Raw genomic sequence first — 72089 nt, forward strand, 5'->3', positions numbered from 1 at the left:
CTCACTATTTTGCTGGTGCAGTCACTGTGTACATACATTACATTACTGATCCTGAGTTACATCCTGTATTATACCCCAGAGCTGCACTCACTATTCTGCTGGTGCAGTCACTGTGTACATACATTACATTACTGATCCTGAGTTACATCATGTATTATACTCCAGAGCTGCACTCACTATTCTGCTGGTGCAGACACTGTGTACATACATTACATTACTGATCCTGAGTTACATCCTGTATTATACCCCAGAGCTGCACTCACTATTCTGCTGGTGCAGTCACTGTGTACATACATTACATTACTGATCCTGAGTTACATCCTGTATTATACCCCAGAGCTGCACTCACTATTCTGCTGGTGCAGTCACTGTGTACATACATTACATTACTGATCCTGAGTTACATCATGTATTATACTCCAGAGCTGCACTCACTATTCTGCTGGTGCAGACACTGTATACATACATTACATTACTGATCCTGAGTTACATCCTGTATTATACCCCAGAGCTGCACTCACTATTCTGCTGGTGCAGTCACTGTGTACATACATTACATTACTGATCCTGAGTTACCTCCTGTATTATACCCCAGAGCTGCACTCACTATTCTGCTGGTGCAGTCACTGTGTACATACATTACATTACTGATCCTGAGTTACATCATGTATTATACTCCAGAGCTGCACTCACTATTCTGCTGGTGCAGTCACTGTGTACATACATTACATTACTGATCCTGAGTTACATCATGTATTATACTCCAGAGCTGCACTCACTATTCCGCTGGTGCAGTCACTGTGTACATACATTACATTACTGATCCTGAGTTACCTCCTGTATTATACTCCAGAGCTGCACTCACTATTCTGCTGGTGCAGTCACTGTGTACATACATTACATTACTGATCCTGAGTTACATCATGTATTATACTCCAGAGCTGCACTCACTATTCTGCTGCTGCATGCTTTTGACAGACACACTCCTAACATCTTGTCTGAGATTTTATAATTCTGAGGTGCAGTTAGTTTTTCTTCTATCATATAACGTATTGTACAATGCCTGGTGTAAAGATGGCAGTTCCCATAATGCAAATCACTACAGAAATCTCGGTGCAGACCCTGAACAAGCAGTGCATGTCCGCTGCTCGGTGAGAACGTTTCTATTAGTTCCACCTCCATTATAGAAATGAGAAATTGCAGAACTTCACATTTGGGCTGTGAAGCTAATTCCCGACTGAACAGGGCAGACATTGTGGTGATGGGAAAGAGGAACAAATCTCTATTACAGCAAGTTTCTACAGGAAGTGTGCAGTACGAATAACCAAAGACAGGAAGGAAACAAACCTTTTTTATATTATCTGGCGTCTTATAAAAAATACATCAGATCAAAACGCAAGTTGTAATAATTATTGTATCGGGTACAAGGACTTCTTCTGAAACCGAGCCTTGGTGGACTATGAGGTACACTTGAGATTATCGTCTTGTTGTAAGGTCCAATGACGCCTCAGCTTCATATTCCCAACAGAAGGTTTGATGATTTCTCGTAGGATTTCCTGATACTTGATTAAATCCATATTGCCCTCTACATGCTGCAGGTTTCCAGTGCCAGAAGAAGCAAACCTGCCCAAAAGAATCACCAATGCCCCTCTATGCTTCACTGTAGACATCACTGAGCCACAACCATGCTTCACTGTATTCATCACTGAGGCCATCATCATGCTTCACTATAGTCATTACTGAACCATCAACATGCTTCATTGTAGGTATCTCTGAGCCACCGTCATGCTTCACTGTAGACATCACTAAGCCACCACCATGCTTCACTTCATACATCACTGAGCCACAGGCATGATTCACTGTAGGCATTACTGAGCCACCACCATGCTTCACTGTAGGCATCACTGAGGCCACCATCATGCTTCACTATAGTCATTACTGAACCACCAACATGCTTCACTGTAGGTGTCTCTGAGCCACCGTCATGCTTCACTGTAGACATCACTAAGCCACCACCATGCTTCACTTCATACATCACCGGCATGATTCACTGTAGGCATTACTGAGCCACCAACATGCTTCACTGTAGGCATCTCTGAGCCACCGGCATGATTCACTTTAGGCATTACTGAGCCACCACCATGCTTCACTATAGGCATCGACAAGCCAGTAGATCAATTAAAACAGTGATTCCTCTGGGATTTACAATTGGCCACAGCTTTATTAAACACAAATTAAACAATATGTTCATCACAGTAAAATATCTATGCCAATCCAAACTTTATAACCCAGAGACGAACCAGGAACTAAGAGTCTTAATAACATGATGCAGGTGTGTGTATTAGTGGGAAATCTATAGGCATAAGCAGGTGATGTCATGACAGCACGTCAGGCCAGTTGTAAAACCTTGCGTGGAGCAGAGCAGAGGGCAGCAGCCATATGGTAAAGTGGTGAAGCACTTTCAATCCGGCTGAGATGCGTAAAACTTTAGGCTTTGCCGAAGGGGAAGGAAGATAATAGACTCCTGTGTTGGCATTGATCTCTACTCACAACTTTCTGGACCACTTTCTTGAATTTGCCATAATTCTAACCTGCAATCAAACACTACAGTCAACAGCTCCCCCCCCAGCCAGTCCAGGTATTTGATGTCTTTTAACTCAAGCTCATCTGATGCAACTAATGAAGCCTTAGATTGTTACATCAGGTGAGGAAGTCAAATGTGGTTTCTAATCAGGGGGTTGAATAATTCTGTGACTGCAGTGATCATCAAAAAGTGACTTTGTGTGCAGATTTAGGAGAAACCACTTATTATATTTACATTGTTTTTCAGAAAAGTTGCACATTTTGCTTATAAACCATATTTGCAATGGAGGCTGAATAATTATGATTGCAGCTGAATCCTTCTTTCCTTCCACCCATCACTCTCTTCAGTTTGAGTTAAATGATTCAACAGTGACGCCTGGTGGACAATCCTGTAAATTGCGTGAACATTTTTAAAGGGAATCTGTGAGTAGGACCAACCCTCCTAAGATGATGTCTACATGGGCATGTACGTCATAGAAAGCTGAATAAATTGATACATTGATATCTCAAATCTGTTGTATTATTGCAGAGAAATCCACGTTTTTTTTCATATGTAAATGAGCTGTTAAGATCTAGGGGCCGGACATAGATCTAGCAGGTATCAGGCTTTGAGGCCTATTTGGTCCCAAAACCTGCTGAAGTTGAATCAGACTTTTTTATGCACTAAACTTTATCAGTATGCACAAGAGATGAATGTACCTTGACAAAAACGCATTAAAAAACGCCCCCAAAACCCCACAAAAAGCCTGGCAAACACTCAGCAAAAGCTGCTTTTTTGCCGTTGCTTCTTTGATGCCAAGACAGCAGGTTTTTTCTTGCAGAAAAAAAAAAAAACGCTGCAAAAACACAACGTGTGATCATAGCCTTAGGCTATGTGCACACGTCAGGATTTCTTGCAGAAATTTCCTGAACACAACCGGACATTTTCAGCAAGAAATTTGCATGCGTTTTTTTCATGTTTTTCTCGCGTTTTTTGCGTGCTTTTTTTGCAGATTTTTCCGGAGCTTCCCAATGCAATAATATAGTGGGAAATCTGCAAAAAATTAGCAAAATTAATGAACATGCTGCGTATTTTTACCTCGATGCGTTTTTTTCGTGGAAAAAAACGCAACATATGCACAAAAATTGCAGAATGCATTATAAATGATGGGATGCATATGTATGCATTTTTAAAGCGCTTTTTATTGCGTTTTTATAGCAAAAAAAATGCGAAAAAAACACGAAAAATTTGGAACGTGTGCACACAGCCTCGTGGTTAAAATACTCAAGGAAAAAAAAAAGCATTGTGTAAATGAATTCAGAAATCTCATTCTTTCTGCGGGTGCTATAAAACGCTGCCTTTTTTCTATAAAAAAAAATGCACTGAAAAAACCTTCATATTCTCAATGTGTGCACATGCCCTACGCCCTTAGGTTCCATTCACACCTAGCAGAATCCATTGTATTTTTTTTCTGCTTGTATCTTTGTGCAGCATTTTACAGTGGCAGCAAAATGAATGAGATATCTAAAATCACATTATTATTATTATTATTATTATGATGCATTCCCACCTTCTGTATTTTCTTCTTTCATTTTTTTTCCTTGCATGTATCAGTAGTGTTTTTTATTTTTGCCCATTGACATTAATGAGTGTCTTAAAAAAAAGGTCAATTTTTCATGTTTTTTTCTGTTGGGTTTTTGCCCTTAAAGATGCGTTTCTAAGATCAGAAGAGTGAGACAATGCACTTAAAAATGTACAAGAAAAAAAAAGCATCAAAAAGGTGTGCAACGTATGCAGCGCTTTTCCTGCTAGCACTCTGCTTATGTCATGTGGAAAAAACAAACAAAAACGCAGCAGAAACGCAATGTTTCTGTAAAAACGTAATAATGCTGATGACAGAAAACGGAACCAATACACATTAGTGAGCACTAGAAACGTGGACCGTGTGGGATTAAATCCCGTTCTCTTCTATGGGCTGAAAACGGAACCGATTAAACTGTCTGGGAGAAGCACTTTCTTTGTTGCCCATAGCAACCAATCGGAGCTCAGCTTTAATTTCATATTCTGCACTTGAAAAATGAAAGCTGCTCTGTGATTGGTTGCTATGAGCAACGCAGTCAGCTCAGGCCTATGTGCTTTGCTAGGCCTCTCTAAATTCTTAAAGGGATCACCGTCTTCTCTTACATCACTGTCATTTCATTACCATTACCATTTCCTCTGTATGAGCCTTGGCTCAGTCTAAGGCTACTTTCACACTAGCGTCGTGAATGCGACGTGCCGACGCAACGACGCTAGCGTTGAAAGAACCGCACAACGGGGGCAGCGGATGCTGTTTTTCAACGCATCCGCTGCCCCATTGTGAGGTGCAGGGAGGCGGGGGCGGAGTTCCGGCCACGCATGTGCGGTTGGAAATGGCGGATACAACGCAGCAAAAAACTTTACATGTAACGTTTTTTGCTGCCGACGGTCCGCCACAAGACGACGCAACGTCGCACGATGGTTGCGACGTGTGTCAATGCGTCGCTAATGTTAGTCTATGGAGAAAAAACGCATCCTGCAAGCACTTTTGCAGGATGCGTTTTTTCTACAAAACGACGCATAGCGACGTGCAGGGCACGACGCTAGTGTGAAAGTAGCCTTACATGTGAGAAACTCGGATGAGTCTCGCACGTCAATACCTGGCACTGCCGCCGGCGCTCCGGATTGCAGCTACATGTATTGCTACGCGCCCGCATGCTCCGAGTACCGGGTGCAGTGCCAGTGATTGACATGCGAGACGCATCCAAGTTTCTCGCATGTGAGAATGAGCCCTTAAAGGCATTTTACGGGTGTTAGCAATAGTGACTGTATGACTAAGGCCAGGATCACACACAGCGAGATATGGCCGAGTCTCACAGGTTAAAATCCGGCTCTGCTGCCGGCACTTCAGAGCAGAGCGTGCGGTCGCACAGCAATACATGGAGCTGCACGCTTCGCTCTGGAGTGGCGGTCGCAGAGCCGGGTTTTAACCTGCGAGACTCGGACGTATTTCACACAAGTGAGAAGGAGCCCTAAAACTCCAGTCTGTGCTCCACCCCCATAAGTGGAATGTGGTGTAACGTGAGTCCCTACAGATGGCAGTGTGGGGGAGGGGAGGTTGGTCTACTATGTAGATGTAAACATAGGGTCTACAGACAACCAGCCCGGCTAGCTCAGTCGGTAGAGCATGAGACTCTTAATCTCAGGGTCGTGGGTTCGAGCCCCACGTTGGGCGCTGTGGTTTTTTTGCCTCACTGATAACAGATGTGGATTCTCCGAACTTTTCGCCTAAATTCTGGAAACTTCGTCTTTATTTCACTCTTTTCTATACGTCATGTGTCCATATGCTGCAGACGTGTTAGACAGTCTCCACCCACCCACCATCCGTTGTGCAAAAATCTTTTCAGAAATTACATTTTTTTAATGCTTTTTTGTAATCTGATCCGCCATTTGTCATCTTCTCTTGCGGGCACGCTGAGTCAGTGTCACGTGCAGATTTTCTCCCATAGAACTGCATTAGGTGCGGAAAATCCACAGGTAAAAAATGTATTTGCTGCGGAAATGCACTAAAAACAGGTGTAATCCGCACATCACTATATCAATGAAGTGTTATCAAAGCCAAATGCCAGGAAGCATCAAAAACAAAGTAGCGTGGTTTAACCCCTTCATCACCTTGGGATTTTCCGTTTTTGCGTTTTCGTTTTTTGCTCCCCTGCTTCCCAGAGCCTTACCTTATTTTTCCATCAGAATGGCCATGTGAGGGCTTGTTTTTTGTGGGACGAGTTGTACTTTAGGCTAGGTTCACATTGCGTTAGTGCAGTTCGTTCAACGCATGCGTTAAACGGACTGCGCAACGCAAGTGTCTTTTAACCCCTTAATCCCATATGACGTACTATCCCGTCAAGGTGACCTGGGACTTAATTCCCAGTGACGGGATAGTACGTCATAGCGATCGGCCGCGCTCACGGGGGGAGCGCAGCCGATCGCGGCCGGGTGTCAGCTGACTATCGCAGCTGACATCCGGCACTATGTGCCAGGAGCGGTCAAGGACCGCCCGCGGCACATTAACCCCCGGCACATTAACCCCCGGCACACTGCGATCAAACATGATCGCAGTGTACCGGCGGTACAGGGAAGCATCGCGCAGGGAGGGGGCTCCGTGCATGCTTCCCTGAGACGATCGGTACAAGGCGATGTACTCACCTTGTACCGAGCGTCTCCTCCCTGCAGTCCCCGGATCCAAAATGGCCGCGGGGCTGCATCCGGGTACTGCAGGGAGTACTTCCGGGTCCACAGCAGGCGCTGGTAAGCCTGCAGCGCTGTCAGTAAGATCGCTGATCTGACAGAGTGCTGTGCAAACTGTCAGATCAGCGATCTGTGATGTCCCCCCCGGGACAAAGTAAAAAAGTAAAAAAAAAATTCCACATGTGTAAAAAAATAAAAAAAATTCCTAAATAAAGAAAAAAAAAATATTATTCCCATAAATACATTTCTTTATCTAAATAATAAAAAAACAATAAAAGTACACATATTTAGTATCGCCGCGTCCGTAACGACCCAACCTATAAAACTGTCCCACTAGTTAACCTTAAGAAAAAACCGTAAGAAACACCGTACGAAAACAACACCGTAAGAACACCGTAAGAAAAAAAAAAAAACCGAGCCAAAAAACAACGCTTTATTATCATACCGCTGAACAAAAAGTGGAATAACACGCAATCAAAAAGATGGATATTAATAACCATGGTACCGCTGAAAACGTTATCTTGTCCCGCAAAAAACAAGCCGCCATACAGCATCATAAGCAAAAAAATAAAAAGTTATAGTCCTCAGAATAAAGCGATGCCAAAATAATTATTTTTTCTATAAAATAGCTTTTATCGTATAAAAGCGCCAAAACATAAAAAAAGATATAAATGAGATATCGCTGTAATCGTACTGACCTGACGAGTAAAACTGCTTTATCAATTTTACCAAATGTGGAACGGTATAAACGTCTCCCCCAAAAGAAATTCATGAATAGCTGGTTTTTGGTCATTCTGCCTCACAAAAATCGGAATAAAAAGCGATCAAAATATGTCATGTGCCCGAAAATGTTACCAATAAAAACATCATTTCGTCCCGCAAAAAACAAGACCTCACATGACTCTATGGACCAAAATATGGAAAAATTATAGGTCTCAAAATGTGGAGACGCAAAAACATTTTTGCTATAAAAAGCGTCTTTTAGTGTGTGACAGCTGCCAATCATAAAAATCCGATATAAAAAAGTGCTATAAAAGTAAATCAAACCCCCCTTCATCACCCCCTTAGTTAGGGAAAAATAATAAAATAAAAAAAATGTATTTATTTCCTTTTTCCCATTAGGATTAGGGCTAGGGTTAGGGTTAGGGTTAGGGTTAGGGCTAAGGTTAGGGCTAGGGTTAGGGCTAGGGTTAGGGTTAGGGCTAGGGTTAGGGCTAGGGTTAGGGCTAGGGTTGGAGCTAAAGTTAGGGTTAGGGTTGGGGCTAAAGTTAGGGTTAGGGTTGGGGCTAAAGTTAGGGTTAAGGTTGGGGCTAAAGTTAGGGTTAGGATTACATTTACGGTTGGGATTAGGGTTAGGGGTGTGTCAGGGTTAGGGGTGTGGTTAGGGTTACCGTTGGGATTAGGGTTAGGAGTGTGTTTGGATTAGGGTTTCAGGTAGAATTGGGGAGTTTCCACTGTTCAGGCACATCAGGGGCTCTCCAAACGCGACCTGGCGCCCGATCTCAATTCCAGCCAATTCTGCGTTGAAAAAGTAAAACAGTGCCCCTTCCCTTCCGAGCTCTCCCATGCGCCCAAACAGGGGTTTACCCCAACATATGGGGTATCAGCGTACTCGGGACAAATTGGACAACAACTTTTGGGGTCCAAGTTCTCTTATTATCCTTGGGAAAATAAAAATTTGGGGGGCTAAAAATCATTTTTGTGGGAAAATTTTTTTTTTTATTTTCACGGCTCTGCGTTGTAAACTGTAGTGAAACACTTGGGGGTTCAAAGTTCTCACAACATATCTAGATAAGTTCTTTGGGATGTCTAGTTTCCAATATGGGGTCACTTGTGGGGGGTTTCTACTGTTTGGGTACATCAGGGGCTCTACAAATGCAATGTGACGCCTGCAGACCAATCCATCTAAGTCTGCATTCCAAATGGCGCTCTTTCCTTTCCGAGCTCTGCCATGCGCCCAAACAGTGGTTCCCCCCACATGTGGGGTATCAGCGTACTCAGGACAAATTGGACAACAACTTTTGGGGTCCAATTTATCCTGTTATGTTGAGGAGAGCCATAAGATCAAATACTTAATTAACCTCAAGACGTAAGAGATTGAGAGAAGCAACCCATAACGTGTATTGTTTAACCTTACATAAGTTTTCTCAGATCAAATTGATACACTAAAGATGGCTGCCATTTCCTGTATCAGCATGCCATGTGCTGGTATCCAAGATGACGCCCACCCTGATGACCTCATGGATCCACCCACAGTGACGCCCACCCTGATGACCTCATGGACCAACCCACCCTGATGACCTCATGGATCTGCCCATGGACTTGCTCATTGCCCAACCCACTAACCAATGGAATACATCCGATCACTCCCATTTTAGAGCTAACCGAGCCCCCTTACAGGAGATATATAAACTTGTGTCTGACTAAATAAAGGCCCCCTTGGAGCTGAGCCACAGATTGATCAAGGAGAGTTTACATCTGACTGTGTCTGTCTGGTGTATTTCTTTAGTGCGCACATGATCAATATCCATTAGGCCAGGAGTAGGCAACTAGATAGTGAACATTTTATTAATTGTTCAACCCAACAGTTACCCTTGTGAAAATACAAAACTGGGGGCTAAAAATTCATTTTTGTGAAAAAAATAATAATTTGTATTTTCACGGCTCTGCGTTATAAACTGTAGTGAAACACTTGGGGGTTCAAAGTTCTCACAACACATCTAGATAAGTTCCTTGGGAGGTCTAGCTTCCAATATGGGGTCACTTGTGGGGAGTTTCTACTGTTTGGGTACATCAGGGGCTCTGCAAATGCAACGTGACGCCTGCAGACCAATCCATCTAAGTCTGCATTCCAAATGGCGCTCCTTCCCTTCCGAGCTCTGCCATGCGCCCAAACAGTGGTTCCCCCCCACATACGGGGTATCAGCGTACTCAGGACAAATTGGACAACAACTTTTGGGGTCCAATTTCTCCTGTTACCCTTGGGAAAATACAAAACTGGGGGCTAATAAATCATTTTTGTGAAGAAAAAAATAATAATTTTTATTTTCACGGCTCTGCGTTATGAACTGTAGTGAAACACTTGGGGGTTCAAAGCTCTCAAAACACATCTAGATAAGTTCCTTAGGGGGTCTACTTTCCAAAATGGTGTCATTTGTGGGGGTTTTAATGTTTAGGCACATCAGGGGCTCTCCAAACGCGATATGGTGTCCCATCTCAATTCCAGTCAATTTTGCATTGAAAAGTCAAATGGCGCTCCTTCCCTTCCGAGCTCTCCCATGCGCCCAAACAGTGGTTTACCCCCACATATGGGGTATCAGCGTACAACTTTTGGGGTCCATTTTCTCCTGTTACCCTTGGTAAAATAAGACAAATTGGAGCTGAAATAAATTTTGTGTGAAAAAAAGTTAAATGTTCATTTTTATTTAAACATTCCAAAAATTCCTGTGAAACACCTGAAGAGTTAAAAAACTTCTTGAATGTGGTTTTGAGCACCTTGAGGGGTGCAGTTTTTAGAATGGTGTCACACTTGGGTATTTTCTATCATATAGACCCCTCAAAATAACTTCAAATGAGATGTGGTCCCTAAAAAAAAATGGTGTTGTAAAAATGAGAAATTGCTGGTCAACTTTTAACTCCCTAACAAAAATTTTTTTTGCTGATGTAAAGTAGACATGTGGGAAGTGTTACTTATTAAGTATTTTGCGTGACATATCTCTGTGATTTAAGGGCATAAAAATTCAAAGTTGGAAAATTGCAAAATTTTCAAAATTTTCGCCAAATTTCCATTTTTTTCACAAATAAACGCAAGTTATATCAAATAAATTTTACCACTATCATGAAGTACAATATGTCACGAGAAAACATTGTCAGAATTGCCAAGATCCGTTGAAGCGTTCCAGAGTTATAACCTCTAGCGGTGACGGACCCGAAAACGCTGCAGACCACGTCTGAGGGTCCGTCACAGAATGACGGCACATCGCTAACGCATGCCGATTATGACATGCGTTAGCGATGCGCTACATAATGGCAGCTAATGGTGCGCTAACGCATCCGTTACATAGTGTTAGTGCTGCTATGTAACGGATGCCATCAGCACATTGCCATTAGCGCAATGTGAACCCAGCCTTAGAACTACACCATTGGTTTTACCATATAATGTACTGGAAAACGGGATAAATATTCCAAGTGAGGTGAAATTACAATAAAAATGCAATTCCAGAATTGGGTTTTTTCTTTTTTTTTTTTACCACGTTCACTAAATGCTAAAACTGACCTGCTATTATGATTCTCCAGGTCATTACGAGTTCGTAGACACCAAACATGTCTAGGTTCTTTTTTATTTAAGTGGTGAACAAAAATTGGAGACATTTTCTGAGACCTGTAGCATCTTCAGTTTTCGGGATCTGGAGCTGGCTGAGGGCTTTTTTTTGTGTGCCGAGCTGACATTTTTTCTATATTATTTTGGTGCAGATAACATTGTTGAGGAGAGCCATAAGATCAAATACTTAATTAACCTCAACACATAAGGTAATTGAGGGAAACAACCTATAACATGTATTGTTTAACCTTACATAAGTTTTCCTCAGACAAAGTAAGACACTTAAGATGGCTGCCATCTCCTATACCAGAGCCATGCGGTCTGGTATCCAAGATGAACAATGAAGACACTGAAGATGGCCACCATTTCCTGTTTCAGCAGACCATGCGGTCTGGTATCCAAGATGACGCCCACTTTGATGACCTCATGGATCCACCCACAGCGACGCCCACTCTGATGACCTCACGGACCAACCCACCTAGATGACCTCATGGATCCGCCCATGGACTTGCTCATGCCCAACCCACTAACCAATGGAATACATCCGATCACTCCCATTTTAGAACTAACCGAGCCCCCTTACAGGAGATATATAACATTGTGTTTGACTAATAAACTTCCCTTCTTGGAGCTGAGCCACACTTTGATCAAGGAGAGTTACAGCTGACTGTGTCTGGTGTATTTCTTTAGTGCACATGATCAATATCCATTAGGCCAGGAGTAGGCAACTAGAGAATTGAACATTTATATTAATTGTTCGACCCTAATATTTGGCGCCCAACGTGGGGCCAGCAGAGGAAGAGCCCTGAACCCTGTAGAACCGGCGACTGGAACGGCTGGATGCACTGAGTACCCCGAACCTGGAGACTGATCAACTCCTTAACAGAACACGGTAAGTCTGCTGATTTTTATAATCTGTAGTCTTTACCTGTGTCCTTCGGGGTATCCTGTGCAGATTGCCTGACCGTGTCCGGTTTTCTTGGTATCTGTAAGACGGCAGAAAGGGTATCTCCGCTGCTGGTCATTTAATTGCAAGAACCGTCACGTTTTAGTTGCCTACTGCCTGTTACATGTTGTGAAGAGGGGAGATGATTGGTAGTAAAGAAGAGAAATATTGTGTAAGGACAGTCAAAGCAGGTTAGTGTTTACAGAGGGCTAGAGGCAAGTGATAAAACAAGAAAAACTGGTTTTTACAGAGGGGTATGACTGGTAGTCATTGTGTTTGGAACAGAACGGGTTTCTAGGAAAGTCAAAGCAAGTGTTTACAGAAAGCAAAGCATGTGGTAGGACGAGAAAAACAGGTTTTGTTTTTAAAGAAGGAAAGAAAGCAAGTGTAGGAAAAAAAATAAAATAATTTTTGTCTGTGGTATACGGTTGTCGCCTGTGATAAGATTTTCAGTTCTGTACATGAGGACTAGGACCTTGAGTGATTGACTCGGCCTAGGGGGACCCGGTAAATCTTGGAGCGAATTGGCTCAGTTCGGGCATAATAAATTGTGTAGCGGCTCATTGAAACTTGGAGTGATTGACTCAGTTTGAGCCAATTAAATTTATAGTTTTCCTTTTTTTTTTTTTTTTTGCCCCGTGACATCGAGTGAGTGACTCTGCACAGGGACCGGTAAGTTAGGGAGCAATTTGACAAAGTAGGGAATAATTGGTTTGTAAAGTACGGAGCACGGAAGTCAGACAGGGACCACGTGACAAGAAGGCATAGGAGCTGAGTACTGCAGACTCAGTTCCCTTTTAGAATCTCAGGTTTGAGTCATCTCCCCCGTCTTATTGTTTGTTTGGTGTTTGTTATCTTGATAGATAGATATATATCTATAGAAAGATGGAGAAATTAATGCAGTTCTGCCGTATGGGCACTAAGCCAAATTCAGATGGCAAGTTAGACTCATGCAAATTAGTGGAAATTGTGTGGAATGCCAGAAGGGGGGATGGTTACAGCCCCTGGAGTGGAAGCTTGTCTTGAGATAAAAGAAAAGGTATCCTAGAAGATAATGGATTGTTGTCTATTGCTAGGGCAGGAGAAAGAGTCTCTGAAAGTACATATATATAAAAAAAAAAAAAAAAAAGGAAAAATTGGAAATTGGGTAGAAGAGAAAAGGAATACAAAGAATAGAGTTTTGAGTTGTGTATTACAAAAATATATCCTGTGAGCGGCCACCACCGTATAATGGTGGCTCAGAGCCATGTGGTAAATGTAATGGTCGCCATTTTGGTAATGGCCAATGTGTTAAATGTGATAGCAGCCAAAATGGTGGCTCAGAGCCATGTGGTAAATGTAATGGTCGCCATTTTGGTAATGGCCAATGTGTTAAATGTGATAGCAGCCAAAATGGTGGCTCAGAGCCATGTGGTAAATGTAATGGTCGCCATTTTGTTAATGGCCAATGTGTTAAATGTGATAGCAGCCAAAATGGTGGCTCAGAGCCATGTGGTAAATGTAATGGTCGCCATTTTGGTAATGGCCAATGTGTTAAATGTGATAGCAGCCAAAATGGTGGCTCAGAGCCATGTGGTAAATGTAATGGTCGCCATTTTGTTAATGGCCAATGTGTTAAATGTGATAGCAGCCAAAATGGTGGCTCAGAGCCATGTGGTAAATGTAATGGTCGCCATTTTGTTAATGGCCAATGTGTTAAATGTGATAGCAGCCAAAATGGTGGCTCAGAGCCATGTGGTAAATGTAATGGTCGCCATTTTGTTAATGGCCAATGTGTTAAATGTGATAGCAGCCAAAATGGTGGCTCAGAGCCATGTGGTAAATGTAATGGTCGCCATTTTGTTAATGGCCAATGTGTTAAATGTAATAGCAGCCATCTTGGTGGTGGTAAATATAATTCTAATGGCAGCCATCTTGGTGGTGGTAAATATAATTCTAATGGCAGCCATCTTGGTGGTGGTAAATATAATTCTAATAGCGGCCATCTTGGTGGTGGTAAATATAATTCTGACGGCAGCCATCTTGGTGGTGGTAAATATAATTCTGACGGCAGCCATGTTGTGGATGGCAAAGGTGTTAATTCTGAAGGCAGCCATGTTGTGGATGGCGAATGTGCTGCTCCTGGTGGTGAACATCTCAGATTAAGGCTACACGCCACATCACCAAATCCTTGTTACCCAGTAATGACCACTAACGGCCAATACTATATTCCTTCGGGAAGTGAACAGGCTTTACCCATGTTTCCTATCTCTGTTGTTTCCAATGGGGCACCAACCCTTTCCTCTATCACTCCTGTTGTGAATCCAGCAGTCCTCCCACCTGGATCGTCCCCAGCACCTACCCTTTCTACTGTCACTTCCACTGCCAATTTAGCCGCACACCCACATGAGATGCTCCAAGCAGCGGCCTCTCCTCCCAATGCTTCCACAACAGCACTCTCACGCAGCCTACATAACCCTATGCCCAGTACCTCACAGGCTGTCTCGCAGCCAAGCGCACACCTGTATGGGACGGTGGCGACTGTATCAAGGGGGGGGCTCAATGTGGGAGGGGGATACCAATAGCACAGGAAGCACAAAGGGGAGGGAATGTTGGCAACCTATTTTTGAAAAAGAACTTCCTGAGGGACCCTTGTTAGTGGTGGGAAAGGGTGACATAACAACAATGGAGACAGACGCTATTGTTAATGCTGCCAATTCTCGGTTAGAGCACAATGGAGGTGTAGCTAGAGCTATAGTGGAAGCAGGAGGGGCGACTATTCAAGCTGACAGTCAAATCATTGTTGAGTCACGTGGTCAGATAGCTGTTGGGGACATAGCGGTGACTAAAGCTGGCAGTCTCCTGTGTAGAATGATCATACACACTGTGACCCCTACTTATGACCCTATTCATCCAGACGTTAGTGCTCAGCAACTTCATGCAGCAATAACTCGCATTAATGAGGACAGGACTGTTAAAGCTTTTAAGACTGCCTGCGTCACCTGGAGCCCATACCATGATACTGGAGCTGCCCAAATAGAGCCCTTCATTCCAGGACTGTTACCTCCTCCGGCTCCTCATACACAAGGGACTACATCTCTACTCCCGCTTCAGGTGCCACCGCCAACAGTGCCAATGCTCATGTCTGAGGAGCCCACCATCTGTGTCAAGTTTACACCCCGGCACGCTGCTACTCTGTTGAACCAAGTTCTAGATCCAGAAAAACAGCCGATGCCTTTCTACAGGAGCATGACGAGACATGGGACTCTGGTGTTGAGTTCTGCCAAGAACCTAAGACAAGGGCCTCGGATGAGTTGGCTGACCTATCAATTATTATTGTTGCCAAAGGTTTCCAGATGCCTCAAAGCTGATGCAGCCATTGTACGATGACCTCAAGACGTCAGCGTTTCCACTATGTACCAAATCCGTGGAAGCTTTCTAAGCTCTTAAACAGGCCATACAGTCTGCACCAGCTCTTGGAATCCCAAATTATCAACTACCTTTTTACTTGTTTGTCAATGAAGTAGCAGGACATGCTTTCGGAGTCCTAGCACAAAAACATGGGGGAAGAACAAGACCAATCGGCTACTACTCTGCCCGCCTGGACTCTGTGTCTCAAGCTTCCCCGACTTGCCTCAGAGCTGTTCATGCTGCACATATGCTTCTGGACAAAACTTCTGATATCATCTGAGGACATCCAGTTCTCTTAATGGCTCCACACGACATAATTGCTTTGTTGGAACCTAAACATCTGTTGGTGCAGCATCATATGAGACTCCAATGTTCGATCTTGGTTCCGGATAATGTCACTCTAGTCCGCTGCAGCATCTTCAAACTGTCCACGCTGCTTCCTCTTTCCAGGGGGGATGTGGATGATACTGATGCTCTCGGAGAAGATGCCTCTACACACTCAGAGGATCATGACTGTCTCGAACAAATGCATGAAGAAGTAGCCTCCCAGAAAAGCGTGTCTGAAGACCCACTCCCACATGCTGACCTGACGTTCTTCACTGATGGTTCCAGATTTGCAGATAAAACAGGAAGATTCCATACGGGGTATGCCGTGGTTACACATGACCAGGTCATCTCAGCTGGATCGCTACCACCGCACATGTCTGCACAAGAAGCGGAACTTAAAGCTTTGACGTTGGCTTGTCAGGAAGCGACGGAGAAGGTGGTCAACATCTACACGGATTCAAGATACGCTTTTGGAGTGGCTCATGACTTCGGCAGTATCTGGGCAGCCAGAGGATACCTAACGTCCAGTGGAACTCCTGTAAAACATGCTGCTATCATACAAGAACTTGTGGTCGCTCTGAATCTACCTTCAGAGGTTGCAGTGATCAAGATCAAAGCTCACGGGAGATTGGATTCTCCAGAAGCAAGGGGGAACTTCTTTGCTGACAAAACAGAAAAAACCTATGCTGTGGATCCATTTAGGAAAGAGAAAGCAGCGATGTACGTGTCACAAGACACTGAAGAAGGGACTAAAGCCTCTCTTATGAGGATTATCCATCTACATCAAGACAAGACATCAGATGATGAAAAGAAGTCATGGCAAGAAGGAGGAACTAAAAAAAGATGAAGATGGAGTCTGGAGGGTGAACACAAAGGTCTACCCCGTAATCTGTACCCTTCAGTGACAGAATGGGCACACGGTATCACCCACAGAGGCAAGAATCGGATGAATGACCTGATTTGGAAGACCTACATGGCACCTGGGATTTCTGTCACCCAAAAATATTGCAAGTCCTGCCTTGTGTGTGCAACATGCAATCCAGCACCGCCTCAGAAACATTTGGCTAAACCACTATCCCTTTCAGAGAGTTCAGATCGATCGTATTCAAATGCCAAAAGTAGGGAAGTGCGAGTACGTACTGGTAGTGACTGACATGTTCTCAGGATGGCCCGAAGCCTATCCAGTAACCAACATGACTGCCAGAGTGACTGTTAAGAGACTGATGACTGAAGTAGTCTGCAGATATGGGGTCCCAGAGGTAATTGAGAGTGACCAAGTACCTGCGTTCATTGCAGCACTGTCTAAGGAACTATGAACATTAGTGGGAGCGGATTTGGGTTTACATACTCCATATCACCTACACAGCAGTGGGAAAGTAGAAACACTGAATGGCACCTTGAAAAATAAAATACTGAAAGCCAGTTAGGAGGTCAGACTTGGGACAGACATTTTGCACGTTGCCTTATACTCAGTCAGAAACACTACAAGGGGTCCCATTAAACTCACACCATACGAGATTCTTTTTGGGGGGCCTCCAAGATTGGGTCAATATTTTCCACAACAGCTAGCCTTGGGAAGTGATATTCTTGTAAATTATGTAATTGTTGTTACTAAAGAACTGTCAATAACACATGTACGAGTTTTATCATCCATTCCAGGTCCAGATTCCAGTGAAGGTACCCATGCTTTCCAACCTGGTGACTACGTGCTTGTAAAGAAGTTCATCAGAAAAGACATTCCTGGAGTCGAGATTTAAGGGTCCCTACCAAGTGCTCCTGACTACTCCTACTTCGGTCAGGATTGCTGAGCGCCTCCTGGATCCATCTCTCACATTATAAACTTGTTAGACAGTTAGGGACAGAGTAGGATCTGACCTGCTTGTCAAAGTCCAGCTACAAAGGGAGGTTTTCCACAAGGGAAAACTTGTCTCAAACTGGTGAAAACTCCAATTCCCCCTCCCGGGCAAGACGGTCGGATCTAGGATGTGTACAACAGGGTTAGTCGCACATGTGTATTTTACTCTAAGTAACCATGGAGATGGGAGATTGGAGAGTAATAGATCCAGCAGGTTGGGAAGTCCCGAGGACACTGGTAACACGCTCCGATATACCTCCTCAGTATACCCATAATTGGTCACACATTCTCTGGTGTCTATAGCATCCATATTGTCATGAAGCCTATGATGTCATAATAACACTTAACATCGATGGGTTAGGGAACCACGGTGGGATCAAGATAAAAGAAAAGGTTAATAAAGTATTTAGGGGGGACTGTTGAGGAGAGCCATAAGATCAAATACTTAATTAACCTCAACACATAAGGTAATTGAGGGAAACAACCTATAACATGTATTGTTTAACCTTACATAAGTTTTCCTCAGACAAAGTAAGACACTTAAGATGGCTGCCATCTCCTATACCAGAGCCATGCGGTCTGGTATCCAAGATGAACAATGAAGACACTGAAGATGGCCACCATTTCCTGTTTCAGCAGACCATGCGGTCTGGTATCCAAGATGACGCCCACTTTGATGACCTCATGGATCCACCCACAGCGACGCCCACTCTGATGACCTCACGGACCAACCCACCTAGATGACCTCATGGATCCGCCCATGGACTTGCTCATGCCCAACCCACTAACCAATGGAATACATCCGATCACTCCCATTTTAGAACTAACCGAGCCCCCTTACAGGAGATATATAACATTGTGTTTGACTAATAAACTTCCCTTCTTGGAGCTGAGCCACACTTTGATCAAGGAGAGTTACAGCTGACTGTGTCTGGTGTATTTCTTTAGTGCACATGATCAATATCCATTAGGCCAGGAGTAGGCAACTAGAGAATTGAACATTTATATTAATTGTTCGACCCTAATAACATCTTTTGATCACCCATTATTGCATTTTATTGCAATGTTGCGTAGACGAAAAAAAGTAATTCTAGCGGTTTTTTTTCTCGTTACCCCGTTTACTCATCTGATTAATTCTTTTTATATTTTGATAGATCAGATGTTTCTGAACGTAGCGATACCAAATATGTGCATTTTTTATTTTTGTTTTATTTTCAATGTAGCAAAAAGAGGATGATTTTAACTTTTATCTACTATATAATTGTCTAAGGGTAACTTCCGTCTGTCTTTCCTTCTGTCTGTCTGTCTTTCTGTCACGGATATTCATTGGTCGCGGCCTCTGTCATGGAATCCAAGTCGCTGATTGGTCTCGCCAGCTGCCTGTTATGGCTGCCGCGACCAATCAGCGACAGCCACAGTCCGATTAGTCCCTCCCTACTCCCCTGCAGTCAGTGCCCGGCGCCCGCTCCATACTCCCCTCCAGTCACCGCTCACACAGGGTTAATGCCGGCGGTAACAGACCGTGTTATGCCACGGGTAACTCACTCCGTTACCGCCGCTATTAACCCTGTGTGACCAAGTTTTTACTATTGATGCTGCCTATGCAGCATCAATAGTAAAAACATCTAATGTTAAAAATAATAAAAAAAATAAAAAATCATTATATACTCACCTTCCGCCACCTTTCCCGCTCCTCGCGACGCTCCGGTGAGCGCTCCATGCAAGCGGCAGGTTCCGGTGCTAAGGATGGTATGCGAGAAGGACCTTTCATGACATCACGGTCATGTGACTGCGACGTCATCACACCCTGGGACCGGAAGCTGCTGCCTGCACCGCACACAGGCGACAGAACTACAAGGGGCCCCTCGGAAGGTGAGTATATGTTTATTTTTTATTTTTTAACCTGTGACATACGTGGCTGGGCAATATATTACGTAGCTGGGCAATATACTACGTGACTGGCCAATATACTACGTGACTGGGCAATATACTACATGGCTGGGCAATATACTACGTGGCTCTGTGCTGTACACTACGTCACTGCGCAATATACTACGTAACTGGGCAATATACTACGTCACTGTGCAATATACTACGTCACTGGGCAATATACTACGTAACTGGGCAATATACTACATGGCTCTGTGCTGTACACTACGTCACTGCGCAATATACTACGTAACTGGGCAATATACTACGTGGCTGGGCAATATACTACGTCACTGGGCAATATACTACGTAACTGGGCAATATACTACATGGCTCTGTGCTGTATACTACGTCACTGGGCAATATACTACGTGGCTGGGCAATATACTACGTCACTGGGCAATATACTACGTAACTGGGCAATATACTATGTGGCTGGGCAATATACTACGTGGCTGGGCAATATACTACGTGGACATGCATATTCTAGAATACCCGATGCATTAGAATCGGGCCACCATCTAGTATATATATATTTAAAACTTTTTTTTAACTTTTTACTGGCTTCAATTGTCTTCTTAGGAGACTTGAAGCTGCAAGTTGAAGGGAGGGAGGCGACCTATGTGGTGCCTATACGTCATAGGTTGTAAAAAGGTTAAAACATGACCAACCAGAGACAAAAAAAGTGTAAAAAAACTCAAAAATACCATGAAAAAAAAACTGCAAGTAACATAATTTAGCAAATAGGTGCAGAAAATCTGCAGTATCAAAAATTCCTCAAATACTCATCACCGTAACGTAATTTTATATTCCAATAGCAACTGCTGCATTTGGTTAATGCAGATGGATTATTATATCAGCCTGCGACCTAATAAAAAGTTTCAGACCCGCCATTTTACTAGTTATATGAAGATTTTTTTTTTATTTCCATTTTTCAGTATATGGTATCATAGATTAACCCTTGCAGGATCGGGCATTTTAATTTTTGTGCTTGCTTTTTTTTTTCCTTCTCTCCTCCCAAGATGTATAATCGCTTATAAAAAAAAAACGCAGTTAAAAAATCAAAATTTTTCAGTGCTAAAAAAAAATGCATAAATACGGTAAACCTCCTGGTTCAAATCAGCACTAAAAAGATAGCAAAAAGAAGAAGAAAAAGCAGCACAGTAAAAATGCAAGAATCAGAAAAGATTTTTATTGTGAGTTTTGGTGGATATGAAGACGAAAAACCACAGCACAAGTGTGAATACGGCCTAAGAAAAGGAAGTTAAGAAATGGTTTAGTGTCTTATGGCCAGCTGATGTTTTTATTGATACCATCGTATTTTACCCCAAAGTCAAACATTGCGAGAATTGAAGCCGATTCTAACAATTTCCCATTTTAACAAGTTGGACCGGTTTCCTGTTTCGGCAGGTCAGACATATCACCCCAAGTTGGACTTCTGCGTTCCCATAGCTGCAGGATGTGTTCGGTATTTTCTTACAGGTGCTGACTCTGAATTCTTTGCTTTTGCTGATGTTTTTCTGTCCGGTGATATATTTGCAGACATTCTCCAGGATTCTCGGATCTGTGTAGATGAAGCTTTGCTTCTCCAGGCATTCTCCTGCCATGACAGCAGCGCAGTTGATCACCGCGGAGCTGGTGATCTGGTGTCTCTTAAAAGATTCCCATTTTTGACAAGTCGACAGGTATGGATTGAATAGGCCGAGAAGGAGCTGAAATAACAAGAGCGCGGACGATGTAGATGACATTCTTGGCGTTACGGTCTGAGGAGAAAGATACATGGTGAAAATTATGAGGACATCAGAATGTTGCTTATTCTATTACACCTTTCTAAAATGTTGACCTGGTCCTGAACTTCTCCACCACAGCCCCGAAAACTGAGGCTTAGTAATCTCTACTTTTCTCTGTATCTATGTAATTGTGCTCACTCTGGGGCTGCCATGGTAACATCAGGCTGTTAGGGCCATGTACTTCCTGTCATGTGACCTCCATAGTTTGAAATATGTTATTAGAATGTAGGTCACCTGACAGGAAGTACATGTAGCCTAAAATCCAGATTATACCCCTCCAGGTCAGAACATACCCCAGCTGCTGTAGATCAGATTTTTCAGCCTTTTGAGAACCATTGAGTGATATAATCAATAACGGAGCCCCAGACAGCAAACGGGGCCCCAGGTAGTGCACAGGCTCAAGGCAGTGCACAAGGCCCCAGGCAGCGCAAAGGGCCCCAGTCAGTACACAGTTGCCCCAGGTAGCGAGGCAGCGCGCAGGGCCCCAGGCAGCACATAGGGCCCCAGGCAGTGCACGGGGCCCCAGGCAGTGCACAGGGCCCCAGGCAGCGCACAGGGGCCCCAGGAAGCCCACAGGGGCCTCAGGCAGCACACAGGGGCCCAAGGCAGCACACAGGGCCCCAGGCGGCAGAGAGGGACCCCAGGAAGAGGACAGGGGCCCCAGGCAGCGCACAGGGCAACAGGCAGCACAGAGGGTCCCCAGGCAGCACAGAGGGGCCCCAGGAAAAGCACAGGGGCCACAGGAAGTGCACGGGGGCCCAGGCAGTGCACAGGGCAACAGGACAGCACAGAGGGGCCCCTGGCAGCACAGAGGGGCCCCAGGCAGCACAGAGGCGCCCCAGGAAGAGCACAGGGGCCACAGGAAGTGCACGGGGCCCCAGGCAGCGCACAGGACCCCAGGCAGCCCACAGGGGCCCCAGGCAGCACACGGGGCCCCTGGCAGAACACAGGGCACCAGGCAGCCCACAGAAGCCCCAGGCAGCCCACAGGACCCCAGGCAGCCCACAGGGGGTCCCAGATAGCGCACAGGGGGGCAGAGACAGTGAGCAATGGGTAAGAGATAGCGTGCGGGGGAAATAGACAGAGCTCATGTCCCCTGTGCGCTGTCTAGGACCCCCTGTGTGCTATCTGGGACCCACTGTACGCTGTCTGGGACCCCCTTTGCGATGTCTGGGGCCCTGCTCTTGAGTATATCACTCAATCCTGTAAGGCTAGTTTCACATTTGCGTACAGCCGTGTGCATGCGTACGCTCTCAGTGAAGCCTTGACCACTGCTGTGCCCCGCCGGTTAAGCTCCGCCCACGTTCTTTTGACGGTGCTGCAACAAGCAGCGAAGGCAACAAGTTGGATTTTCTAGCGTTCACCGAATCGTCAAAACAACACAAGCGAATGCAAACGCAAACATCCGCAGGGCCTGCGTACCCAATGAAAAAGATAGGGTAGGCAGGCCGCATGCGGCTGCATGTGTACCTGGGCAGAGCTTAACTGGTGGGCGCGGCAGTGGGCGGGGCTTCACTAAGAGCGTACACAGCCGTGCGCAAATGTGAAACTAGCCTAAGATGTCTAGGGCCCCTGTGTGATGTGCGATGTCTGGGGCCCCTGTGCGATGTCTGGGGCCCCGTTCTTGAGTACATCACTCAATGGTTCTCATAAGCGTGAAAAATCTGATCTACAGCAGCAGGGGTATATTCTGGCCCGGAGGAGTATAATCTGGCCTAGGTATAATATACCCATGGTCTATACTCCTCTAGGGCAGAATATTAGTGTGTTTTTGCGGCTGTAGTGCTACAGTATATATATAGATGCACATACACAAACCATATACCATTTCATGCGGCTTTTGTCAGATTTTCATGCAGTCTGCAGCAGATTTCCCTCTTCCACGTGACATGGAGAAATCTGTTGAGCTTCTGCACAAAAAAATCCACATCGTTGGGATGCGGATTTTGATGCAGATTGACAGCTGATGTTTTCCCTGGTGAAAATCAGCAGCAAATCTAGTGCAAGGGAACGGGTGGACTAGACTTATAGCATGTGTTGGAGGCATTACATTGAACTGACAGTAGATGGTGCAGTTCCATCAGTGCATAGTTAATGTTATGTGTTGTAACTTGTTATGTATTTCTCCCTGCTCTCTATGATATGCACCTTTAGGCTACGTTCACACGATCCTTTTTTTCATCCTTTTTTTTTCAGGTCCTGTTTTGAAAAACCGCAGCTAAATTCAGCGCTGATTTTAGCTGCGGTTTTTGATCCTTTTTCTTCTGCGGATTCCACTGCGGGTTTCCAAATGCAGTTTCCTATTGGTGCTGCTGGAAACCCGCAGCGGAATCTGCAGAAAGAATTGACATGGTACTTCTTTTTTCTGCAGGCAAAACCGCTGCGGCTTTGCCTGTGGAAAAAAGGATCGTCGGCACAGCGGGTCCTTTTTTCCATTGGGTTACATTGTACTGTAACCTACATGGAAAACTGCTGCGGATCCGCAGTGCAATTCCGCTGCGGATCCGCAGCAAAAACCGCACCGTGTGAACATAGCCTTAGTTCTCCAGTGTGAGTTCCTATTCTATCCTGATAAGGTACATAAAGTGAACTTGGAACACCTCCAAAAAAAACGTTTTCCAATTTTGAGAACAATGGAAGACCAACTATATGATCAGCTTTTGAGAATCTACACTGCAACAGAACAAAAGTACCCCCAGTGGATCTACGATCTACCTCCAGAGAAACGGTCAAATGCCAAGTCCCAGTTTAGACAAACATCTAAGCCATATCGAGCAGAGAGAGGGATAATTTACTATGGAAAAAAGGAGGTTCTCACATTTGCCAAAATTTCTTATTACTGGAAGGGAATGAAGAATGATGTTTACCAACATGTCAAAGCCTGTCAAAAATGTTTTGTCACATGTCCCAAAATCAGCAAAGAAGCTCCACCACTAGTGTTGAGCGATACCGTCCGATACTTGAAAGTATCGGTATCGGAAAGTATCGGCCGATATCGGCAAAGTATCGGATCTAATCCGATACCGATACCCGATACCAATACAAGTCAATGGGACTCAAGTATCGGACGGTATCCTGATGGTTCCCAGGGTCTGAAGGAGAGGAAACTCTCCTTCAGGCCCTGGGATCCATATTAATGTGTAAAATAAAGAATTAAAATAAAAAATATTGCTATACTCACCTCTCCGACGCAGCCTGGACCTCACCGAGGGAACCGGCAGCGTTCTTTGCTTAAAATGCGCGCGTTTAATGCCTTCCATGACGTCACGGCTTATGATTGGTCGCGTGCCGCCCATGTGGCCGCGACGCGACCAATCACAGCAAGCCGTGACGTAATTTTCAGGTCCTGAATGCCTAATTCTAGGCATTCAGGATTTTAAAATTACGTTCCGGCTTGTGATTGGTCGCGTCGCGGTCACATGGGCGACGCGACCAATCACAAGCCGTGACGTCACGGGAGGCAGGAAACGCGCGCATTTTAAAATTACGTCACGGCTTGTGATTGGTTGCGTGCCGCCCATGTGACCGCGACGCGACCAATCACAGCAAGCCGTGACGTAATTTTCAGGTCCTGAATGCAGAATTAGGCATTCAGGACCTGAAATTACGTCACGGCTTGCTGTGATTGGTCGCGTCGCGGTCACATGGGCGGCACGCAACCAATCACAAGCCGTGACGTAATTTTAAAATGCGCGCGTTTCCTGCCTCCCGTGACGTCACGGCTTGTGATTGGTCGCGTCGCCCATGTGACCGCGACGCGACCAATCACAAGCCGGAACGTAATTTTAAAATCCTGAATGCCTAGAATTAGGCATTCAGGACCTGAAAATTACGTCACGGCTTGCTGTGATTGGTCGCGTCGCGGCCACATGGGCGGCACGCGACCAATCACAAGCCATGACGTCACGGAAGGCAGTAAACGTGCGCATTTTAAGCAAAGAACGCTGCCGGTTCCCTCGGTGAGGTCCAGGCTGTGTCGGAGAGGTGAGTATAGCAATATTTTTTATTTTAATTCTTTATTTTACACATTAATGTTGTTTCGATACCGATACCCGATACCACAAAAGTATCGGATCTCGGTATCGGAATTCCGATACCCGCAAGTATTGGCCGATACCCGATACTTGCGGTATCGGAATGCTCAACACTATCCACCACTCAACAGTATACCAGTGCCTGGAAAAGTATGGAGCTTAGTTGGGATTGATATGATCAGTCCTCTTCAGGAAACATCAAACGGCAACAAATATATAGTTGCTGTCACTGATCATTTCTCGAAGTGGACTGAAGCAACACCTGTTCCAGACAAGGGTGCCATGTCAGTAGCAACATTTTTGTGCAACATTATTTGCCACTTAGGGTGTATGGACACTCTGATTAGCGACCAGGGAAGAGAGTTTGTGAACTCGATCATCGACAACCTGATGGATCATTTTAAAACAGATCCCCGCATTTCATCTGCCTACCACCCACAAATGGCCAGCGGGAAAGTGACAATCGAACACTCAAAGAATCTCTTTGCAAGCTTGTCAATGACCAAGGAACCAACTGGGACCAGTTCATCCCTGGTGTTTTGTTTGCCTATCACACATCTGTGCATGCCTCAACCAAGTGCACTCTATTTGAGGTCATGTATGGACGAAAGGCTAAGCTTCCTATTGACCTCAATCCATCAGCAAATGACACTGTGGATGTCATGTCTCTTTCAGATGATGCCAACCCTGATGTGCTAAATACACTCACAACCATTCATAACAGGATCCTCTCAACTGTAAGTACCAACATCCATTCTGCTCAAGAACACCAAAAGTGTGCCCCTGTGTGCTGCCTGGGGCCCCTGTGCCCTGCCTGGGACCCCATGCGCTGCCTGTGGCCCCTGTGCACTGCCTGGGGCCCCATGCGCTGCCTGGAGCCCTGTGGGCTGCATGAGGCCCTGTGTTCTGTCTGGGGCCCTGTGCACTGCCTGGGGCCCTGTACGTTGCTTGGGGCCCTTGTGCGCTGCCTTGGGCCCCTTTGCACTGCCTGGAGCCCTGTGGGCTGCATGGGGCCCTGTGGGCTGCCTGAGGCCCCTGTGGGCTGCCTGGGGTCCTGTGCGCTGCCTGGGGCCCCATGCACTGCCTGTGGCCCCGTGCGCTTCCTGGGGCCCCTGTGTGCTGCCCGGGGCCCCTGTGTGCTGCCTGGGGCCCCGTTATTAAGAATGTCACAACCAGCTCTACCCTCTCCTAGTGTATCATCACCCATCCCCTGCAGACTGGGAGCCCTCGCGGGCAGGGTCCTCCCTCCTTATGTACCCGTGTGCCTTGTTTTTGCTCATGTTTAATGTATTTGTCTATATTTGCCCCGTATTTCACATGTAAAGTGCCATGGAATAAATGGCGCTATAAAAATGAATAATAATAATAATGTCACTCAATGGTTCTCAAAAGCCTGAAAAATCTGATCTACAGTAGCTGGGGTATATTTTGACCTGGAGGGGTATAAACTGGACTAGTCCAATTTGTACCCCGGGGTATAGTTTGGGCTAGGCCAGAATATACCCGGGGTATAATCTGTCCCAGAGGGGTATAAACTGGACTAGTCCCATTTATACCCCAAGGTATAGTTTGGGCTAGGCCAGAATATACCCGGGGTATAATCTGGCCTAGGCCACTTTAACCCCGGGTATATTCTGGGCGGGGGGTTAATCTGGCCTGTTACACCGGCAACAATCTCTCCCAAGTTGCTATGCATATGAGCACTTAGCTCGGCCCAGTGTTTCTGTGGCCTCTATGGGAAGACTGGAGGAAGCCGCCACCAATCATTTCTGGTGGTGCCTTACATCTGAGGAAAAAAGGATGAGGTGTTGACATTCACCTTGTCCTGTCCCTCTCTCTCCAACATAATCTGCATGGTGAGAAAATCGACAATAGATGGTCGGCCGGTCCCACCAAAATAGTCAGAATAGTCAGGTTTCGGATGACTTTTCTCTAGTGTGTATATGGACCTGTATTCTCTTGAAATTACCATGGCAACCTCAGAGCAAGCATTATGGGAACAATTTTTTAAGGCCACATTCACACATTCAGTAATTGGTCAGTATTTTGGATGAGTATTTGTAGTCAACATCAGGAGTGGAACAATTAGGCTGGCGTCACACTCAGTGTAGGGAAATACGGTCCGTATTTTATGGCCGTAATACGCTTCAAAAATCCAGAAAAGGTGATCCATATGCAATCCGTTGGCAAGGTGTGGTCGCGTATTTTGCGCATGTAATGTTGGTTATGTAATCCGTATGACATCCGTAATGCGTTTTTCCACGCAAGCTGACAAAATGGACATTTAACGGTTTTTGAGGCTGAAATTAATTTAAATCACCATCAGCAACCCTATTTAAGGCCTCTACAACAGGTGGCACCCTCCTATATGGCCATTTTGTGGTTGTGCATCTGTTGGTGTGTTGTGGTAACGTTTGCACCATGTCTGACCTACTGAACTTCACCCCAACTCAGCGGGTTTTGTTTAACTGGGTCTTGTCGCGTCGGTTTGGGCAGCCATACCCTGTGATTGTAGATCCGCGAAGGAGGAGAAGATTGTGGGTGCATCCTCTTTTGACCCAACGCCTCACTAAAGGCCATTTTCAGAGGCTCTATACAGCTCAGCGTGCACATCCTGATAAGTTTTACGTATACTGTCGAATAACCATACCAACATTTGATATCTTGTTGGAGACAGTACGTCCAGGACTCACGTATCTGGATACCAGGATGCGAAAAAGCATATCCGCAGAGGAGCGTCTTCTCCTTACCTTACGGTATGTATTCAACATCCTCACATACTGTATGTTGATGATGTTTTATTTTTCTGGGTTGTTTGCTATCAGCTATTTTCAAAAATATGTGCTACTTAGGAGCAAACCACAAGATAAAGATATATTTTGAATGTTCTACGTATGTACACTAGGTAAATATTGATAAATTTCATTGATATTCCAGTGTTTTTACAATATGGTTACCTAATATGTTTTTTTGGGTCCTTTCAGCTTCCTGTCAACTGGCTTGTCTTATGCGGGACTACACCTGGAGTTTCTCATTGGTCGCTGCATGATTTCTGGCATTGTGTGCTCAACATGTATTCAAATATGGGACAAACTACATGAACTTGTTATGCCTGAGCCCAAAATGGCTGATTTGCTAAAAATAGCCCGTGGGTTCAATGACACCTGTGGCTTCCCACACTGCATTGGAGCCCTGGATGGGAAACATATCAGGGTACCTAAGCTGCCGAACTCTGGGTCCCAATTCTACAATTATAAGCAGTTTTTCTCTGTAGTTCTGTTAGCTGTAGTTGACAGTAACTACAGGTTTATAATTGTAGACATTGGGGCCTATGGGCGAACAGGAGACTCAAGGGTCTTCAATTCATCCATTATGGGTCGACGGCTACGTGAAAACCAGTTAGACCTCCCACCACCACAACAACTCCCAGGCTCCAATGCTCAACCAGTGCCATATGTTCTTGTGGGAGATGAGGCCTTCCAATTGACAAGGAATGTCATGAGGCCTTATCCCAGGAGCAACCTGGATCACCGGCGGAGTGTTTTTAATTTGAGGCTTTCCAGGGCTCGTAGACTGGTGGAGTGTGTCCTTGGGATTCTGTGTGCCAAATGGCGTCTCCTCCAGTCTGCCATTCAGCTGAGTGAGGCTACTATTAATGAAGTAATTAAAGCGTGTGTTGTTTTGCACAATTTCACTAGACTTCATGATTGTCCATCATCTGTTGTTGGTGAAGAAATGCTGCCCAATGTGAGTAGCCCTACACCACATGGCCCTCCTCCGCACCGTCCCCTTTCTGGAATCAAAGTGAGAGATATTTTCACAAATTATTTTGTTTCTCCTCAGGGTTCTACTCCCTGGCAAGATTATGCTGTTTCTCAGTTGTGATTTCCTTATTTTCAAAACATATTTGCACCATATAAATTTGGTTTCATACAGAAACTGTACTCTGTGTGTTGTCTTTACTTAATTACCAGATGCTTATGAACAGAGCATATGCGTGTGATGTAAGAATGATTGTCCCACAAACGTCAATTGGCTTTTGACAACATTTTTTACTAAGAGCAAAAGCCTTTTGTTGTAAACTTTCAACCATATTTGTTTTATATGGTTTTTTTTTTAGTTTTTTTTTTTTTTTTAAACCACAAAAGAACAAACTGCAATTACAGCACAAAGGTAACCAAAACATGGTTACACGTAACAAATAAAAACAAAAAAAACTTTTGATTACAGATTTCTGGAAGTTGGTGGAGGTGATGGCGGCAGCTCAGGGTCCTGCTCAGGTGGCCTTTGTTGGGCCAATTGTCCTTCAGCCTGTGTGGATGCTGTGTGTGGCGGATCAAAATACAGGCCTTGTTCATATTGGCCAGTTGGGTATTGGCCATAAGGAACTTGTCTCTGGCCCTCATGCTGAGGAACATATTGGCTGGACTCATACCCACCCCCAAAATGGCCATGTCGTCCAAACCCAGGTTGGGACCAGCCTACAGCACTGGGTATGGAAAAGTGGCCATATTGGGAAGGTTGGTTGTAGGCTGCCATATGGTACGGTGCTGGCCTTGGTTGATTTTGGGTTGGGAGGGGTTGAGGTGTAGGCACACGTGGAGGAGGTGCTTAAAATCCTGATTGACCATGCACCTGTTGATTTCGTGGAAGGCGCAAGAGGTTATGTGGTGAAAGCTGCCTTCTCTCAATAAATTCAAAAACCTCATAGGGGTCATTTGGGGCGGTGCTTAAATCAATCAGGATTTGAATACACCCTCTCACACGTAGCCTCACCTCACGGGGAATGGGATGAAGGTACCGGGCCAGGCTGCGAGCAAAGGCCTCCTCACCATCATCCGTGGCTGCCCTGGCCAAATAATTGAGGACCCCAGCGTCCACTTCCCTCCTAGTGGCTTGCAGCTCTCTCCTTCTACGCCTCTGCGTAAAGCCCCAGCTGCCTGTGGGGAGGACACCAGTGGGCCAGTAGGGCTGCTGCAGTGTCCATGCTCTTCTTCCTGGCTTCCAGGATCAGGTGCTGTTGATGTTGTTGGTGCTGCATCTTGGAAACTTGTTCCTGTCTCTTGTGATGCAGAAGCCGATGGCCCAGGAAGGATGGCGGTAGAAGAGGACAAAGATGGGCCTGCCACCTCTTCATCAACAGCAACCAGATCTATTACAACCTCCGAGTCCGACCCAGTCTCCCTCTCAGTGAGGTTGGACTGTGTTCTGGTATGAAAAAAAAAAAATAAAAAAAAAAATAGTTGAGTCATTTTCTAACATAAGTTTATTAGACATCTGTGACCTCGTCTCCTGGTAATTACCTACACGCAACTTGCGATCTTCACAAGATCTCCTTCTCTACTACCCTGTTATCTCCTCATCACACAATTGTATACAAGATTTATCTTGTGTATCACCCCTACTCTGGAACCCGCTACCACAACACATCAGACTCTCGCCTACCATTGAAAGCTTCAAAAAGAGCCAGAAGACCCACCTCTTCCGACAAGCATATAACCAGCATTCACCAACAATCGACCAAAACATTGCATGACCAGCTCTACCCTTGTCTACTGTATTCTCACCCATCCCTTGTAGATTGTGAGGCTTTGCGGGCGGGTCCTCTCTCCTGTACCAGTTCTGACTTGGATTGGTTAAGATTATTTACCTTTTTTGAATTCTGTATAGCCCTCCTTAGATGTAAAGCGCCATGGAATAAATGGCGCTATAACAATAAAATATAATAATAATAGTAATAATAAGAATAATAATTGTGTTGTGATGTTTTTACTTACTTTCTTAGATCCATACTGGGATCCAAAAAAGAAAGTCGATCATAGTATATGTACTTTCTTTTTTTGGTTGTTGCTGCTGAGCCACTTCTTGCCCGCTGCTGCCTTTCCCGCCGATATTGGTCCCTGATGCTGCGCCATCGTGTCATAACATCATCCACTGCAATGACATGGTAACAAATATTCTATAAGGTCATTCTGCACATTGCTTAAAACAGTTGCCATTGATTGTTCATATTTTAACTATGCTAATAAAAAGCCTTCTTAAATGATTTCCCTAAAGTTTAAATTGCTTAAAACAGCAAATACATTATACACAATAAAATGAAACAACACAAGGACAGGGTTCACTCCCCTCTGTACCAGTCTGGCGTTAACAAAAATAGTACCCAACGCAACATCTATATTATCTATATTATCTATGTACGTAAACACTTTCTCATGCTCATCATCTTTGTTTTTGAACAAAAATTCCAAAAAATTAACCACACTAAGCAAAAAAAATCTGCCAGAAATCATGTAGGTCAAGCATTTTTCAAGGTTAATTAATGTCGCAACATGAGGGTACTTACAAAGTTGTGTCTGCTCCACACGTGGCCGTTGGACATAATCTGGGAATAGAATCCCACAGATGGTCCTCCAAGCTGCCTCTTTCCTGGCCCGGTTGGAATAATTTGGATCCCGCTGGTCCCAGATTTCAGGCCTTTCTTGGACCAGGATGAGGAGCATATCCACGTTGATGATGCTTGCCATGCTGCTTGCAACTCCGTGGAGGTCAGCGCCAGACTTCCGGGATGTCTGTGTGGCTTTTTCAGCTAATTAGCATGTCTGAGCTTCCTGATTGAGGGCTTGGCACATTTCCTTGTACCTGGAGATGTCTGGCGTATTTCTCGCAAGTCACACTGCTGGTCCGTGTGTAATCCGTATTTTTCTCGCCCCCATAGACTTTCATTGGTGTATTTTTTGCACAATACGGTGACAAACGCAGCATGCTGCGATTTTCTACGGCCGAACAAGACCATATAATACGGATGCGTAAAATACGGCAGATAGGAGCTGGGACATAGAGAATCATTGTACCGTATGCAATCCGTATTTTCTGCATCTCTCATACGTCCATAAAGCACGCTAGTGTGACGCCAGCCTTAGAGGAAAAATATAATAGACACACGTCACCACTTCTGTATTTTTCACCCACTCGTGGTTTTGGCTACAAATACTGAGGTAAAATACTGACCAAAAACTGATCGTGTGAATGTGACCTAATACTGGCGTTAATGAAGAGGTTTACGTCTAATTCAATAGGCACCTCTCTTAACTGGCATGCAATGGCATCAGAAATGTACTCCAGACTAGAATACATTTCTCAAGTTATGCCACTAAAGTGGCGTAACTTTTTATGAATTTGACTGAATTTCCCCTCCCATAGGACACCCATATTGGTGTAGTTGACCGAGAATTGCCTGAAAAAGTCACATTTTTGTGCACCCTTTGAGTAGCGTAAAAATATTGTGTCTGACATATGGCGTTTTACCTCAGGATTCTGGCGTAAAGACTTTAATAAATCAGCCCCTATGTCTTTATTGAAGTAGAAAGACAAAATTTTGTCAGCATAATTGTATTTTAATTTAATGGGACAGAACTCCCTTTCCAAAATTTTGTTATGAAGCACCCTATATATCAGTTGTATGTATTTTCCAATTCAGACACATATTAGAATCTGTTGTTTATGGGACATAATGAATATTCCAGTGCTTGTCCACATTTTCAAATGCCGGATGCAATGCACAGAGGAAAAAAATATAGGTCATACAATTACCTTGGGAGAATTTGTCAGTTAATAATAGGCTGCTACCATATGTAATATTCAGCACCGGTGATGTGGCACCGGTAATATTAGCCTGCAGTCAAATTTTTGCCATCCTTAGGTAGTCACCTGTCACGTCAATGCACACCTAAATACAAGGAAATCACAACGTGTGAACTGGTAATTGGAAGCTGGCCACATTTTATGGGCCCCAGATGTGGCCCTTGATTCTGTCCAAGGGCAGTGTTTCAGAATATAATGTCTAGTGTTCCCCAATTGCAGCAGAGAGGTGGCCACACATGGAGGATTGTACTTGTAGAGGATGTAGAGAAAGTCACATCTTTTGTCCTAGAGCCTGAAGTGACCCAAAAGCCCCTCTGTCACATATAGGTGAATTAGTATTATAAATGGGACGTGATAGGTGGACTCCCACTGACTAAACAAGTTTGCCAAAAAGCAGATAGTCATATATATGTACATAGGAAACCAAAATGTACATATTAAGCCATGCCCAGAGTTTAGTGGCCATAAAGGGGACGCGGATCATTGCCAGTGGCATAGTATTGCCTATAGGCCGCACATAATAGTATCAGCCACATAGTAATGCCTATAGACCAACCACAGAATAGTGATCATAGGGGGGCACAGATAAGTACCAGCAACAAAGTAGTACCCATAGACCAGCCATTGAATAGTGACCATAAGGGGTCACAAATTAGTGCCAGCCGCATATTATTTCCCAAAGACCAATGAAAAGATAGTGCCCATAATGGGGGCACAGTCACATAGTATTGCCCATAGACTACCCATAAAACAGCGGCCATAGTGACCACAGATTAGTATCTGCCACACAGTAGAGCCAATAGACCACCAGACACAAGATTGTGATTATAAAGGCGCCTCCGATTAGTGCCAACCACATAGTAATAACCATAGACTATCCATGGAATAGTGACCACAGAGGACCATAGATGAGTGCCAGCCACACAGTAATCATTTTGTATCCAAATCCAGCTTTAAACTTCTCCACAACAGTATCACGGACCTGCCTGTTGTGTTTCTTGTTCTTCATGATGCTCTCTGTGCTTCAAACAGAACCCTGAGACTATCACAGAGCAGGTGCATTTATACGGAGACTTGATTACACACAGGTGGATTATATTTATCATCATTAGGCATTTAGGACAACATTGGATCATTCAGAGATCCACAATGAACTTCTGGAGGGAGTCTGCTGCACTGAAAGTAAAGGGGCTGAATAATATTGCAGGCCCCACTTTTCAGTTTTTGAGTTTCCACAAAAATGTAAAATAACCAATAAATTTCGTTCAACTTCACAATTGTGTTCCACTTGTTGTTGATTCTTCACCAAAAATTTACATTTGGTATCTTTATGTTTGAAGCATGATATGTGGGAAAACATTGACAAGTTCCAGGGGGTCAAATACTTTCGCAAGGCACTGTACCTTACATAAGAGCAAAGATGTGTACTTAAACTGATATCTTGCTTGCTTAGATGCAGTTACATACAGGAAAAGAAGATATGTATAGGCAAACCAGAAACTTGCTTGCAGAGATGCAGTTGCTTTCAGGAATTGCAGAGTTGCAGAAGTGGATAGCATCAGGATAGCAGAGATGAGCTTGTTAACAAAACTTGACATCAGAAATTAGTGCACTAGCACCAGGGGTTGCAGAACTGAGCTTGGAAATAGTAGCTAGTTTCCAGATTGCAGATAGGAGTAGCTGGAAATATTTATACATGTGACTGCAGCAGACTCTATAGAAAAATAAGGCTAACTTGAAGAAAAGTATGTGGTAGCAATGCTATACTTCATGAATATTTGGGCAGTGGGTGGCTGCCTGAACTGGCTTTTAAAGACCTAGGTTGATGAGATCATTGGTGCTTTCCAGGCTACCACCAAAACCCTGACTAACCCAGAGGGTGACAGTCACAATGGAAGGAAACAAAACCCGGAGCTTGAGCCTGGACAAGAAATAGGTGGGGCCATATTTCCATCCATGAATATTGGACCACCAGTCCACACACCCATAACAAGGGCATTAATTGCCAACTTTTGGATCATGAAGTGATGTTCCAGTCATGTTCTACTGGGGTAGTACTTTAGGGTAAGATTATATACAAGGTGGGCCCCGAAAAAAAAACCCTTACCCTTTTTCCTTGTGTTGTGTATGAGTACAACATGGCGTATAGTGATCATGGAGTATACAGAGGATCATTCACAGAAACACACAACAGTTGTGCGCATTTGTCTGGACATACGTCATTGTTGCAGACATCCCAGAGAGGTTTCTGAGAAGCCGGAGGAAATACAAAAATTGTCTTAACTAGTGCACATCAGCAAGAAAACATCTCACTATGTGCTGACTTCACTTCACTTCACCTGATGTCTTTGAGCATCAGCAGTGCAAGAGTTAAAGGAGGAGAACAAACAGAGAGTGTGGTGCATCACTTCTAGCTTCTTGACATGATGGTAGACAGCTCGTCACATACATCGTGTCAGATGAAGTTCCACATATCTGGGTTGGCATGTCACAGAATAATACATACTGGCATGCAGAAAATTCACATGACTGCTAGATACAAAGATTATTGTTAAAAAAAGCATTTTTCAATTGTCTATGATCTTCACTTCTGCTTTCTAACTTCTTAAAGTGCTGCTGAATATGTTTGCACTATATAAATTGTTATTAAAGGGGTTCTCCGTGAATGTGATAAAATGGCCCCCATTGTGTAATTGAAACAGCATCCCCTTCTAATAATATGTAAAGGCCGGCTGCAGTCTGAAGAAACATCGCTCCCAAGAACTGTGTCTCAACTGACAGAGGCGATCTATTTCAAGCACACATCCCGATGAAGAGCTGTGATAGGAGAAGAACTAAATCTTGTCCTCGGCAGACTGAGAACAAGGATTTGTTTCTACAGCCTCAGTCCTCAGTACATAGTCTTCTGAGATCACAGCCATTCTCCTCGGCTAACACAGGTATGTGTGTTTATGATATAACGCCTCTGTCAGTTGAGACACGTCTTGGAAACTGTGTTTCTTCAGACACGATGATGAGGGTGGGCTGCAGTTAGAATTACACAATGTAGCCATTTTATCACATTTTTGGAGAACTCCTTTAATGTGCTTTGGTAATGATGGTGGAGCCTTAAGAATGACTTGAATCTGAAATACACCCCTAAACCCTGGCCCTACTGGGAGTTCCCCCAACCCTCAGGGAATGCCCTAACCTACATCGTTACAATCAAGGACACCTTTCCACTGCACACAGAAACAGATGATGTCAGATAGGTACAGGCTGCTAAGGCGGAAGGTACCCTCATCTGTCAGACATTTATCTATCATAGATCTACCATAAATTACCATCATGGGAGTACCCCCTTAATGATGATAAAATGTACCTAGGGAAATATTTGTTATGCATGCTGCATACTTCTTCTTAAAGGTTATCTACCAAGAAATGCAGTGACAGAAGAGAACCCTGTCATATGAGACTTCACTAAACGATCACAGATAAGGCTGGGATTTTGTTACCTGTTATAATATACGGTATGTAATATATAGACTACTCACCTGTGGTTGTTGCAGATACTACGTGTCACTCCTGTTCCGTAATTCCTGACTGTGATCATTATAAGAACTGTCCTAAATAAACTCCAGAATGACAAAAGCTGATTACACAGTTAATAACTCCACGCTACAGGTTTGACAGCACAATGATTGCTCAAGGCGCACGTGAGGGTGGAGCCATGCCTATCAAGTAAAGGCAAAGCCTCTGAACTTCTCCAGTCATTGCTAATTATAGAAAACAATGGCACAAGCAAGCTGTACATGTATGTTTATACCTGACGACCGGCAGCACTGTACGACCATTGATCGACTACTTGTTTACTGATTGGCAGTCATGTAATAACTTGTATTCGCAGGCAGAACACGCTTCAGTTGTGCACCCATAAATCTGTAATTCATCGATCAGTGTGCATAGGCTGCTGTTTTTCTTGACAGCACAAGTCCTGTTTACATAGTACAATGTGCTGCTGAGAACAATATTTACATATGCTGCCAGGGCAATATTTTTGGGTGGAACAGGCTGCAATGCAACATGAAAAATGACTAAATTATCTTGACATTAAACAATTCACTTATTGAAGTATGAAAACACGCTTAGCCATTCTCCCAAAATAATGCATGCTTTGGGACCTTTTCCAGTATTTTGAGGTGAAAAAGGTGGTTACTTGTAAGGGGAGTACCAGCTGGTGTGAAGCCTCTTTAAGAAATACAGCTTGGACCTAGCAATGGGAATTCCCTTCTCCGGGTTTGGCAGAAGTATGGTGTAAGTAGATGAACATGTTGCCCACATTCCCCCTTGAAGAAACATGTTTAATGTTACGTGATATAATGTGAATTGTGATGTATAATGTGAATTGTCATGTGTGTTTATAATATTTCTGACATTGATAATATGGGTAATTTGACAATAGGGTTAATGAGAGTTAATGTTTTGGTCTAGCTTAGAGTGGTAGGTGATAAGTTGAAGGTAAAGTGACAATTTCCTGGTAGTAAGTCAGAAAGAGCCCAGTGTGCATAGAGTAAGGACGTAAGATCTGAAGTGAGCAGTGCCGCATTTTGGGTGTCCCTAAGTGAGAGGAAACCAAAAGAAAGAGACGGCAAGATCCGGAGCAGAAGTGACCAAGAGATAGAGTGATCTATCAGAGATGGGTCCTTGACTCCTTGGATACAACGCATAGCCAGAAGGCCTAGAGTTTATAACACTAAAAGGTAATGGGCCTAAACAGGACTGAGTACATGAGACGAGTAAAGTGTCCTGGGTGAGAGTTCCAGAGCGTCAGCACTACTGGCCATATTGGCACCCTAAGGAGAAAGCAGATGCGGAATGAGTAAATGACCTTTGCTAAACAGAACTGTAATGTTGAGCTGCGTTGTGGTGAAGTAGTGAGGAATAGGGTTGAGCGACTTTCATTTTTTTAAGATCGAGTCGGGTTTTGTGAAACCCGACTTTGTCCAGAGTCGAGTCGAGTGCAGTCGGCCGATTATCGCTGAAAGTCGGGGATCGACCGAAACACGAAACCCAATGCAAGTCAATGGGGAAGCATAGTCGGCAGTGAGTGGAGGCCAGGAAAACACCTACAGTGCCCATTTTAATGCCAAAAACATCCATTCTTGTTTCTGAAGCTTGTCAATCTTAATTAACTTTATAATAATAGTTGGGCATTGGAAATTATGGGTCATTTGGCAAAAGTTGTGGGGGGAGTAGGGCTGGCTCAAGTTTTTCGTGGGCCCAGGAAACGCGGACTACGTCACGGCGGTGGAGTAGGGAGAGGTAAGTATTTCAACGTTGCAAGTGCTGTGATCCTGAGCAAGCAGGGGGGGCCCACTCGTTCGCATTGGCACTGGCACAGGGCCCCTCAAAGTACGGCAGTGTGTTTGCATGGCGGGGGCGCCTCCCACCAGCAGCGACACTTTTGCGTACTCTGAGGGGCCCTGTGCCAGTGACGTCGCCAACGAGTATGCCCCCCCCCCCACCTGATGAAGGAACCTGCACTTTCTTTCTTTCTTTCAACGTTCTTTTTATTGAAAAGCATGTTTATACAAACAGAACAATGAATGCTCATCAATACAAGGTAATTTTAACAAATAGATTTCAATTACAGAAAACCGCCAATTTTCCATTCCTTAAGCGCCACAGTCTAGTGAGTATATACACACACATATCTTCATAGTAATAAATGAAAATAATAGAATAAACTGCATTCTTGGCACACATTGGCAAACAGTTCAGGTTTAAAGAGAAATCACCTGTAAAATGGTAGGAAGAGGGGGTAAAAACAAAACAAAAAAAAAACAAAGAAGTGAAAATTAGGGTCAAAGAGTAGGAATGGAAGAGGAGGAGGGGGGGGAGGTGGGGGAAAGGGACTACGGCACCCGTGATGTCAATGAGTAGGTTTATGATGTTTTTTCTGTTATTTCAGATATAAAGGGTTGTTGCGTTCTGTATAAGGTCCAAGGTCTCCAGATGCGGTCAAAGTTTCCAAGATTATGATTGACTTTGGCAGCCAGTTCTTCGATGTGATACAATTGTTCTATTTTGAGGAGTAATTGGGTATTAGTGGGTATTGTTTTGGAGTTCCAGTGTTGATGAATCAAGGATTTCCCCGCTGCTATAATGAATTGAGCTAGTTTATCGGTTGTTTTGTCACCTGTCGCAGCTGGGAAGTGGAGGAATACGTTCTCTGGTTCGCACTTAATGCGCTTATGTAGTAGTTTGCATAATAATGAGTTAACATTTTCCCAGAGGGGGGCTAATGCCGAGCAGGACCACCATATGTGTAGATAATTTCCTTCCTCCACTCCGCATCTCCAACAGTCTGCAGAAGCAGCAGGGTTCCACTTTTGGATTTGTTTGGGTGTGATATACCATCTGGTGAGTAGTTTAAAAGAATTTTCTTGGATTCTCACACATTTTGAGAGGCCATGTGAGTTTCTATAAATGTTTTGGATTTGTGAGTCAGAAAAGGAGCAACCTAGATCTCTCTCCCATCTGGCTAAATAGGCGCGTTTCAACGTTGTGTCGATTTTTATTAATGATTGATATATGGTTGATAAAATTTTGGTAGGGGGTCTCAGTTCAGCACATAATCTTTCGTAAGCGGTTAATGATCTATTAAGATCGGCTTGACGGGCATATTGATTGATTATATGGGAAAGTTTTCTATGCTGCAGAAATGTGAGGCCTGAGAGACCTGAAATCTTGTGCAATTTTTCCAATGATAAAAGGGCACCATCTTCTATTATGTGCTCCACTGAGATTTGCGAAGCCTGTTTTGGGAGAGATTCTAGTAAGTCTGTAAGTGCTGCCAAGGGAGATATAGGAGGAGCTAAATTATGGCGATATTTTCCCCATACTTTAATTGTGGCTGAGGTATGAATATTTTGTATTTTTGTTGGGTACAGAACAACGTTTTGTCCTAGTAATATCGAACGCAGAGGATAAGGCGACATTTCCTGTTCTATATTTAGCCATTGTTTGTTTTCAGTAGATCTGATCCAATGAATTGTTCTAGAGATGTGTGCAGCATGATAGTATTTTATTATGTCCGGAGCGTTTATCCCTCCCATCTCCCTTGGTAATGTAAGGGTTTTTGAGTTGATTCGTGGCTTATTATTTTGCCAAATATAACTAAAAAAGGTTGAATGCACTTTAGAGAGGAAGGAGGAAGGGACTTGGATTGGGAGCATGTTAAATACATATAGAAATTTTGGCAGAATTATGCTCTTTAGTATATTTTTTCTGCCCACCCATGACAAGTGTGCGTCCTTCCAGGAGTGGAGGGTTCTCGTTGTATTTTTTAATAGCCGATTGAAATTAAGCTCAAATAGGTCCTTTTCTGACGCACTCAATTGTGAACCTGCACTTTCATCTGCACCTTCCTCTTTGTCCCTGTGTAAGGTGGTATAACATGCGGGAAGGGGAACCTTACTTTCAGCAGGGTCAGATTCTGGCTGTGTAGAGTATAAGGGGAATGTAGTGGTCTAGGTCAATGTACCAGCAGACTCATCTAGCAGTGGCTGGGCAATGGGCAGGATGAAGAGGAAACAGATATAGGGCAAAAGAATAAAGTAGGCTAAATGCAGTTCAAAATTGGTAACAGGACTAAACAGGCGGCATTGCTTTGTTCAGTGGAGTAGCAAACCCAAGAGCAGCAGACACTGTTTCAAGGGCCCAACCACACTAGTAGGCCAAATGCAGTTTAATATCTGATAGTATAGGCCGAAAGCCAGAAGGTAGAAGCTCAGCTTTATTCAGTTGAGGACAACACCAGGCAGGGGCAGACACCGTTAGTAGGCCGGAACCACCAATTTTTTAAAAAACAGCAGTTAATCAGAGCCAGAAGGTAGAAGCTCAGCTTTATTCAGTTGAGGACAACACCAGGCAGGGGCAGACACCGTTAGTAGGCCGGAACCACCAATTTTTTAAAAAACAGCAGTTAATCAGAGCCAGAAGGTAGAAGCTCAGCTTTATTCAGTTGAGGGCAACACCAGGGAGGGGCAGACACCGTTAGTAGGCCGGAACCACCAATTTTTAAAAAAACAGCAGTTAATCAGAGCCAGAAGGTAGAAGCTCAGCTTTATTCAGTTGAGGGCAACACCAGGCAGGGGCAGACACCGTTAGTAGGCCGGAACCACCAATTTTTAAAAAAACAGCAGTTAATCAGAGCCAGAAGGTAGAAGCTCAGCTTTATTCAGTTGAGGGCAACACCAGGGAGGGGCAGACACCGTTAGTAGGCCGGAACCACCAATTTTTAAAAAAACAGCAGTTAATCAGAGCCAGAAGGTAGAAGCTCAGCTTTATTCAGTTGAGGACAACACCAGGGAGGGGCAGACACCGTTAGTAGGCCGGAACCACCAATTTTTAAAAAAACAGCAGTTAATCAGAGCCAGAAGGTAGAAGCTCAGCTTTATTCAGTTGAGGGCAACACCAGGGAGGGGCAGATACCGTTAGTAGGCCGGAACCACCAATTTTAAAAAAAACAGCAGTTAATCAGAGCCAGAAGGTAGAAGCTCAGCTTTATTCAGTTGAGGACAACACCAGGGAGGGGCAGACACCGTTAGTAGGCCGGAACCACCAATTTTAAAAAAAACAGCAGTTAATCAGAGCCAGAAGGTAGAAGCTCAGCTTTATTCAGTTGAGGACAAACACCAGGGAGCAGCAAACAGAGGTATTAGGCCCCATCCAGCAATTTAAAAAAAAAAAAAAAAAAAAAAAAAAAACTTAATCAGAGCCAGAAGGTAGAAGCTCAGCTTTATTCACTTGAGGACAACACCAGGCAGGGGCAGACACCGTTAGTAGGCCGGAACCACCAATTTTTTAAAAAACAGCAGTTAATCAGAGCCAGTAGGTAGAAGCTCAGCTTTATTCAGTTGAGGGCAACACCAGGGAGGGGCAGACACCGTTAGTAGGCCGGAACCACCAAGTAGGCCGGAACCACCAATTTTTTAAAAAACAGCAGTTAATCAGAGCCAGAAGGTAGAAGCTCTGCTGTATTCAGTTGAGGACAACTTGAGTTAGGGACTGCAGACAGACTTAGCAGGCTGTCCCCTGTGTGGACCATGCATCCAATACATTAACCCATTGCGCCACAAAGGACACGTAACCTTCCGTGGCCATGCCTACAGGTCCATGTGTCTGTTGTCAGGTGTACCTTTGGACTCACAGATTGACAGAATGCAAGGACAATGCGGTCTTTAACATGCTGGTGGAGGGGTGGGATGGCTTTTCTCGCAAAAGAATTGTCAACTGGGTAGCTCATAGCGTGGTACAGCGTTGTCCATCATGGCTTTATTAATATTAAAAAAAATAAAAAAATAGGCTCTATGCACTGTAAATTAGGTTCCAGGGGTACACGGGCAGCAGTGGTCTGGTCAGTGGAGGCCTAGTGGAAGGAGGGACCACAGACAGGCTTCGAAGGCCTAACATAATAAAATGGGCTGGCTGTAGGCACTGTAAAATAGGTTCCAAGGGTACACGGGCAGCAGTGGTCTGGTCAGTGGAGGCCTAGTGGAAGGAGGGACCGCAGACAGGCTTCGAAGGCCTAACATAATAAAATGGGCTGGCTGTAGGCACTGTAAAATAGGTTCCAGGGGTACACGGGCAGCAGTGGTCTGGTCAGTGGAGGCCTAGTGGAAGGAGGGACCGCAGACAGGCTTCGAAGGCCTAACACAATAAAATGGGCTGGCTGTAGGCACTTTATAATTGTTTCCAAGGGTACACGGGCAGCAGTGGTCTGGTCAGTGGAGGCCTAGTGGAAGGAGGGACCGCAGACAGGCTTCGAAGGCCTAACACAATAAAATGGGCTGGCTGTAGGCACTTTATAATTGTTTCCAAGGGTACACGGGCAGCAGTGGTCTGGTCAGTGGAGGCCTAGTGGAAGGAGGGACCGCAGACAGGCTTCGAAGGCCTAACATTATAAAATGGGCTGGCTGTAGGCACTTTATAATTGGTTCCAGGGGTACACGGGCAGCAGTGGTCTGGTCAGTGGAGGCCTAGTGGAAGGAGGGACCGCAGACAGGCTTCGAAGGCCTAACATAATAAAATGGGCTGGCTGTAGGCACTGTAAAATAGGTTCCAGGGGTACACGGGCAGCAGTGGTCTGGTCAGTGGAGGCCTAGTGGAAGGAGGGACCGCAGACAGGCTTCGAAGGCCTAACACAATAAAATGGGCTGGCTGTAGGCACTTTATAATTGTTTCCAAGGGTACACGGGCAGCAGTGGTCTGGTCAGTGGAGGCCTAGTGGAAGGAGGGACCGCAGACAGGCTTCGAAGGCCTAACACAATAAAATGGGCTGGCTGTAGGCACTGTAAAATAGGTTCCAGGGGTACACGGGCAGCAGTGGTCTGGTCAGTGGAGGCCTAGTGGAAGGAGGGACCGCAGACAGGCTTTGAAGGCCTAACATTATAAAATGGGCTGGCTGTAGGCACTTTATGATTGGTTCCAGGGGTACACGGGCAGCAGTGGTCTGGTCAGTGGAGGCCTAGTGGAAGGAGGGACCGAAGACAGGCTTCGAAGGCCTAACATAATAAAATGGGCTGGCTGTAGGCACTGTAAAATAGGTTCCAGGGGTACACGGGCAGCATTGGTCTGGTCAACGGAGGCCGATTGTAATGAGTGTCTGCCAGTTAGTAGTCAAAAACAACAATTAAATGTGAATGTCTCGCATTAAAAAAAAAAAAAAAATACTAAAGGGTGCAATCATTAGGTTCAGGGGTGGGATCCTCTGCGTTGTTTCAGACCTACTAATTTAGCGCAAAGTATTTACTGTGGTAAATAGAGGACACTGCCCCTGACTATGTTAAGTACCATCATACATGTCAACACAATGGTATTGTCAGTGGCAGGTATGGAAGGATGTCAGCGCATAGACTAAACATTGGTGGAAGTGTGAGAGATAACTGTGGAAGTGGTAGAGCAATGTTTGACCTGGGGGTGGGTGAACTCTCTTGTGGCCGGCGGTACAGGCCCAGGGCCCCTCATGTTACAACAGTGTGTCTGACGTTGGGTGCGCACCACCACCGCCAGAGACACTTTATTGTACTATGAGGGACCCAGTAGCAATGCCGTCGACCAAAAGCAAGCACACCCACCTCTTCAGACAAACAGCAGTCTCACGGGTGCTTGCGCCAAGTCGCGATACCACGGACCCGTGTGGGGAGTTTGGCCATTTAGGGAGGTGTAAACATGTCGTATGCTGGACAATCAGCTGCAGAAAATTAGACATTAGAAAAGTAATTCACAGTAGTCCACAGGCAAGAGCTTTTCATAGGAAAGCTAGGTGTCGGCCGGGCAAGGTGGGGCAAAAGATTTCGAAATCCAGTTGTGGTTCATTTTAATGAATGTTAGATCGTCAACATTTTGGATAGCCAGACGAGTCCTTTTTTCGGTTAATATTGAACCTGCAGCACTGAATACTCTTTCTGATAGGACACTTGCTGCCGGGCAAGCAAGCTCCTGCAATGCATATTCTGCCAATTCTGGCCAGGTGTCTAATTTTGATGCCCAGTAATCAAATGGGAATGACGGTTGAGGGATAACATCGATAAGGGATGAAAAATAGTTAGTAACCATACTGGACAAATGTTGTCGCCTGTCACTTTCAATTGATGCAGCAGTACCTGTCCTGTCTGCGGTCATAGCAAAATCACTCCACAACCTGGTCAGAATACCCCTCTGTCCAACGCCACTTCTGATGTGTGCACCCCTAACACTCCTAGTCTGCTGGCCCCTGGAGCTCGTGTGAGAACGATCACGTGCGCTGTGTGCTGGGAATGCCTGAAGCAAACGGTCAACAAGAGTTGATTGTTTGGTTGCTAATATTAGTTCCAAGTTCTCATGTGGCATAATATTTTGCAATTTGCCTTTATAGCGTGGATCAAGGAGGCAGGCCAACCAGTAATCGTCATCGTTCATCATTTTCGTAATGCTTGTGTCCCTTTTTAGGATACGTAAGGCTAGGTTCACATTGCGTTAGGGCAATCCGTTTAGCGCATAGCGCTAGCGGGTTGCGCTAATGCAATGCTTCCCTAGGGTCCGCGTTCGGTGTCCCCGCTAGCGCAGATCCCCAATCTGCACTAGCGAGGAACGGACCTCGGGCGCGCCGCGGACGCTGCAAGCAGCGTCCGAGGTCCGTCACTCAAATGACGCGACATCGCTAGCGCCCGCCCAATGTGGGCGGGCGCTAGCGACGCGCTCACCATTACAGGCTATGGCGGCGTTAACGGACTACGTTAACACCGCGTTATGCCGCGGTGTAACGTAGTCCGTTAAACGCGGTCACATAACGCAATGTGACCCTAGCCTTAGGCATAATCCGCCATGTGGGCCAAAGTTCCAGTTGTCAAATCTCCGGTTGTGATTGGTTGAGGGGCAGTTTCAGGCAAATCTACGTCCCTTGTGTCCCTCAAAAAACCAGAACCCGGCCTTGCCACGCAACCAATTTCCAGTGCCCCCGGGAAAGCTTCCTCATTAAAAATATACTCATCCCCATCATCCTCCTCGTCCTCCACCTCCTCTTTGCCCGCTAACTCATCCTGTACACTGCCCTGACCAGACAATGGCTGACTGTCATCAAGGCTTTCCTCTTCCTCTGGTGCAGACGCCTGATCCTTTATGTGCGTCAAACTTTGCATCAGCAGACACATTAGGGGGATGCTCATGCTTATTATGGCGTTGTCTGCACTAACCAGCCGTGTGCATTCCTCAAAACACTGAAGGACTTGACACATGTCTTGTATCTTCGACCACTGCACACCAGACAACTCCATGTCTGCCATCCTACTGCCTGCCCGTGTATGTGTATCCTCCCACAAAAACATAACAGCCCGCCTCTGTTGGCACAGTCTCTGAAGCATGTGCAGTGTTGAGTTCCACCTTGTTGCAACGTCTATGATTAGGCGATGCTGGGGAAGGTTCAAAGACCGCTGATAGGTCTGCATACGGCTGGAGCGTACAGGCGAACGTCGGATATGTGAGCAAAGTCCACGCACTTTGAGGAGCAGGTCGGAGAACCCAGGATAAGTTTTCAATAAGCACTGCACCACCAGGTTTAAGGTGTGAGCCAGGCAAGGAATGTGTTTCAGTTGGGAAAGGGAGATGGCAGCCATGAAATTCCTTCCGTTATCACTCACTACCTTGCCTGCCTCAAGATCTACTGTGCCCAGCCACGACTGCGTTTCTTGTTGCAAGAACTCGGACAGAACTTCCGCGGTGTGTCTGTTGTCGCCCAAACACTTCATAGCCAATACAGCCTGCTGACGCTTGGCAGTAGCTGGCCCATAATGGGACCACTGGTGTGCAACAGTGTCATCTGCCGATGGAGTGGTTGGCCGACTGCGGTCTGTGGAAGAGCTGTCGCTTCTGCAGGAGGACGAGGAGGAGGAGGAGGGGGTGCGAACGCCTACAGCCAACTGTTCCCTAGACCGTGGGCTAGGCACAACTGTCCCAAAATTGGTGTCCCCTCTGGACCCTGCATCCACCACATTCACCCAGTGTGCCGTGATGGACACATAACGTCCCTGGCCATGCCTACTGGTCCATGCATCTGTAGTCAGGTGCACCTTTGTACTCACAGATTGCCTGAGTGCACGGACGATGCGCTGTTTAACATGCTGGTGCAGGGCTGGGATGGCTTTTCTGGAAAAAAAGTGTCGACTGGGTAGCTCGTATCGTGGTTCAGCGTACTCCATCAGGGCTTTGAAAGCTTCGCTTTCAACTAACCGGTAGGGCATCATCTCTAACGAGATTAGTCTAGCTATGTGGGCGTTAAAACCCTGTGTACGCGGATGCGAGAATAAGTACTTCCTTTTTCTAACCAGAGTCTCATGTAGTGTGAGCTGGACTGGAGAGCTGGAGATCGTGGAAATTTCGGGTGAGCCGGTGGACATGGCAGACTGAGAGACGGTTGGAGACGGTATTGTTTCCGCCGGTGCCCTAGATGCAATATTTCCTCCTACAAAACTGGTGATTCCCTGACCCTGACTGCTTTTGGCTGGCAAAGAAACCTGCACAGATACTGCCGGTGGTGCGGAAAATGGTGGCCTTACAGTGACGGAAGGGATGTTGCGTTGCTGACTAGCTTCATTGGCCGATGGTGCTACAACCTTAAGGGACATTTGGTAGTTAGTCCAGGCTTGAAAATGCATGGTGGTTAAGTGTCTATGCATGCAACTAGTATTGAGACTTTTCAGATTCTGACCTCTGCTTAAGCTAGTTGAACATTTTTGACAGATGACTTTGCGCTGATCAATTGGATGTTGTTTAAAAAAATGCCAGACTGCACTCTTCCTAGCATCGGATCCCTTTTCAGGGATTGCAGACTGAGCTTTAACCGGATGGCCACGCTGTCCTCCAACAGGTTTTGGCTTTGACACGCGTTTTGGGCCAGATACGGGCCCGGCAGATGGAACCTGTTGCGATGTTGATGCCTGCTGCGGCCCCTCCTCCACCTCCGCTTCTGAACTACTGCCGCCTGCACCCTGTTCCCCCAATGGCTGCCAATCGGGGTCAACAACTGGGTCATCTATTACCTCCTCTTCGAGCTCGTGTGCAACTTCGTCTGTGTCACTGTGTCGGTCGGTGGTATAGCGTTCGTGGCGGGGCAACATAGTCTCATCAGGGTCTGATTGTGGATCAGTACCCTGAGAGGGCAATGTGGTGGTCTGAGTCAAAGGAGCAGCATAGTACTCTGGCTGTGGCTGTGCATCAGTGCACTCCATGTCAGAATCTACTTGTAATGGGCATGGCCTGTTAAGTGTTTCACTTTCTAAGCCAGGGACGGTATGTGTAAAGAGCTCCATGGAGTAACCCGTTGTGTCGCCTGCTGCATCCTTCTCTCTTGTTGTAGTTTTTGCTGAAGAGGACAAGGAAGCGACTTGTCCCTGACCGTGAACATCCACAAGCGACGCGCTGCTTTTACATTTACCAGTTTCAGAAGAGGAGGCAAAAGAGCTAGAGGCTGAGTCTGCAATGTAAGCCAAAACTTGCTGTTGCTGCTCCGGTTAAAAGCGGTTTTCGTACTCCCAGAAAAGAGAGCGTTCGAGGCCTTGTGTAGCCAGACGACGAAACTGGCTCCACAGCTCCAGACTTAGGTGGAATATTTTTATCCCCACGACCACCTGATGCTCCACTACCACTACCATCATTACCAGCTGACAATGTACGCCCACGACGACCTCTTGCACCAGACTTCCTCATTGTTTTAAAATCTTAACCAAAGTAACTTTATTTGTTGCTGTCAAACAACTTACACGGTGAGCTAGAACTTCAGTATGATTTCAATATCCCTTAACAGGTTGGTGAGACCACAAGGAAAATCAGGCACAATGTTACACACTCTGTTTTCTGTGGCACCAAATCACAGAGATGCCACACACGCAGGACTGTCACTCAAGCACAAATGTCAATATTAATCTCCCACTGTTTTCTTTTTTTTTTCTTTTTCAGGGAGACTTTAGAAACCAAATAATAAAAAATAAATAGGCTTTCTATGGCCCACTGAGTGAGAGATGGCACACACAGGAGTCAGGAGTGGCACACAAGCAGAAAGGGCAATATTAATCTCCCACTGTTTTATTTTTTTTTTCTTTTTCAGGGAGACTTTAGAAACCAAATAATAAAAAATAAATAGGCTTTCTATGGCCCACTGAGTGAGAGATGGCACACACAGGAGTCAGGAGTGGCACACAAGCAGAAAGGGCAATATTAATCTCCCACTGTTTTATTTTTTTTTTCTTTTTCAGGGAGACTTTAGAAACCAAATAATAAAAAATAAATAGGCTTTCTATGGCCCACTGAGTGAGAGATGGCACACACAGGAGTCAGGAGTGGCACACAAGCAGAAAGGACAATATTAATCTCCCACTGTTTTATTTTTTTTTTCTTTTTCAGGGAGACTTTAGAAACCAAATAATAAAAAATAAACAGGCTTTCTATGGCCCACTGAGTGAGAGATGGCACACACAGGAGTCAGGAGTGGCACACAAGCAGAAAGGGCAATATTAATCTCCCACTGTTTTCTTTTTTTTTTCTTTTTCAGGGAGACTTTAGAAACAAAATAATAAAAAATAAATAGGCTTTCTATGGCCCACTGAGTGAGAGATGGCACACACAGGAGTCAGGAGTGGCACACAAGCAGAAAGGGCAATATTAATCTCCCACTGATTGATGTAGTGATTTTTTTTTCAGGTAGATTTTAGAACCCAAATCAAGCAAAAAAATTAATAGGCTTTCTATGGCCCACTGAGTGAGAGATGGCACACACAGGAGTCAGGAGTGGCACACAAGCCCTGACTGAGGCCAATATTTTTCTCCCACTGATTGATGTAGTGATTTTTTTTCAGGTAGATTTTAGAACCCAAATCAAGCAAAAAAATTAATAGGCTTTCTATGGCCCACTGAGTGAGAGATGGCACACACAGGGGTCAGGAGTGGCACACAAGCCCTGACTGAGGCCAATATTTTTCTCCCACTGATTGATGTAGTGTTTTTTTTTTCAGGTAGATTTTAGAACCCAAATCAAGCAAAAAAATTAATAGGCTTTCTATGGCCCACTGAGTGAGAGATGGCACACACAGGAGTCAGGAGTGGCACACAAGCCCTGACTGAGGCCAATATTTTTCTCCCACTGATTGATGTAGTGGTTTTTTTTCAGGTAGATTTTAGAACCCAAATCAAGCAAAAAAATTAATAGGCTTTCTATGGCCCACTGAGTGAGAGATGGCACACACAGGAGTCAGGAGTGGCACACAAGCCCTGACTGAGGCCAATATTTTTCTCCCACTGATTGATGTAGTGTTTTTTTTTCAGGTAGATTTTAGAACCCAAATCAAGCAAAAAAATTAATAGGCTTTCTATGGCCCACTGAGTGAGAGATGGCACACACAGGAGTCAGGAGTGGCACACAAGCCCTGACTGAGGCCAATATTTTTCTCCCACTGATTGATGTAGTGATTTTTTTTCAGGTAGATTTTAGAACCCAAATCAAGCAAAAAAATTAATAGGCTTTCTATGGCCCACTGAGTGAGAGATGGCACACACAGGAGTCAGGAGTGGCACACAAGCCCTGACTGAGGCCAATATTTTTCTCCCACTGATTGATGTAGTGTTTTTTTTTCAGGTAGATTTTAGAACCCAAATCAAGCAAAAAAATTAATAGGCTTTCTATGGCCCACTGAGTGAGAGATGGCACACACAGGAGTCAGGAGTGGCACACAAGCCCTGACTGAGGCCAATATTTTTCTCCCACTGATTGATGTAGTGGTTTTTTTTCAGGTAGATTTTAGAACCCAAATCAAGCAAAAAAATTAATAGGCTTTCTATGGCCCACTGAGTGAGAGATGGCACACACAGGAGTCAGGAGTGGCACACAAGCCCTGACTGAGGCCAATATTTTTCTCCCACTGATTGATGTAGTGTTTTTTTTTCAGGTAGATTTTAGAACCCAAATCAAGCAAAAAAATTAATAGGCTTTCTATGGCCCACTGAGTGAGAGATGGCACACACAGGAGTCAGGAGTGGCACACAAGCCCTGACTGAGGCCAATATTTTTCTCCCACTGATTGATGTAGTGATTTTTTTTCAGGTGGATTTTAGAACCCAAATCAAGCAAAAAAATTAATAGGCTTTCTATGGCCCACTGAGTGAGAGATGGCACACACAGGAGTCAGGAGTGGCACACAAGCCGTGACTGAGGCCAATATTTTTCTCCCACTGATTGATGTAGTGTTTTTTTTTCAGGTAGATTTTAGAACCCAAATCAAGCAAAAAAATTAATAGGCTTTCTATGGCCCACTGAGTGAGAGATGGCACACACAGGAGTCAGGAGTGGCGCACAAGCCCTGACTGAGGCCAATATTTTTCTCCCACTGATTGATGTAGTGTTTTTTTTTCAGGTAGATTTTAGAACCCAAATCAAGCAAAAAAATGAATAGGCTTTCTATGGCCCACTGAGTGAGAGATGGCACACACAGGAGTCAGGAGTGGCACACAAGCAGAAAGGGCAATATTAATCTCCCACTGATTGATGTAGTGTTTTTTTTTCAGGTAGATTTTAGAACCCAAATCAAGCAAAAAAATGAATAGGCTTTCTATGGCCCACTGAGTGAGAGATGGCACACACAGGGATGGCACTCTAGCAGAAATGCCAATCTTAATCTCCCACAAAAAAAAACAAAAAACAAAAAAAAAAAACTGTCCTACAATTACTATCTCCCTGCAGTAATCTCAGCCAGGTATGGCAGGCAGCAATAAGGAGTGGACTGATGCACAAATTAAATAAAAAGTGTGGACAAACAAAAAAGATAGCTGTGCAGAAAGGAAGGAACAAGAGGATATGTGCTTTGAAAAAAGCAGTTGGTTTGCACAGTGGCGTACACACAGCAATACAGCTATCAGGGAGCCTTCTAGGGCAGCCCAATGAGCTACAGCGCTGAGAGAAAAAAAAAAATGTAGCTTCCACTGTCCCTGCACACCGAAGGTGGTGTTGGACAGTGGAAATCGCTACAGCACAAGCGGTTTGGTGGTTAATGGACCCTGCCTAACGCTCTCCCTGCTTCTAATGAAGCGGCAGCAACCTCTCCCTAAGCTCAGAGCAGCAGCAGTGAGATGGCGGTCGGCGGGAACGCCCCTTTATAGCCCCTGTGACGCCGCAGACAGCAAGCCAATCACTGCAATGCCCTTCTCTAAGATGGTGGGGACCAGGACCTATGTCATCACGCTGCCCACACTCTGCGTTCACCTTCATTGGCTGAGAAATGGCGCTTTTCGCGTCATTGAAACGCGACTTTGGCGCGAAAGTCGCGTACCGCATGGCCGATGCAACGCTGGGATCGGCTCGGTTTCATGAGACGCCGACTTTGCCAAAAGTTGGCGACTTTTGAAAATGAACGACCCGTTTCGCTCAACCCTAGTGAGGAACAATGATTAAAGAGGACCAATAGAGTACAGAGGAAAGGTGAAGATTGAGAACAACAAAGGAAGGACGGAAACTGTGTCGAAAATGCTTCAAGTTGTAAAGGAAATGTTCATAAGACTTTGTACCCGTAATCTCTTTTACATATTCCCTACCAAGTTCCCGTTCATTAGAAAAAAGTTTATTTGTGACTGGTGGTCTCCCTCATTAAACTGTCCAACACCTGGTCCTGGCAAAACAGCAATATCGGTTACATACTGCTTGCATGGGTGCAGTGTACTCACAGCATAAGTCCACACACCCAGTCAGGACTCCCACTATCATGTAACGTGATGGGCCGCATCAGGTGTGTACATCGCCCATTGCTACTGGCTCTTGCCATGTTATATTTGGCGTAGTCAGTAGGATTGAGTCTTGCAGCTGAAATGGCAGAGTGATGCGTGGAAGACTCGAGTTACTTGGAGGATGGTGACTGTTACACGGTGAAAATGGTGCCGAACATGAACTCTGTAATGGCGATTAGTGGCGCAGAACAATGAAAAGGTTTCACCCATTGTGGGTGTAGAGGGAACGGAAGTGTACAAAGTGGTGTCCAGCTCTTCAGAGGTTATGCCTATTGGAGGGAGTGTTTGAATTGGAAGTGCCAGCCTACAAGGAAGAGTGACCGTTGCCGCAAAACAAAGTGGAAGGAAAATGCCCGCCTAGTATGGTGTGACCCACAAAAATGGGTGGATAAGATCAAGAAACGGGATGGTGAGCCAGAGGAGACTCCACCCAGCGAAAGGTGGAGTCGTGTCAGGCATCAAGAGACAAAAGAAATGGCATCATTTGCAGGTTTGAAGTTGGAGAAAGAGCAGTGCTGCGAGAAACTGAAAAGAAAAGTGGTAATGATGGAAATAAACCATTCACTCCAAGGGATAGAAGGAGGTGCCGGTGACCCGGAGTGGCTAGCTCTCTTGCGGAAGAAGCAGTAGCTAACTGTGGGGTTCTGAGAACGGGTGGTTTCACCAGTCAGACGAGGTTTCCTACAGACCGAGGAAGAAAGACTAAGAGTCCGGCAGCTTGTCGGCAACCTGAGGGGTCTGTGCTGGTCGACATAAGAGAGGTAACGAGTCAATGCTCGGACCAGAAACATGCTCATGGGTACCCTGGCCGAACGCTACTGTGAGCTTGCGTCCAGAGGAGAAGTTGTTAACTATGACCCGCAGCAGGGGCATTGGATGAGTCAAGAGTTCCGGATCAACCATAATGTCTATGTGGATAATACAGAACACCTGATGTGAAGGCTACACGACCTCACGATGGGCACACTGGTCAGATTTCTGAAGATAGGTGGTCACTGTCAGTGGTTTGCGGTCCGTGTGCCTCATGAGGGGCTGGACTTTGCTGAGCCATTTTGGGGAGTGAAGAAAGCCTGGGCAAGGGGCCTTTGAGGCCAGTCATCAGTCATATGTACTGATAGTCATATATAGGGACCCATCAGTTTTGAGACCACCTTGACGTTAGTTGATGGGCTTGCATGAATTGGCCAAATTATGTGCTGTCTCATTTTTTCCTAGTATTCAGAAGCAATTTTGCTATTCATATTTCATATATTTCACATTGACATGCTTTAGCACGATAGAGTGAAACGTTTTTTGTATATTTTATATGGTGGTGGCGGCTCTTAGTGTGCACCTATTCACACTAGCTTGAATGTGCCAGTCAGTTTTTTGTTATTTCTAGGAGAAATGTCTTCACAGGCCCATGGGTCAGTCGTCATTCATGTAATTTTTTGAGGTATTGTTAATTTCCATATGTCCTGAACCCTATCGGTGACAGAGGCTGAGCCACCCCCAGGACGGGCACCAGGAGGAAGGAGATTGCCTTGAGGTTGTCCAGGAGGAAAGTGGGAGAGGACCTCCCCGAGAAAAGAAAGGGAGTCAGAATCTAAGAAGGCCGCGTTGTGCCAATTGCACCCTTGTCTCGAAGGCAAAAAAATTTCACCGGGTCTAGGACTCAACTGTATACGGGACTCCCCAGTCTTATAGCCACGAATTGTCAAATTTGTTATTTCCCCCTCTCCAGTTTTGGGGTGTCTGTTGCGCATTCCCCTGCTTGATTAAAGAAACACTACAGCCGCAGGAGGGTCCTACACCCTCAGTCAAGGACTGAACCTTATCCAGTGAGGACAACGTCTCTAAGGGACTATATACTTGTCTCATGGAGAGGAATGAAGCTTAAAAGGACTGTGTCCCCGTTTTATGGACTGATGAGGGCCCAATGGATGGTGCATGCGGTGAAAAGGGCTACCCTTATGGGTAAGGACTGTATTCTTGGCTTGAGAGCCTCTGTTTGTTGAGCTAAACATTAAATTAACTCGATGCATTGGTGTTGGGTTAGGAACCCAGTAAGTAATATGCGAGAGAGTGGCCCAATATTTGTCTTAACTGGCATAAGTAAACATTTGTCCTAAGTATCTTGTCAAATAAGTTATGTACAGGAGTGCACTGGTGTCGGCTCCAATTGATAGCAACAAGTTATGTGCAGAGGTGTGTATTGGTGTTTTGTAGATTCCGGATGGCTGAGGACGGCCATTATGTTAAAAATGTGCTAAAAATGTTAGTGAATTTGTTAATGTGTTTAGTTTGACAATAGGGATAGAGTTAATGTTTAGGACTGGCCAAGAATGGGAGGGGCTAAGTTGAAGGGAAAGTGACAATTTCCTGGTAGTAAGGCAGAAAGAGCTCAGTGTGCATAGAGTAAGAATCTGTAAGGTTCCAAGTGAGTAGTGCCGCATTTTGGGTGTCCCTAAGTGAGAGGAGACTGAAGAAAAAAGATAGCGAGAACAGGAGCAGAAGTGACCAAGAGACAGAGTGATCTATCAGAGATGGGTCCTGAGAGAGGATGCATAGTCACAAGGTCAAGAGTTTATATCTCCTAAAGGTAACGGGAATAAACAGGACTTAGTACGTGAGATGTGTAAGGTGTCCCAGAGCGTCAGCATTACTGGCCATACTAGCACCATAAGGGGAAAGGAGATGCAGAACCATGTTATGAGTAAATGACTCTTGCTAAGCAGAACACCATATCTAATAGATGTTCCCAGGTTCCATCTTACTGCTCATGCCCTCTGAAACTAACCCTCTAAATAATATATGCCTTGTCTCCAGTATATACCACATACCTACACTACTTCTCCTTAGACTCTGCCATCTAGCATCAAGTAAAAAAACTCAACCTAATCCTGTAAAGCCCAATAAAACTAAGGAGTGGCACCCCCGATTGCCCTCACCAGCTCCCCTTATTCTGCCTGTTCTCTTAGACACATGACTCAGTAAAGTGCACTCGAAAACAAGGAGTATTCGATCCGTAAATGGTGACAATGTTGTTATGGACATTATTAAAGGGAACCTGTCACCCCCCAGGGCATTTTTAAGTAAAAGAGCCACCTTCTGCAGCACTAAGGCTGCATTCTGTGAAGGTGGCTCTTATGTTTTTGCTCCCTAATAACGCTGAAATATTCAGTTTTATAAATTGCGCACCATACCTGTATTGTGTCTGGGGGGTACATTTTTCCCCCGGACTCAACCGCCTCCCCCCCGTCAATCATCACCTCAGTGCACCGGGCGCCGCCTCCTCTGTTTGTGTTCAAGTAATCGGTGCCTGTCCTGTGCTCTCATTTTTCAGGCATGCATCGTGTGCAGCTGATCTACTGATCTTGCGCCTGCGTGTAGCGGATGCCCGAGATCCTGCCCCGCAGTGTGTTATGATTAATTCACACTGCAGGGCTGGGAATCTGGCGCCTGCGCAGTTAGTCTCTGCGGCTGAACCCATCTCCCTCCGCCTCTTTCCTCCAGCGTTATACGACTCGTCTGCAGCTTGTAATCACTCTGACCCTGCAGTGCAGACGAGTTGTATAACGCTGGAGGAAAGAGGCAGGGGGAGATGGGGACAGCCGCAGAGACTAATATTGGTTGGAGAAAAATAGAAATGAGTAATGACTGCGCTGCTGATTCATCAGAAACACCCATGAAACATAATCAGCCTAGTCAAATCTGGAGACAATCATTTTCATATAAATCGAATTTGAATTAAAGGGAACCTGTCAGCAGGATTGTGCACAGTAACTACAGTGTCAGGTCGGCGCCGTTATACTGATTACACTAATACCTGGTGATGAAATCCGTCTTGTGGTTGTTGTGTAATCCTTATTTTCAGTTTGTAGTTAATATGCCCGTGCTCCGGGGCGGCTTGTGGGGGGTCTGCACGTGGTGCTCTGATTAGGTATTCATCAGTATGGCTTCTGACAGGACACTGATCCCTCACTAACCTGCCCCCTAGTTTACATAATGAATACATAAAATACTTCCGGGACATAGTGCACTGCGCATGCGCACTAATGCTTTTCAGCTTTGCCCGCAGTTGGGCAAAGCATACTGCACGTGCGCAAGGCAAGATTGCTTTGCGCACGCGTGAACTACGGAGGAAACCGACGGATATTCCAGAAAATATTGCGCCCAGCGTTAAAGGAAGGGGTGAATAAAAGCGGAGGAAACACCGCCCATCGGACCGGACAGAGGGCCCGCCAAATTCAGGTGACAGAGTCCCTTTAACTCAGAACTGAAACTAAAGATTAAACAACCACAAGACGGATTTCATCACCAGGTATCAGTGTAATCGGTATAACAGCGCCGACCTGACACTGTGTGTAGGTTACTGAGCACAACCCTGCTGACAGGGGCACTTTAAACTGAAGCAAATAGAATCCTTGGGGTTTTGTTCACATGTGGATCACTATTTGGAGTATGGAAGAAACAGTTTGAGACTGGTGAACCTTTGTAATGTAGCCATGTGGACTGTCTTACCCTGTCCGTGCCCCTGAAGACAACAGATGCGTTATGTGAATACTATCAGGCAGTTTTATATGTTAAAGTGATGTGTATCTTATGTAATATGTTATGGTGATGTGCGGTATGTAAAGTGTTAATGCACAAGATATAGAATAATGATAACAGATTTAGCATATAACATAGGAAATAGTTAAAGGGGTTGTGCCACCATAAAGAATACATGTCACCAAGCAGAAAAGGTGGAAATTAATGGTTTTGTAATTTACAGTTATTAAAAATTATGTTCCATTCAAAAAATAACAAGCGTTCATCTGCTGAAGTATGCTCATTGGCGCCCCCTGGTGTTATTCCATCTGCAAGCTTTACCCGTCCTCCGAATGGCCAATCAGCTGGCCGATTTTGCGCAGTACCTGTCATCAGAAGAGGTTCCCCCAACTCCCCTCCCCTTTTACTTTTACATATAAAACAGTACGACAGTATTCACATGACGCGTCTGTTGTCTATAGGGGTAAGACAGTCCACATCCCTACACATCCACTACAGAATCCAATGTAGATTTATCACTCTCACACACAAAGCTCTCCACAGTTCCACCCTACATCTCCTCCTTCATCTCCGTCTATCACACTGCCGTCTAGGTTCCCCTAATGAGCAAGACTAACAACCTCTATAATCTGAGCCTCTGGGACTTCTCTTGTGCTGTACCAGTTTTCTGGAATGCACTATCCCGGGCAATCTGGTCAATTCCCAGTATCTGCAGTTTCAAGCGTGGCCTAAAAACGCATTTCTTTAGACTAGCCTAACCCCTCACTAATCTAAGTAACTATCCCCTGTTCTCCCTTCCACACACTCGGTAGCACTTTGTATCTGTACTCGTGCACACACTGGCTGGTGACTGCTTCATGCAGAGTTATTTGAATGCCCCTATTTATTATACTGATGGATCGCAATTTCGGACTGGGGTGCCAAGGGCCCACCAGTAACAAACCCCAGGGCCCTACTTTTCACCTTCATACAAATGTGACATTATCTTCAATCAGAGATTTATATAACTGCAGCACCCCATGGTCCTGGTCATTGCAGTAATGTCATTTTCCTCTAGGGGAGAGTGATATTACGTTTGGAGGCAAAGAAGGACAACTGAATCCAGGTATCACAAACATGCAACACATTTCGCACTCCAGGCCACCAGGGGGAGCTCTGCTCCTATTTATTAGGGCACTCTTCACACTTAGGTAAAACTGGTTGCCTGGGGAGGAAGTTAGTTAGTTGCTGGCTGAGCTTCGTTCAGGTAGTTGGTCCCTGGCAGGGGTGGGATCCTGTCAGAGATCGAGACAGAAGGACACGGAGCTGTGCATGCCCTGAGAGCTGCAGCTTCTAGAAAGAGACATTGAAGGAGAACTGTATTGCAGAGATGGTGAAAGAAGTCGTAGCAAAGGAGTGGAATCCAGGAGGGGAACAGCCCTACACAGGCTGCCTCCTTCTGAGGCGCAGGATCCCGGTAGCCAGAACACCGAGGGAGCAACGATCCTTTATGCCTTGCTCCAGAGACCGGCAGGACAGCTCCATAACAATGAGTAAGATGGATAAGATGCAGCGTTTGTCTTTACATACTGATTCAAGTATATTCTACCAAGTACTGCTCATATAAGAGGGTGGTGGCCTATTCTTGCACAGGGGCCCACCGGAGGATCCTCCCGTTCTCCTGTGGGCCAGTCCAGGCCTGGATGGATGCATAATACATGTCAAGCACTTTATTGTTACCCCTATTTCCTCTTGTTTTGTAAGCTTGTTGGCAGGGCACTCACTCCTCTTCGTATGCGCTGAATTATATGTTATTCTGTAATGTCTTATTTTGTTAGTACACATCTCTCCTGAATTGTAAAGTGCTGCAGAATACTGTACGTTCGTGCTATAGAAATACCAATGTATTATTATTGGACTTTACCTTGTAATATAAATTCACACATAAAATAAAACCAAACAAACACATTTCTGGTTAATGTATTTATTTTTGTGCTAGTCCATAAAGTACAAACCAATACGACAACACATAGTAAATCCAGTTACAACAGCTGTACATAGCTCATCTCTGTATACCAGTATACGAGTCTATGGCTCTCATAGAAATCACCATAAATAAATAAAAACCTGAAATAATTTATATATTACAAAGAATAACAGGAGGGAACAATGATATGGACAGAATATGATACCAAAAGGGGGTAAAACGTATAATAAATAGAGGCTACTCCCATCACAATGTGGTGGGAGGGTGGCAGGAACAGCAATACTGCACTGACAAACCACATAAAAAGGGTTAAATACGGGTGGTCTTATCACAATTGGTGGTCCTATTCCTTGTTATGTTTGCACTGGATCTGCCAAGGCTTTACATATCATAAGTCTGGAGTGAAAGTCATATAAATGGAGTTATGAGAATATGGGTAGGTTGGGACCATCCCACTAGAAAGGGAAGTCTAATTCTGAAATCAAAGTAGTGAAGATCCAAATCATCCATACTTGACTTTCACAGATGTGGCATGCTCTACTTGCAGCACTTGACACTCTTTGCCTGTTAAAATAAGTTTACGACCAGCCCAGTGCTACTGATTAAATCAGATCATTAGCAAGTGACAGTCTGAGTCCCTTGATCATTACCTCTGTGACCACTCAAGCAGGACAACTACTAACTGGATGGATAATTGTAGTAAATTATGGAAAAAAAGTGAGAACTGTGACATTGGGAAAAAACACACAGATCAACTGGGTATTTCCTGCTCTTCTTCGAATTAAGATGTAAAGAATAACTTCTTGCTGATGATGGTGGCTTTGTCCTAAGAAACCAAGTTCCTACAGGAGCACCTACGAAAGGAAATAGGGTGTAGATTAGGAGGCTGGACTTGTACATACTAATTTTGACTATCCGTAGAGGGTTGATCTGACTAGCGGCAGATATGACATGGTGCACACTTTGATGCCCAGTAAGCTACTTACGATGCTACATAGGAAACATATTCCAACAATAATGCCAATGCTACCGACTGCTGAGAAGAAAGCAATGAGTATAATGGCGTAGACTTTGAGTCCTGTAGATTCTGTAAGAAAATGTAGAGATATTTAATATGTGAATTTTTTTTTTTAAGTTGACTTACTAAAAACATAAAAATTCTCAAGCTAACAAGAAAGTACTGGAGGATCAGACTACAAGGGGTTTGTTTGTAGTCTGTCACCATGGAGACACAAAACGATAACAGGTTTTTCAGTAGGACAATTTCTAAAGTTGCTTTATTTTGTTACGTTTTTGATGACTTTTTTGGCAAACAAGGACATAAAATCATAAATTTAGTAAAAGTTGCTTATCATCCTGTGAGCCACGCCCCATTGGTAAAGACCATAAAAAGTAACACTAAATAAAATGACCTATATCTTTATAACAATATGGCGGATTAAACAAACAAACAAATCCCTTCCTCCAATACACATGGAAGCAGGGGGAATAAAATAAGATCAACTGGTCACTACAGACCAAGTGACAAGTCCTGTTTAAATGAATGTATTTGGGCTTTACAGATTTTTTTTGCAATCAGGATCCTTTAAAATGTTTGCACCATTCGCCTTCTATTGCCTCAGTATTGCCATGTCTAAAACTGACTGCAGATTGAGTTACCTGAGAATCCGTCAGTGAGCTCGTCTCTTATCTTCTTTCTTGTGGGCTCCTTTCAGCTTATTTGAGACCCCAGGAAAGTTAAGTTGAACTTTGTGGTCATAAATCAGCTAAGAGGACCGTAGAGGAACAAAGAGAAGTGTTACAAACTCCCTATCAGACTGAACTCACTTACGGTTTCTCAGTTAACTCATTCTGCAGATGGAAATGTGCAGGGAAACAAAGAGCCAAAATGGTGCAAAATTGTTAATGAACTCTTGGTTGCAAAATTTATGTTTAATCCAAAATACATACAATTAGTAAGAAAAAAAAATTCTCCTGAAGAAGTCTATATTCTCCTCAGCAATACCTCTATAATAAAGCTGCTTACCTGGTTCTGGTTGTTTGGTTGTAACTATAAGTGGCCCTGTAATGGGAAGAGGACATGAAGCTCACTGAATACGGTAGGTATGAATACATGAGAGCAGATCATAGGATCAGGTCTATAGACTAAAAAGCCTCTTTAAAGGAGTTTTACACTTAAAGAAAAATTTATTTGATGTAAATGATTGAATACTTATGAAAAAACAAACACAGATCCACGGGTCCAGGTCCAGCGCTGGTTCTCCACTATTGTTACAGTCTCAGCATCATTAACATCATGACTGCAGCCAACTGGTGAGACCAGTGATTGGCTGCAGCGGTGATGTGCTCTATATTAGGCCGGCGTCACACTGGCGAGTTTTACGGACGTATGAGCGCAGAAAATACACCCGTAAAATACGCATAACACACGGCCCAATGATTCTCTATGTCCCAGCTCCTATCTGCCGTATTTTACTGATCCGTATTATACGGTCTTCTACGGCCGTAGAAAATCGCAGCATGCTGCGTTTGTCACCGTATTGCGCAAAAAAATCGCCAATGAAAGTCTATGGGGGCGAGAAAAATACGGATTCCACACGGACCAGCAGTGTGACTTGCGAGAAATATTCAGTGGTGTTCTATAGAAAAGCCGGTAATTCAATACCTGGCTTTTCATTTCTCCTTCACAAACCCGACATGATATGAGACATGGTTTACATACAGTAAACCATCTCATATCCCTTTTTTTTTGCATATTCCACACTACTATTAGTAGTGTGTATGTGCAAAATTTGGGCGCTGTAGCTCGTAAAATAAAGGGTTAAATCGCGGAAAAAATTGGCGTGGGCTCCAGCGCAATTTTCTCCGCCAGAGCAGTAAAGCCAGTGACTGAGGGCAGATATTAATAGCCTAGAGAGGGTCCATGGTTATTGGCCCCCCCCCGGCTACAAACATCTGCCCCCAGCCACCCCAGAAAAGGCACATCTGGAAGATGCGCCTATTCTGGCACTTGGCCACTCTCTTCCCACTCCCGTGTAGCGGTGGGATATGGGGTAATGAAGGGTTAATGTCACCTTGCTATTGTAAGGTGACATTAAGCCAGATTAATAATGGAGAGGCGTCAATTATGACACCTATCCATTATTAATCCAATAGTACGAAATGGTTAATAAAACACACACACATTATTTACAAGTATTTTAATGAAATAAAGACACAGGTTGTTGTAATATTTTATTAGACTCTTAATCCACCTGAAGACCCTCGTTCCGTAACAAAGGAAAAATAAAAACTCAACAATATCTCATACCTCCCGTCGCTCAGGTCAAGTCCCACAAAGTAAATCCATCTGAAGGGGTTAAATCATTTTACAGCCAGGAGCTGTGCTAAGGCAGTGCTCGTGCCTGTAAAAACCCCGTGGAATGAATGGAAAGCAGGGTGACCTGTAGTTACCTTGAGTTGCGGTGAGTCGCCCTCTGCTGGATGTCCTCATATGAACTCGAGCGTGGGAACTTTTACCAGGCTCCAGTTCATGAGGACATCCAGCAGAGGGCGCATCACCGCAACTCAAGGTAACTACAGGTCATTCCCCTGCAATCCATTCATTCCCGGGGTTTACAGCCACGAGCAGTGCTTTAGGACAGCTCCTGGCTGTAAAATGATTTAACCCCTTCAGATGGATTTACTTCGTGGGACTTGACCTGAGCGACGGAAGGTATGAGATATTGTTGAGTTTTTATTTTTCCTTTGTTACAGAACGAGGGTCATCAGGTGGATTACCAGTATAATAAAATATTACAACAACCTGTGTCTTTATTTCATTAAAATACTTTAAAAAAATGTGTGTGTGTTTTATTAACCATTTCGTACTATTGGATTAATAATGGATAGGTGTCATAATTGACGCCTCTCCATTATTAATCTGGCTTAATGTCACCTTACAATAGCAAGGTGACATTAACCCTTCATTACCCCATATCCCACCGCTACACGGGAATGGGAAGAGAGTGGCCAAGTGCCAGAATAGGCGCATCTTCCAGATGTGCCTTTTCTGGGGTGGCTGGGGGCAGATGTTTTTAGCCACGGGGGGCCAATAACCATGGACCCTCTCTAGGCTATTAATATCTGCCCTCAGTCACTGGCTTTACCACTCTGGCGGAGAAAATTGCGCGGGAGCCCACGCCAATTTTTTCCGCCATTTAACCCTTTATTTTACAAGCTAGAGTGCCCACATTTTGCACATACACCTTACTAACATTAGTAGTGTGGAATATGCAAAAAAAAGGGATATGAGATGGTTTACTGTATGTAAACCATGTCTCATATCATGTCGGGTTTGGGAAGGAGAAAGAAAAAGCCGGCAACTGAATTACCGGCTTTTCACATATCTCGCGCTGAATTAAATATAAATACAGTATATATATATATATATATATATATATATATATATATATATATATATGTGTGTCTCAATGACATATATATATATATATATATATATATATATATATATATATACTGTATATATGTTTTAACGAACATTTGAGCACATAAATCCATTAGATGTCGGTTTTGCAAGCCTGCGAGAAAATATCGCAGTACTGATGCCATACGGATTACATACGGAGGATGCCATGCGCAAAATACGCTGCCACACCCTGCCTACTGATGACATACGGATCACTATTTTGGGAACATTTCTGCGTATTACGGCCGTAATAAACGGACCGTATTTACATACGCTGAGTGTGACGCCGGCCTTAGTGACATCACCCATGCAGCAAAAACACAGAGATTGGAGCAGTGGCAAAGAGCCAGCACTAGACCTGGGGAAGGTGAGTACTATATGTGTTCATTTTTTTTACAAATATTTTATTTTTTTTTAAATGGAAAACCCCTTTTAAAGAGGAGCTTTCACCAATTTTTTTGTGTTGAACTGGACTGACCAGCAACAGAGCGGAATAATTTTTTTTTTTTTAATTTCACCTCTTTGATGCGGAGATATCAGCAATCAAATTATTTGACACCTAATGAGTTAAACTTTGTTAAGTCCAAGTAGGTGTTATCCAATAGCAACTCATATAGGGAGAAGTACACGCTCCCAGTGAAAACTATCTGATGACACCCACAATAGTTATCTCATTAGGTGCCAAATACTTAGATTTTTAATATCTCCTCCATGGAGAAGCAAAATAAAAAAATTGTTTTATTCCACTCTACAGCCTCTGTTACACTGTTTCCAGTTCAACGTGAAAAATTTGGGGTGAAAGGGCCACATAAGTGGAGAGAAAAGGAGCGACAATCACATTGGGTACAACAAGATGGCGCTCAGTAGTCACTTTAGTCCTTTGACTAATAGATAATGGACTCATTATTCCCATTGTGATGGGTGGACCCGCTCTACCCCATATTGATATTGAGTAAGTTCTTACTTGCTGATGATGGCCGCTGTGTCACTGTTGTTCCTATTAGAATAAAATTAAATAATATTTATATGGACGCTATTCAACACTATCGAATCCTTCATGCCATTGTTCGATGTTTTATAACATATAAATATATATTTGCCATTTGGAGCAAGCACAACAACAATTGTAAGCCCTGTTCTAAATTCTGCCAAAAACGGCCCCTTTAAATTAAGAAATTTGCATAAGCCATGCCCTTTTGTGTTTAGCAATTTTATTGTTAAAGGTCCCAAAGGTCTCTTCTACCTCTGCATCTCGATAGCAACGTTCCTGGATCATGCTTGCAAACATCTACTGCTGTCATTTCAGGTATGTCCTAGATATAACATGCCTCATTTTTCTTGGCCATGCCCCTTGCGAAACCCCTAGAATTTGGGACTAGACCCTGTGACTCCTGATCACGGAGCAACTAAGAGTCACACACAAGGACCCTTCCAGAAACTTTGGCCTCCGGGAGGTTTCAGCAGGGCCCAGGAGATTTGCCAACTTTTCCCCTTTTCCATGAACCTGCAGAACATTCTTGAAGAGTTGGGAAGTAGAAGAACCTGGAGGACAATTCCAGAACCTGGACCTGGAATCCAGGACACCACGGATAAGTGGAATCAATTGCAAAAGTCATCAGTTCACTGGTTTCTAGGGACATCACTATCTAAGGATAAGTGTGAGGACTGTGACCGGCTCCAAATACTGCTGCAAAATGAGTCATTGGGATATTGAACAAGTCGTGTCTTCAGCAGATCCACCCATGACATTTGTTATTCAAGAACATCGTCTTCTTGCGGCTGGGTGTGAGCTGTGACTCAGGTTCCCTAACCTCCATCCTAAAACCATTAAGTAAATCATTTACTTGTCCATTCTGCCATATTGCTTCCTGCTGAACATGCAGGTGATCATAACCACCATTCATAGGCCACACTATGGAAGCTCTACTTGGTTAGCACTGTTCATGGATGGGGACACTATCTGCTTGGCACTGTTTATGGGGAAACTCTCTGGTTGACACTGATTATAGATGAACTCTCTGGTATTATTTATGAGCGATGTTGTATGGCTGACTCCAGAGGCGTAGCTAGGGGTTCAGCTCAGGGGTGAGGAACATGTGAGTGGGCCCCTAACAGGCGGACATATCATTAGTGCAAACTATGTGGCAGCACATGGGCCCAAGAGTTAAGGGGGCCATTTCTACCTCTAAATAAGGTGCAATTTTGTATTTTTAGAAGTTCTTGGGCTGCAAAGGGCACATATATTGTTCTTGCACATGGGCCCTTTTCTGTCTGTGTCTGCCTGTGGCCCTTAACCAGGTAACCATGATTGTAACTACGGTGGGTATAGGGGAACCTCAGGAGATGACCGCACTGTTACTGAAAATAAATCTCTATACAATGACCAGCATTGATATTACCGCCATACGGTAATACCATATAGTGGTAGATCCCAGTCCTGCATGACATAGAGAGATCACAGTACAGTTATAGATGGTGACTTACAGAGGACGTTCTTTTCGGTGGAGCCATTCAGTTTTCCCATCTTTTCCACCTGGCCCAGACTGACAAACTGTGTATACTATTACTTCAACATTATTCAGTCACGGCTCTGTGTATAGAGCGTGGCGGCTGTAACTGATGCCCCGGGACAGACTGACAGTCGGTACAGCACTATCTGCCACCCAATAGTTAGGCTTCAATGCTTCGTCAGTGCCTACTTAATATTTAGGAGTCCCCCTATGTACAGTAATAATGGCCCCAGCATCGCTGATGAGAGCAGGAGGTCATGTGACGATTTTCTTCTATTGAGAGAAGTCAAACTTGTCTAGTCAACACATGCAAATAGCAAACGTGGTCGCATGACCGCCTGATCACACCAGTGGTCTTGGGGTCTCATGACGGCAGGCGCACCCCATCATGATTTGGCAGTCTGTAGAGTGACTGCAGACAATTATCCCAAGCCTTTAATAACTTAAAGGGAACCTGTCACCCCCCCAGGGCCTATTAAGGTAAAAGAGCCCCCTTCTTCAGCACTAAGGCTGCATTCTGTGAAGGTGGCTCTTATGTTTTTTATCCCTAATAACGCTGAAATATTCACTTTTATAAATTGCGCGCCATACCAGTATTGAGTCCGGGGGTACGTTTTCTCCCCCTGACTCAGCCGCCTCGCAGCCGTCCATCATCCCACCGAGCACTGCCTCCTCTCTGTCTTGTGCCGTCACCGGCGCTCTGCAATTATTTCTCGGGCATGCGCAGTGCGCGCTGCCCTGGAACTTATATCAAGTGATGTAAGTAGATTGCACCTGTGCACAGCGCCAGATTCCCAGCCCCGCAGTGTGAATAAATCATAACACACTGCAGGGCGGGATCTCGTTCCTCCGCTACACGCAGGCGCGATATCAGTACATCAGCTGACGTCAGTTCCAGGGCAGCGCACACGGCGCATGCCCGAAAAATGAGGCATCGGCGCCCGGTGGGATGATGGACGGCGGGGAGGCGGTTGTGTCCGGGGACAAAAGACGTACCCCCCCAGACTCAATACAGGTATGGCACGCAATTTATAAAAGTGAATGTTTCAGCGTTATTAGGGATAAAAAACATAAGAGCCACCTTCACAGAATGCAGCCTTAGTGCTGCTGAAGGTGGCTGGCTCTATTACCTTAATAGGCTGTGTGGGGGGGGGGGGGAGTGACAGGTTCCCTTTAATAATTTAATTATAAGCAATGTATTCTTATCACATAGAATGCAGCCCGTGGTTACTGTATTGTTATACTTGTTAGGGGGCAGACAGACGGACGTATTTCTCATGTGAGGATCGCATCGCAATCCTCGGACTGACCGTCGGCTCTCCTGATCTGAGGCTGACAGTTGCATAGTAATCCATCACGCTGTCACGCTTATGTCAGGAGAGGTGTCAGGGCCAGTCCGAGGATTGCAATGCGATCCTCGCATGAGTTATACAGTGTCTGTCTGCGCCCTTATGCTAATACTTATCCTTGTTATAGCAATATTAACCTTCTTTGCTATGCTTGTTGTACTAATACTAATAAAAGACCCAGCTCGCAATAATAAAAAGCCCCCGACCTCCCCATCTCCAGCCCCCAAGACAGCAACTATTAGGGTATGTTTCCTCGGGGTGTATTGCTTGGGTTTTTGCTGGGGATTGGACGCTGTGTACATCCGTAGCGTTGAAACCGCAGCTTCCAGATGTTACAGCATAGTGGAGTGGATTTTATGAAATCATATCTCCACTATGCGTACATAGACGCAGGTGGCAGACCTGCGTAACCGGACATGTGGTGCGTTTTCTAGACAGCAGCATGTCTATTTCATACCTCCCAACCATCCCGGATCCAGTGGGAGTGTCCCGATTTTGACAGTCAGCCCCGCGATCCCGGGCGGGACATTAGTTGTCCCGCACTGGTTGGGACGTGTGGGCGGCACCTGAGCAAGGTTTGTTGTTGTTTTTTTTTTTTTTTTTATAAAAGCTGGGTCACCTCCTGACCGACCCCGCCCGCCTCCCACCCACCCTCCTTGAAGACGATACTCACCCTGCTCCTGCGATGCCTGGTCTCAGCTTCTGCAGCGCTCCTGAATGAGCGGTCACGTTGTACCGCTCATTAAGGTCATGAATATGCGCATATTCATGACCTTAATGAGCGGTACAACGTGACCGCTCACGCAGGGAGAAGGTGCTGCGCCGGGAGTCGGGACAGAGCGAGAGGGATGTCGGCGCGGCCACGCGGTGAGGAACAGGTAAGTATGAGGGACGGGGGGACAGGGTAGGGGGGATGAAGGAGGACGGTAAGCCGCGCCATTCAAGATGGGAGCGGGGGGTGGGGTGGGGTGGAGAGATGAGCCATGCATACAGGGGGGAAATATGAGTCATGCATACAGGAGGTGGGGGGGAATATGAGCCATGCATACAGGAGGGGGAAATATGAGCCATGCATACAGGAGGGGGGGAATATGAGCCATGCATACAGGGGGGGAGGAATATGTGCCATGCATACAGGAGGGGGAAATATGAGCCATGCATACAGGGGGGAATATGAGCCATGCATACAGGAGGGGGGGTCATTATACAGTATTAAGCATCATGTGGGATCATTATATAGTATGGAGAACTGTGTGGCCATTATACAATATGGAGCATCATGTGTGGCCGTTATACAGTATGGAGCATCATGTTGGCCCATTATACCGTATGGAGCATCACGTGGGGCCAGTACATTGTACGCAGCATCATTTGGGGCCATTATACAGTATGGAGCGTCATGTGTGGCCATTATACAGTATGCAGCATCATGTTGGCCCATTATACTGTATGGAGCATCACGTGGGGCCAGTACATTGTACGCAGCATCATTTGGGGCCATTATACAGTATGGAGCGTCATGTATGGCCATTATACAGTCTATGAATAGGATGCGGTGATTCCACCTGTGTTCAATGAATATATGCGGAATCACCACGCGTACAACAGGGGGCAGCGTTTTGGGCGGAGCGGGGTATCTGCTGCATCCAAAGCGCTGCCAATACACCTCGAGGACACATACCCTCACATATGATGGAGTTCATATCTCATCACATTAAACAGTATAATAATAATCACCCAGCCCTCACAATACCCTCAAACTCTCCCATTCACCCCCCACAGTACCCTGTCCCCCTCCCACAATACCACCATCCTCTCATTCACCCCCACAGTGCCCTGTCCCCCTGCACACCCACAATAACCCCCGTTTCACATTTACCCCACAGTGCCCTGTCCTCCTCTCCCACTTCAGCCCCCACAATACCACAATCCTCTCACATTCACCCCCACAGTGACCATGATATGCCTAAATCGAATTACTCTAATAAATTCCATCCCCACTTACTGATGAAGTTTTCAGGCAGACAGTGAGGAGAACCAGGAAGTGTCCAGATAGATGAGGGGAGGGCGGCACTAGGACCCAGCGTGCACACACTGCACAGCCAGAAAGGAACTGCAGCTCCTGCTGCCAGCCCGGAAGAGGTGAGACCACATTGCACTCTGCACGGAGGGAGGCTCTGCAGCCGGCATTGTGCTGCTCTCTCCCTGACACCTCAGACTCGGCAGTGGATCTCCCGGTGGGCCCCTTCAGGTGACAGGGCCCGGGGCAATGGCCCCCTCTGCCCCCCCAGTAGACTCTAAATATATTTGCGTTCTCTGCCTGAAACTGTTTAAAGGGGCACTGTCTGGTTGAAACCGATAATAGATGCACTCACTGCTGGTAGATTGGACGGCAGTGTCATGGTCACAAGTTCAGTTAGCAGGAAATGGATAGCATTGTAGCAGAGGGGTGAAAGAGAGATCACTGGGCTGATGTGCCAATTTATCATTGGGACCTTTCCACCCAAATTGGACAATCCCTTTAAGCAGTGAGCTACAACCACTCCTATGACCGCTGTGTCTCCCAAATGTTAGTGTGATAAGTAATAAGAGATCTCTTCTGATTTTTAGGATGACTTTCCCATCTCTCGTGTGATGAAATCCTGAGTCATGTCCAGCGAATGTTACATTGTTACTTGGAATTCACGCCCTGAATGATCAAGTCATCGACAGGTCTGTGCATGACGGCAGCTTCTGCAGGATATCAGAGGAACAGTAAGGCCGGTTTCACACGTCAGTGGCTCCGGTACGTGTGGTGTCAGTTCTCTCACGTACCGGAGACACTGACACACGTAGACACATTAAAATCAATGTGTCTCTGCAGATGTCAGCGTGTTTTCACAGACCGTGTGTCCATGTGCAAAACACGGAGACATGTCAGTGTTTGTGGGAGCGCACGGATCACACGGACCCATTAAAGTCAATGGGTCCGTGTAAAACACGTACCGCACATGGATGCTGTCCGTGTGCCGTCCGTGTGCAGTGCAGGAGACAGCGCTACAGTAAGCGCTGTCCCCCCAGCTTGTGGTGCTGAAGCCACCATTCATTTCTTCTCTCCAGCGAACGCTGCTGGGAAGAAGGAATGAATTCCGGCTTCAGCACCAGATGCAGGGGACAGCGCTTATCTCTAGCGCTGTCTCCTGCACGGTCTGTGTGGTACCCAGTCGGCACACGGGCGGCACACGGCTGCTGCACGTGTGCCACACTGATGTGCCACGTGAGCACACGGACACATAACTCCGGTACCGATTTTTCCGGTACCGGAATTATCTGGACGTGTGGGACAGGCCTAAAATAGGATGACTATCACCCTGCTTTCAAAGACCTCTGGACTGTAAATAGGACCCTCATCTATCAGCCAGAGCAGAAAAGAACTACAAACATTTTCTCTCACTCTGGAGGACTCAGCATTGCACTGATTTCATTGAACGTGTGTAATGCTTCATCACACCTGCGGAGGCACTGAAGAGAAGTTCAGCAGTTAAAACTGGATTTCCCCATCGATCACAGCTGATCACTGGAGGTCACAGCAGCTGGATAACCTGTGATTTTCCAAAGACCTTATTAAAAAATAGGGATTGTACTGTATAATGGAAAATACCCTTTAATATAATTTCATAGGCATGGATTGACTCCCCTATCTGAACTGACCCTTATAAGACATATGAAAGTCAAGTGTAAAAACACACATATGCATTAGATTCAATTTACTAAACAACATTGATATTGGCAATTTTTGTGCCATTTTAGCCCTTACCAAACACCACTTGGGACCAACCACTTGTGGGCAGGGTTTTTGCGTTTGTGACATCTGAAAATTTAGTACTGTACTGTAATCGTAATGTACTGTACTATTTAGTACTGTACTGTAATCGTAATGGTCATGGCAAAATAGTTACTCTATTTTATCTGGCATTTCCAGGAGAATCTGGCTCTGAAGGAAGCCTCCCGCACAGATGTGAATGTCTTAATGAATTGTATAGTAGATCTATGCTTCATCATTATAGTATTCGCTCATTACAAGGACAGCCCATTGATTTCAGTAAGGACTGTGTAATGCCTTCTCCGCCGGGGGAGCTGCAGGGAAATCCATTTAAATTGTAAATGAAATGGTAAATCTATACTTCATTGTTTCTAATAAATACATTTATGAGGATAGTCATGATTGGACACCCCTTGCTCTTTTCCTTTATTATAACAGATCGATCACACGGGTCCCAACACTCAGATCTCTGTCGTGGTCTGACAGTTCAAAACACAACATCCACTTTAATAGAAAATTTGAATGGAATGTGTCCAATGACATCTCTGTGTAAATAAACCTAATTTATCTAATAACTGACCTGTACCAGGAGAAGCAGAGACTGTTGTGCCTAGAAAATAAACATAAGAGAGAATTAATGGGGTGTCTCATTTAAAACTCCATAGGGCATACTAAGATACAGTGGGGCAAAAAAGTATTTAGTCAGCAATAGTGCAAGTTCCACCACTTAAAAAGATGAGAGGCCTCTGTAATTTACATCATAGGTAGACCTCAACTATGGGAGACAAACTGAGAAAAAAAAATCCAGAAAATCACATTGTCTGTTTTTTTATCATTTTATTTGCATATTATGGTGGAAAATAAGTATTTGGTCAGAAACAAACAATCAAGATTTCTGGCTCTCACAGACCTGTAACTTCTTCTTTAAGAGTCTCCTCTTTCCTCCCCTCATTACCTGTAGTAATGGCACCTGTTTAAACTTGTTATCAGTATAAAAAGACACCTGTGCACACCCTCAAACAGTCTGACTCCAAACTCCACTATGGTGAAGACCAAAGAGCTGTCAAAGGACACCAGAAACAAAATTGTAGCCCTGCACCAGGCTGGGAAGACTG

At 44.9% G+C, this 72089-nt stretch overlaps 1 protein-coding gene, 1 long non-coding RNA gene and 1 other non-coding gene across 3 annotated transcripts in view; 1 reads left to right on the forward strand and 2 right to left on the reverse strand.

The window, feature by feature from the left end:
• The first annotated feature begins 5743 nt into the window (after window positions 1–5743).
• On the forward strand, window positions 5744–5816 carry TRNAK-CUU (transfer RNA lysine (anticodon CUU)). Its single transcript has one exon. It is a non-coding gene; the product is annotated as a tRNA-Lys (tRNA).
• A 14948-nt stretch (window positions 5817–20764) lies between these two features.
• Window positions 20765–36791, reverse strand: LOC143806070 (uncharacterized). Its single transcript, XR_013221379.1, has 2 exons — window positions 36596–36791; window positions 20765–21357 (listed from the first exon to the last, which is right to left on the reverse strand). It is a non-coding gene; the product is annotated as an uncharacterized LOC143806070 (long non-coding RNA).
• Window positions 36792–58835: 22044 nt separating this feature from the next.
• The window catches only part of LOC143808946 (uncharacterized), a 23045-nt gene continuing 9791 nt past the window's right edge, over window positions 58836–72089 (reverse strand). Inside the window, exons 13-17 of the mRNA XM_077292122.1 lie at window positions 71555–71584; window positions 64278–64310; window positions 60872–60907; window positions 59832–59932; window positions 58836–59699 (exon numbers count right to left, since the gene is read on the reverse strand). Coding sequence (XP_077148237.1) covers window positions 59688–59699; window positions 59832–59932; window positions 60872–60907; window positions 64278–64310; window positions 71555–71584 — 212 coding nt within the window. The 3' untranslated portion in view covers window positions 58836–59687. The remainder of the gene's footprint in view (window positions 59700–59831; window positions 59933–60871; window positions 60908–64277; window positions 64311–71554; window positions 71585–72089) is intronic.

The sequence above is a fragment of the Ranitomeya variabilis genome, chromosome 2 (assembly GCF_051348905.1).
Source record: "Ranitomeya variabilis isolate aRanVar5 chromosome 2, aRanVar5.hap1, whole genome shotgun sequence".
In the NCBI taxonomy this organism is placed as follows: domain Eukaryota; kingdom Metazoa; phylum Chordata; class Amphibia; order Anura; family Dendrobatidae; genus Ranitomeya; species Ranitomeya variabilis.